Raw genomic sequence first — 59,612 nt, forward strand, 5'->3', positions numbered from 1 at the left:
ACTCATGTCTTTCCTGATTTACACCAGGGATGAGATTCACTATCAGCAGGTGAACCAGCATTGTGTAGAGGAGACCTCCTCGATAACCAGGTGACTTCAGTGTGGTTTAATTCTGAACCTCACATTTGCTCCAGAGTAACAGGTGAAGGTGTGCTCCTCTGCAAAACTTCAGCTTTACATGGCTGTGTGCTGGGGTATTGGGTGAAGCATCCTGAAGATTTTCAGGAAAAGAACTGAGGAAAGATCCTTTCCATAAGAAGAAAAATACTTTCTACAGGAGCAAGGCTCTGATCACAGCCCCAAGCAAGTGGAAGGTGTGTTAAAGTCTGCAGCTCAGCTGGTGAAGGTCATATGAGGAAACTGGACAACTTCTTTGGGCTGTGCAATCCCTTTCCCAAGCACTGACACGCTACCATGGCCTTCCAATCCAGCCTAAGCAGAAACACCTCCCATGGAGCAGTACTGAGAGCTGAGTGTTTGAACCGAGTCATCCTTTTTTTGTTCAGCCTTCAACTCAGAGTCAAACCTCCTTTCCCGTGCTTTCTCCTCACTAATCCACACAACGTGTCCACCTGGTTTGGCCCATGGCAATCTCAGGTGGGTGGTCACTCCCCGCTGTGGCTGCAGTTTGCTCCCATGCCTGTGGCCATGCACAGCCCCAGCAGCTCTCTGGCTACCAGGGAATTTGCAAACCAGAGTGATGAACTGTAGGGACTCTTCTGGGAAAGCATGTCTGGCACACACATGCTTATGCAGCTGGAATTAAAATCAGGTTTTATTTCCCTCTCTGGGTCAAGTGGAGTAAATCACCATTTGCCTGGTAAGCCCAGAGCCTGGGCCAGCCTCAGTGACAGAGATATGTACCCACAGCAGCAAAAGATCTTCTTTCACTTGCAGTGTGTTGTAGCCTGTCCCTTCTTCCCCCACCCCTGCATGTTTTCTGCTTATAACAATTAATTGCTTCATTGCTGAAGGCAGGGTTTAATCCCACAAGCATAAATTCTCACGTACAGTGATGTGATCAGTGAGGCTTGTGGGATTAAGTCCTTGGGTCCACCAAAAATTTTCACAGGAGCGTAATTATAATCAGACATGCAGCTACATGAGTGTTTCAAGGGAAGCACACATGCAATTCCTTGTGATTTGTTGCAGTTTTTAAAATCAGAAAAATTGTTCAGGATCAAGTCAATATGAGCTTCCTGGGCAGACATGCACAGAATTAAACCGTTTAGAAAAATCATTTTTTATGGATTCTCCTGTTCATCCTTTACCTAGTCCCTCCTCAGACCCCAAAACCTTTCTGAAGAAGTGACTTTCCTCCACCAGACTTTACACTGTTGCTTTCCTGACCTGAGCCCCTCCTGACACCTCTGCATTAGTCCTGAACCTGAAATTTCAACCAAACACACTAAAACTTTTACCTGAACATCTCATTGTTTTTTCCTTGCAGCCCAAAGGACAAAGAAGCATAAATATGCAGTTAATATTTTATTAATGGTATGTTTTTCAACTGAACCCCCATGTCAGCCCAAAAACTGGGAAGTGAGGATCTTCGTGTTGTCTCCAAGATGACCTGTCTGGTTCATGTGGCTAAAGAAACAGCTCCTTGTCCTCTCCTGAGGGCATGCATCTCCCCCACTTTGCTCAGCCATGTCCAGTTCCTCTGCAGGTCAGATGAAATCCCAACTTGAGGCAGCTCACTGCTGACTGCAAAGCACAGCCTGAACAACAGGCAGTCATCGCAGCAGGGAATTCCCACCAGCAAACTGCAGCTCTTCATGCCAAGACCATTAAAGAAACAACTCATAAAGATGTGTTCCTTGAATTAGGTCCTTTTCCAGAACCTCTTCAGCCAGTCACTGCCCCTTACTTCCCACTCCATTCCCAGCAGCCACTCCTGACCCAAACTCTGCCACCAAGCCCAGCTTTCACATTAAATTTCCCACATCACTGTCACAACTCCTGTATTTACAAGAATCTGGCAGTGCCAGCCCACGCTGTGCCTGGCCAGGTGCCCGGTGCTGGTGCAACCTCCCACATGCTTTTGATCCACATTTGCAGCTGCTTCAGAGCCTTTCCCATTAAGGGCTGTTCTGCAGAAGCAAAGTGTCCTGACTACACCCTCAGGGCTCTGGGGTTTGGAGATGAGCTTTCTCCAGGTGAACCCAGTTGCAATTACTGGATGAATAAGACATTTCAGCTGGGTAGTCCCACACCCTCTCTGCTGCTGAGCTGCAGCTCTGATGAACAATTCCTGAGACCTGTGGCTATTGCTCTGGGCTTTTCTCCAGCTTCACAGCGGGAATCAGATCATTGGGGTTGTACTTGCACCCTGACTTTGGCTTTGGACCATCAGATATAAGCCATGGGCTATGCAGCCCATGTTCTGTTTGCCTTCATGATGTCTCCAAAATAACCAGCTGCACCAAATTATATAAAAATCTCACTAATTGATGAGCTACTGCAATTGGTGACTGCCAGATACGACAGACCATCTGAAAGGAGGTTGTGGCGAGATGGGGGTTGGTCTCCCCCCCCAGGTAATGAGTGACAGGATGAGAGGAAATGGCCTCAAGTTGTGCCAGGGGAGGTTTAGATAAGCTATTAGGAAAGATTTCTTCACTGAAAGTGTTGTCAAGCACTGGAAGAGGCTGTCCAGGGAGTGGTAGAATCACAGGGAGTTAGTGCTGGTCCTCTTTGACTTCTGGCTTTTGAGTCAGCAGAATAGAAAAGCAGTTCTCACACCCTGTGCAAGATTCTCCATGCATTTTATACCTGGGCACAAACTAACCTGAGCCTGTGTGCAGAGCATCCTGTTGATGCAGTAAAACTATCAAGGGTAGAAGGAGAAACTTCTCTTCATGGCATAAATTTTGTCCCCTTCTGATGGTATTGCCATCAGCCTGTTTCATGGGCTGTGGGTAAAACCTCTAAATCAGAGAAGGAGCCAACTAAGTTTGATTTAATAACAATTTGCTTAATGAAACAGAGTGCCAAATTGGGAAATTATTCACTGCCCTTACTAGAAACATAATATGGTAATGAAAGAGAAAAACATATATTTAATGTTTTTCCATCAGTCTGAAAATCAGACTTATTGTCCTAGCTGCTTTCAGAAATATTTGCTCCCTTCATGCCATGCCGGGTTTTGAATGAAAATGGACTGAGATAATCAGTATTTAAACCTCTACATAGAAGGATTTATTCCAAACGCACAAAAATGTCCTTAAATATTACCTCTCCAGTTATGCACTGCATAAAAATTTTGCTTTCTTAAAAATGGAATTGTTAATTTCTGTACTGAGTGACAGCTGCTTGCACAGCTGATTCTACTGAGAATTTATGCCTGGTCCAGGCAGAGGAAAAGAGCCTGGAATTAACCTCTTGCTCTCTGCTACTGGTAATTACCTTTGCTGCAGAGTAGAGCATGCCAGGAGCACAGCAGTGAGGCAAGGCCCTGCCATCAGCAGCAATGGCATAAATCAAGATGTGACAGCACGAAGGAACAAATAAATCACCAGGAGAGAGATGATGTGGGGAAGGATAAGACCTATAAGCAATGCAAGCACAGATGAGCATGTGGCCAAGGCCAGCTGTGCAGGAGCTGTTTTGGTTGGCATCAGTTGAACATCTGCAGTTGAGTTGGGTTTGTGGTACAACCTGTGCCTCGAGGACAGGAAAAATGAGAGGCAGAGAAGTTAAGTTTGAGTTTTCCAAGAGCTTCGGGGGAGCAAGACACCCCGTTCTGGTACAGGGTCTCATCTAAACAAGTTTCCACAGGGTGTTAGTACCAGAGCTAGAGACAGCTTAAAGGCTTCCCAGATCTTCCTCTTCTGACATTGGCATGGGGAATTTATTTCGTCCTTCGCTATTCAAGTATATCAGAAGCACTTCTAAAGGAAAAAATTATTTTTGAACTTCTGCTGTTCTTTCTGAAGAGAAAAAAGAAATCTGTGTTAAGATGTATTACAGGTATTAATAAGGAAATATCCTAACAGAAACTTGGAAAGCAACACAGAGAAGGAGCCTTTCATCTTTAAACTATACATTGAAGGTGGAAAAATAAAGAGGAAATCTGCTTTTTGAGGGGGTTGGGTTTTGTTGTGTTTTTTTGGTTTTTTTGGTTTGTTTTTTTTGGTTTTGTTTTTTTTTTTGTGGTTGATTTGTTGGTTTGATTTGGGGTCTTTTGGTTGTTTTGTTTTAAAAAGAGAGAATGAGCAGCAGGAGGGATTTGGCTGTTGAGGGTATCTCATGGCAGTAGGTGCCAAAGATGCCTCAATGCTCCCATGTGACATTTTGGTGAGATGATGTGGTTGGAAGGAAAGCAAAATGAATGTAGCTGCTTCCCAGAAATAATCTCCCGAGGTTTTATCTTTAGTCTCTTTCCCTCCGTGCTCTGATATGAACTACATTGAAAGAATCCTGAGGTCAGCACAGCAGCCCGTGCTGATGCCAAAATGTGTAACCACGTCCCAGCCCCTCTCCAGAAGCAATTGCAAGTGTCTCATTTCCTACAGGATCTTGAGCAGGCTCTGGCTTTAGTCGTGTCCTCACTGCCGCCAAGCCACAGACAGTGCATGGAAATACCCACGTTGGGCTGCGGGTTTCTCCAGCAGGGAGGACACAGGCACAAAGCTGGGATGTTTTAGCAGGAAAGGGCCGCTGCCAGGCAGCTCGGTAGTTAGGGAAGAGAAATCTCTTCTTTGGTGGAAAAAGTGAACATACACAAAGTAGCTTGCTCAGCTCCTCTGCTATCCCAGTGAGGCAATTAACTGGCTGGTTTTTATACCATCAAGATGTTCCTTTCTGGTTTGGTTTCTCGTCGTGAACTTGAAGACCAGGACACGCTTACATGTGGTGAACAGCAAATACCAATGATCATTACAAGCATAGAAGCCACATAAAATGGGGGAAGAAGAAACAAGGCAACGACTGAGTGAAGAGAAACCGCCAAACACCTGGAGGAAAACAGGACCAGGATCCATTAAGAGATCAACAGGGAGCCAAAATAACGTAAAATAATAATAATAAAAAAAGAACATAGGGTATTTTGAGCAAGATTCTTACTTCAATTTGTGTCCCACAGCACTTATGAGGCCAACAGCTTGCAAAGTGCCAAAGGGCATCAAGTGGTTTTGTCAGTATTAGGTCTTGGGAAGATTTTGTTAATGAGGAATGGGAGGAGAGGATATTTTTAATTATTATTACTTTTCCATGCAACTACTTTGAAGAACCTATCCCTGAGGAACAGAAGTCCTCCTGGAAGCTGATATCAGCTAAAAACTTTAGAGCCAAAATCTCAAGGTGCTTCAGAAAACTACCTCTGGGGGGACATCTATACATGCACTGTGGAGAAAATACCAACCACTAATTATGATAAAGGAGCATGCAGAGGTGAAGAAACCTGCCTTACCAACCTGCTGCCCTGCTCCAGGAAAATATTTCTTACACTCCCTCCAGCTTGCATTTGATTTTGTGGAATCGAAATCCTGCCAGTGTCCAGATTTCTATGTCCTTCCCCCCAGTTCTTTTGGACAGAACTGCAAAATGATAGGGTTAATAGAGTGCAGAGCAGCTGCAATCTATTTGGGTTTCACTGAAGGACTCTATGCCATCTCCTGAAATCTTATGCTCCGTATTAACTCACGGTGGCTCGGGCAGGAAAACACTGTCAAGCCGATTGAAAGCTGACTGAGATGACTGCAAACACGGGGTACTGACTGACTGCACCACAGTGGGGCTGAGAGCTCCTGCTGCAGCTCAACCTCATCGGCCATCCGGGGAAAAGAGAAGGGGAATCTAAGAAGCACTGACAGAAACTTCCAGATGCAGTTAAAATAAAAGGGGGTTGCATCCAATTGGGCAGAGGTCAAGGGAGTTAAGAAACATTGATAAAACAAGTCAAATTTTCCACGGGAAGGAAGGGGGAAGAGGGTCATGTACCTGTGCAGGGATAGAAGAGCACACGTGTAACAGAGGGGAAAAATCCAGGAGGCAGAGGTGTTAATATCCTTGCAGCCACACAGCTGTCTGCAGAGCCAGAGGCTGCTTCACAGATTCACACATCCGTGTTTCAGCACAGATTCACACCTTGATGACATGAAGAACTTGACCAGAAAAGCTATTGCAGAATAACCCATTCCACAGTCACCATTCTGGAACAGCTCCCTGCTCAGACTGTCTTCTGTAGTAACAGTCATTTTAGGGTGGAATAATTACTGCTCTCTTCCAGAGGGAAATAATTGTTCTGGAGTACACTGCCTCAGTAGAGTTCAGAGGAGCAGCAGGCCCAGAGCAGCTCTTGCAAAATAGAACATTCTGGACAATTCTGCCTGGTAAACAAGCCCCAAAATTCAAACTCTTCATCCATAGTCAGAAATCTATGTGGTGACAGCAGGAAGGAGTTGTGCAGCTGATGCAGTCAGGAGACTGCTGCCCTTGTCAATGCCAAAATCTACTAACCCATCCCACTGCTCTTGAAATCTGGGGCAATTTTGCTGCATTGATAGGAGAGGATTTGATTATGGCCAGTTGCATGTTTTCAAGGAAAAAAGGCTTTCTATATTAAAAGTTTTTAATTGCTTCAAGGTTTATTTGCGTAATTCTTTTACCACTGAATCTCAATATATTGAAAGTGTTTTAACTTTGGAAGGGTAAGAAATCTGGACAGAAAATTGAGAAGAGCTTGGGAAAATCTAGGGTAAGGGTACATTTTTAAAGAATTATGGACAGGGAAAGATAGCTTGCATTTTCCCAAGCACTGTTGATAATTGCTTTGTTTGACATCCCTGCTTCTTCACACACAGAGTTTCCAAATTCTCCAGCAGAAAATAAAACTACAGGAACTTCACAGATATTCACCCATTGCAGTGATGAGCATTTCCCAAAGCACCCAGGTGGCTGAGGAAGTCAATTGTTCAAAAGGCTTTAAAAATGGTTTGGTCATTCAGCTGTTGGTGTTCTTCCATTAATTTGGATTTTGCATCCAAAGCTCACAAAAACAAATAAAGTCTCAGCTCCTTCGCCTCCCTGGAGTGAGCTGCATGTCCTGGGAACGGTTTTGAATAGCTGGTACAGGGGACTGCTCCCATGGCCACTTCAAAGAACAGGCTTGAGCCTGATGGAATTCACTGCAGGAGTGATTCTAGTTCCTCCTTTCAAATCCAGAAGACTCCTATCCATTTCTGCCCATGGCAAGGTTGGAAATTTGGTTGAGACAGAGCTGGCATGCAGGGCAGGGTGGATCACCCCTCACACAGCAGAATGGGGATCCTTCACAGCAGAGTTCCCTGCGCTGCACGATGCACTGTCTCATCACTGGTATTCCCAAAACTCACCCCTCAATACACGGACATCTCCGAGGTGGAAAAAAGCAAACTTAAGAAGAGCCTGACTTTCAGCTTAATGCAGACTCCATAACCAGCCAATCACTGGGGACGTGAGATTCAGCCTTCTTAATCTCTTCCTGACTAATATGAAGCAGATGTCTTCTATTAATGAACTATTTGCTAATTAGTAACCACTTCATTTCCCTTCCATCAGTTTTCTTCTCTAGTTCAGACTCAGGGAGGTCAGGTTGTGTAAATAAATTGGTTCCCATAGAAATGTACTGCACATAGAGCAATTCAGAAGCAATGAGGTAGGAGATGAGCAGGGCAGTGCCTCTGATGAGATGGGACACTTGACAGGGGCATGGGACACGTCATTTGCCCCTTTGCATGTCTTTTGACTTGCCAAGTTTCTTTACCCTCCGTATTTTGGACTCAAATCCTTGCTCATACCTTGTCTGTTCACATCATAAACACTGAACAAGGGACACGTCTCTGATTTTAGTGTTTAGCAGAAATGGACTGTGATATTTTCTATCTCCTGGGAGACTGTAACGGGACAAAACTTCACAGCAGTTTCTCCTTGTTTGCAGCGGCGCAGGCTGAGCATTGTCAAGCCAAAGGCAAATTCCTATGCCTGGCACAAACTCATACAAAGACAATCTGAATGGACTTTGAAAGGGAACAAGGGCAAAGCCAGACCTTGTGCTCTGAGCCACAAGGACATGTGGGTTAAGCTGATGTGGCATAAAGCACAAGGACTTCTGTTAGCATGATTTTATCACTAAATCCAGAATTTCATACCTCCTTGGAGCCAGGTTCACAAAACTTCAAAAACAAAGCCCATGGATGCTGTACTCCATTGTCCTATCACCTATGGGACAGTGCACAGGGCAACCCTGTGACTCTGGATCTAGGTGGTAAATACTCCACTCAGGGTCCAGAAACGAAAAATTATTCACAGTAAGCATCCCATTTTCATGGTGGGAATGGTAGGACATATGGAACAACCCTCAAAGCAACAGGCTGCAGCCTCTGACCTGTTTCTGGTGCAGGATTCTCATCCCTTTGTTCCCAAGATATTCAAATGGGAGTGGAGAGCACCCAGCAGCTGGGACACACTGCCCAGGACCCCTGAACGTGGTACCTCTGAATTCCAGTCCAAAATGTTACATCCCAGTTCAATCAAGAGAGATTATTTTACTCTGGCCTTGCCTTAAAAAAATACAATGATGCTTATGCATTATTTATAGAAGAGGGATGACATTTAAATTCTGTCTGGGTCCCAGCCATCACATTGCATCTTTCTAATGGTTTCCCAATAGAAACAGATTCCTCTTCTGGCTGCCTGACTCTCCTTTCCCCTTTCCCCCTGATACCAAGGGATCTTAAAAGCTTAGAAGGCTATAGCCATGCAAATTTTGTAATACACTGTAACACTCCTTTTGCACCGTCCTGAGGGGGACTTACTCTAATGTGGTTCTTGGAAATGGCTTCTCCCCTCATAAAACACCCTAAATTGTAAAACTTCCAATGAACTCCTTACATTAAGGCATTTTAAAGTTTTATTTCGGTAATCATCATAATAAACAACTCCAGTCTTTACAGAGCTTTTCATCCCCAAGGACCTCTAAGTGCTTTCAGCCACTCCAAACCAGCTACGGACAGGGATGAGTCCATTGCCCTGCTAAAAGGCAGCTGCCCCCAGGGCTGCCGAGCAGGGCTGTGCAAGGGAGGTTTCAATGTGAAGGAAGAGCAGCATCTCTGCAGCTCAGCCGGCGCAGGGGTCCTGTTACAATGTCAAACCTGGCCAAAGCAGGAGTGGTGCATGTCCTCCACTTCTGAAACATAACCAAATCAGAGTCCAGTAGGTGGTTATGAAGAAACAAGTTATTAGTTGGGGGATGTATTAAGTAGTAATTAACAGTGTTGACTGCCCCATGATATCAGAGAGCCAACGAACAGAAGTTGCAACATGGGAAATTATAACTAAATATAAAGGTGGTTATATGTCACAAATAGGTTGTCCAGAGGGGTAGTGGAGTCTCCATCCGGAGACTAAGTCCTTGAATTCAGCTGGATGAAGCCCTTAGCAACCTGGTCTTGCTGGGACCTGCTTTGTGCAGGGCATCAGAAGAGAGAGGTCCCGTGGTCTCATCCAAAATTTTTCTATGATGTCGTCTGGCACAATAACTTAGAGCACGAGTGGCATTGGTTTAAATTAACACATCAACTGCTGAGCTGCAGCAGCTGTCACAGCTGTTAGCTGCAGGCCTAGCAACCTCCAGCCAACACCAGAAAGGCAATGCCTCAAGTTGCGCCAGTGAGAGTCTGCGGAAACCCCACTGTTCTGGTACTTTCACTGAAAATTCAGTTGCTCCTGTCTTGTTGCAGCAGCTGTTGAGGAGAATGGAGGCCGTGCAGCAAATGCTTCCAAACTTGGGTGTTCCCTTGCCTTCAGCCCCGTATTTTCTGGATTAAAGCCATGCAATGCCATAAACTTCCTCACAGCAGACGGCCTCTCATGGTTCTCATTAATCTGGACCTGCTCCAGCTCATTGGTATGAGGGGAGGAGTGCAGTGCCCAAACCTGGCTTCAACACACTGCACTTCAGACCTCATCGACACCCAGTGTGGCCACCTCCCTTATCTCACATACAGCCTTCCTAGGAAGCTGGCCCAGAGAGCTCTTACGAGGCAGACAAACGGCGTCATGCTGTCCCACTTGGATTAGAGTCTCCCATAGCTTCCAGATGTTTCTCCATTGCGCTGCAGCCGCACCAGCTGCTGCCTCCTCTTTAGGAATTTGTTTACTGGATCACACCTTCTTGCTCACATCTTCACTAAAATCTGTCTTGCTGCTGGCAGGTTTGTGGTTAACCCCTGAAAAGTGATATTTCCTCTGCAGGGAGCTGTGCATCCTACACAAGGAACGACAACTAGACCTGGGGTGGAAGACAGCGAGGCAGGGAGACTCTACCACTGCCTGGGGGTTTTCTTCAATAGTTAATTTCCAGCTAACCACTTTTCAGCTCGCAGTAGATACTCAGGAGGTTACAGCATGATGTAAAGACTTGGTAGCTCGACAGCAGCTATAGGCGAAGTCATTGCGTAAACCGAATCGTCCGGGGCTGGGAGCCAGCGAGTGTGGAACTCAATATGGAAGACATCACACTGTCTATTGTGTTGATATCATTATATTTTATATTCTGTTTCGTTACAGTCTGAAAATACTTTTTAATCCACTGCTCTCACTGTGATCTGCAGTCACCTGAGTGCCTTGGTGATGCTTATCCCAAAGGAATCCTCACCTGGATTCAGGCTCTGCTTGGATTTAGACAGTTCCGGGGTTTAATAATTTTTTTTAACCTTTAGCAACTGCTGGGAAGTAAACAACCCAACAGTTCCTGTGGCTGTGGAGACCTTTTTGACAAACTGCAGCTCTGAACTATAAAGGCAGTACTTAAATCTCTGTTGTAGGGCAGGGAGACCTGGGGCAAACAGTGTAGATATTTATAGCTTGAAAAAAAAACCCTAACCCACTGACTTTGGACAAAGGTCTGGCAAGTTCCAGCTCTTCTGCATAGCAGCTTCTAAACTGCAGTTATCAGTTCTGTTGAATTAACTGAAAACCCCACATTGCTATAGTTCACATCTAGAAAATATGTAGGACAGAAAACACACAATTGGAAGGTGAATTGAAGAACAACTCTTTGTTTAAAGTTTTACTCCGTGTAGCGTAAATAATGAACAGGTCATTTTTATCTTGTGGGATCAGTATGTACAAAAATCACATGAACTTTTCAACTTATAACATTTCTGAACACACATCACTGCTAAGCAGAAATAGGATAGGGGGAGGGGAAAACAAACTTCCCCCCAGAAAGTAATGAAATGAAAGTTAGTTACAGGGTTTTTGAAGAAATAGTTGTTGGACTTCATCCAGAAAGCTTTCTGTTTGGACCTGGTTAAGTCTTCCTAAGGGAAGCATTATTTTTTTGATGCAGAGGCTCAAGTCTCTATTTTTAGAGCACATCATAGTCGATGAGTTTAGCACTTTCACGTTTGAACTAACTGCTTATTAATATTTTCTTCAGACCTTCTGCAACACCACATGGTAGTTTGCTCACTTAATAATAATTTTGTAAATTGTCATGCCTGTCATTAAATTGGTTTTACCCCGAATAACCCCTTGGATTTGGCGAGTGAGACTCAGCTATCCCATACTGTGCATTAACTGTGTGACCTCCTTGTTTCCTTTCAACCCTTCTTGTTCACTGGAGTGTTCAGCTCAGTGATCATAGCAGCCCTTGTGTGGGAGGGGAGTGAGAGCTGAGCGCAGAGGAGAAACCAGCTAATGGGAACACCACGAAATGCTACAAAGACAGATGCAGAGCTCTTCACCTGGGAGGAATAATTCCATGCACCAGTACATGATGGTCTTTGAGAAGCTGGACAGCATCTTTGCAGAAAAGGTCCTGGTGGAGAAGTTGACCATGATCTAGCAATGAGCCCTTGCAGCAAGGAAGGCCAACAGCTGCATTAGGAAGGACGTTGCCTGCAAGCCAAGGGAACTGATCCTTTCCCCCTGCTCAGCACTGGTGAGACACACCTTGAGTGCTGGAACCAGTTCTGGGCTCCTCAGCACGAGACAGATGTGAACTGTCCACTGTGGGGGGTCCAGCAGAGGCCACCAGGATGGCCAGGGGCTGGACCACAAAGCGTATGAAGAGAGGCTGAGCCAGCTGTGCCTGCTGGCCTGGAGAGGGGAAGGCTTCGGGGGGACCTTATTGCAATCTGCCACTATCTACTGAGAAGGTGTGGAGAAGATGGAGCCAAACTCTTCTTGGGGTCACACAGCAATAGGACAAGAGGCAGCAAACACTAGCTGTGACATAGGACACACCCATCAGATTTTAGGAAAAAGTTATCACCCTGGAGGTGGTCAGACACAGGGCTCAGGAATTTGTATAATCACCATCCCTAGAGACAAGCATGACTGGACAAGGCCAGGAGAAACCTGATCTAAATTTGGCCCTGCTCTAAGCAGAAGGTCAGGTGACCCCAGGTGTCCCATGCAGCCTGAATTATTCTAATTCTCTAATTCATACCTTTTCACCAAGTTACATTTTTTTATAACAGACATGAGTAATTTGAAGTATCACATCCAAACCACTGAATCACATCTGTGTAACCTATTTTAAACTGACTTTAGCATTTGATCCTCAAAATGCCTCATCGCAAAGAAATGAGAGTGGACTTTCAGTTTTTGTTAACTGAGTGTTTATAGCACTGAGTAACACAGTTGTTAAGCCCCCAAGACAAGAGCTGAATCTACCTTTGCAGAGGAGAGTGCATTGGAACCTCTGCTTTTACAGCAACAGGAAAGTGCTGGGCTCTGTGGGGAGATACAAACCCAGATTAGTACTTTAATCCATTACAGAAGGAGGGGGGCTTGGATGTCACCTCTAGATGTGGAGTCACATGGAATGCCCTGCAATCAAAGCAGACAAAACCTCACCAGGCACGGCTGAACACCTTGCTCACAGTGTCAGTACTGAAGAGTTAATAAGCAAATCTTATGCACCACCTGCACAGAGGGAAGGGCTCTGGGGAGAGCAGGACACAGGTCACTGATGAGAGAGTCAGGAAACTTTCGGAAGAGCTGAGCAGCTCTGGAGTTACCCACGGTAATGCAGCCCATAGCAGCCCCACAAAGAAAACATTGTTGGGGGCTTTTCCACTGAGCCAACTGAAGCCAAACGAACAGAAGCTGGCATTAGATAAATTTATTAGAGACAGTTTGGCTTTTTGTTATTTGATTTTCCAAGGGTGGGGAGTTAATTTATTTTTTCTATTTTTAAAGACTTTTTCCCCTCTCCCTTCCTCCCCAAGAAAACCTCCACAAACCACAGAGTGATAGCAATAGCAATACATGAGTACAAGAGCTCACCCAAAGTTTGTGGCAGATTCTATTTCACCGTCAAATTTTAAACCTAGATTGGAGAACTTCTTAGAAATGATGCTGTGTTTGAAAGAGGGATTCATTTTGGGAAGTCCAGTGTCTGATTATACCAAGTCATTTGACCAGACAACAAAGATTTGTTCTGGGTCATGTGAAAGAGTTATCTTGCTGACAGACAGAGAGATGAAACATGGGAAGAGGGAGAATGGGGCACTGAAACAGCCACACATCCCCTTGAGTAAACAGCATCCTCAGTGGGAGGAATCAAAGATTTTAGAAACAAGAAGCTGGGAAATGGTGGATAAAAAGCTGGACATGACCCAGCAATGTGCATTCGCAGCCCAGAAAGCCAAACATATCCTGGGCTGCATCAAAAGCAGCAGGGCCAACAGAGCAAGAGAGATGGTTCTGCCCTTCTTCTCTGATCTCATGAGACCCCATCTGGAGCAGTGTATCCAGCTCTGGGGTCCCCAGCACAGAAAAGATACAGACATGTTGGAGTGGGTCCAGAGGGGGACATAAAGATACTCAGAGGGCTGCAACGCCTCTGCTATGGAGACAAGCTGAGAGAGCTGGGGTAGTTCAGCCTGGAAAAGAGAAGGCTCTGGGGAGTCCTGACAGCAGCACTTCTAGCAACTTAAGGGAGCTTACATGGGGACAGACTTTTCAGCAGGGCCTGTAGCAACAGGAGAAGAGCTAATGGTTTTAAACTAAAATTGACTAGATTTAGATTAGACATAAGGAAGAAGTTTATTAGCACTTAGTGCTATGGTCTGGTTGACAAGGGGGTGACCAGTCAAAGGTTGGACTTGATGATCTTGGAGGTCTTTTCCAATATAAATGATTCTGTGATACCAGGAGGGTGATGAGGCAATGGAACAGGCTGCCCAGAGAAGCTGTTGGTGCCCTGGAAGTGTTGAAGGCCAGGTTGGATGGGGCTCTGAGCAACCTGGTTTGGTGGAAAGTGCCCCTGCCCATGGCGGGAGGGGTTGGAACAGGATGATCTTTAAAGATCCCTTCCAACCCAAACCATTCTATGATTCTATGCAACAGAGCCCGTGAGTGCAGGACAAGAACCCGGACACAAAGGCAGGGCGAGGGAATCGGGAACAGGATGGGACCCGAGCACCGACGCACTTGGAGCCCGTCCCGGGCCGCTCCCGGCGGGGGGCGGGCGCCATCCAGCGGGAACACTGGGAATTGCCCGCCGGGCGGGGCTTGGGAATTGCCCGCGGTGCAGCGCGGGGGTCGTTCCTGGGGTGGGAAGCCCGGCGGGATGCTGGCCCTAGTGCTCTGACAGACCAAATTTGTTCTCCGCCCGCTCTTCTGCAAAACGCAAGGGGCGTATCCGCTTCATCGGCCGCCGTGGCATCGCTTAGTTAAAAGTCGAGAAGAAGTTTGGAAGCCTTTCCCCCGCTTTCTCAAGCGCCTAAGTTCCAGCTTCAGGAAGAGTATCAGGCTCGGTGGTACCTATATTACAACATCTATATTTCTATATTTCTAGTATATTTATCTTGACTGAGGGTATTTTTATCTTCATAAAATTAAAACAAATAGATATTATAGTCTCCTATTTACTCAGGGGCAAATTACAGGAAGGAATGCACAACCAAAATGCTACCACCGGCTCTCCCCATCTATTTGCATTCACTACTACAGATGCTCAATGAGCCTGGCTAGGTGATCCATGTCAGATTTCTCTTGAGCATTAAGGTACAAAAGAGGTACAAATAAGGTTTTTCTGTTAATGCTTCCTCCCCTGTCATTTATCTGAAGAGATCTTTTGGGTAGACATCGGGCAATTCTTGAATTTGCAAGTCCAAAACCTAGATACCCAAAAGGTTGTCGTTTTCAGAGTACAAAGGATTTTCTGTGGAAAGAGATCCTGAGTGGTTTGGGTAAACCTCAAATTAAATCATACTGAGTCACTAAGGGACCACAGCTTTAGTTTAATCACAGAATTTGATGGGTAACTCTGGTTGCAGAAGGTTAGTCTAAAAATAGGGATGTGCATGCCTCCCTCTCAATGTCACTCTTGATTTTGAAGACTCATCCTAAGAACATATTTTCCACTGGAATGTTGTGGCTTATAGAAGAGCATACACAGTTTCCTGTGATAAGAACACACAGAATTCAAAGGGAAAGAAAAAACATCCTGTTCTTAGGAGGAGAGACCGAACAGAGCACACAATGGAGCTGGTGTAGTTGTGACAGAGGAAGATGAGGGTGTAGCTTGATGAAGGCTGATAGTGACTGGAGTTTACATAAACCAAGCACTGAAAACCATCCAGTGAGGAGATGCTCATTGGAAAGATAGTCTCCATATTTCAACTCCACTTCCACCAGTGCAAAGCAAGGTTCTGAGAAATTGAAGTGCAAGAGGAACTCCATAAATCCTTCCTACTTGGTCCTGCATATTAAGTAAGGGATAGAGAAAAGGAAAAGGCTGGGAGATGGGAAGGATGGAGAAGAAAAACCTGCTGATTTTCTCACCACTGTGGGATTAGATTTGTGGAAAAAAAACCCTGTTGTATTTACAAGTCTAGAATAGGCTGCAGAGATCCTCAGGTTTTCTGCATAACATGTTGTTAATTCTGATCTTAATTTAGTAAGATTCTTAAGACTTTTTTTTTTTAATTATTTTTTTTGTTGTTGTTGCTCATCTCCCAGTTGCCCTTCAGCTCCTTGCAGAAGCTCTCCTTAGGACAGAGTCTGAAAATCTTGCTTAATCTAGGACCTGAAAATGCGGTTAGAAAACACTAGAAAGGAACTTGGGCTGGAGCTAAGACAAAAGGAAGGGGAGAATTCGCAGTCACTCCCAGCACACATGAGAGACCTGACATCTCAAAGTGCTGGCTGCAGTATTCCCTGAGACATAAATCAGGCCATTCATGAAGGGGCTGCTCTGCCAATATACATAGAGAGAAATACTAGACGGAAAGAGGCAAATCTGCATTAGATCCACCTCTAGCATAGCAGAAATCCTTTACGCCAGTTAGATGAGAGAAACTGATGTTTGCAAACCACAGAAGGTTTGGCAAGGGAAAAATTGTACATGCTAATGAGCCCCCAAAGAATTTTGACCTGTGAAGGATATTTAACTACTGAGAAAGATCTATATCCAATAATACACAAAAATAGAAGTGAGCACAGAGTACGGGGAATTAGAAACACATTACAAACATCCTCCTGATCACATCAGTCAGCACTGAGAAATAATTCAAGAAAATACCAGAAACACTTTTCAATATATAAGCAGTGAGAAATTAAGAATCCTTAGCCTGAGAAACTGCGTGGTATGGTCTGTCATTGTCTGCATTCGGTATTTAAAAGCCTTATTGCTACCAGGTCTGTACCAGGTCCTTGCACAAGGAGACTCTGCTCTGGAGAACTTGTTGTCTGCCCAGTCACTATCAAGGAGGTTTTATGTTACAGTGGCACAAGAGCCAAGTGATGTATTATTGATAGACTAGGCATTAACTGAACACAGATTTCTCAAGCCTCAGGTCAATGAAACAACCGCAGGACTATTCATCTCTCCACACCACTACGCAGATGTGTTCACCCTCTAAATGACATTTCACCAAAAGAGTTGGCAATAAAACTTCTATATTAATCCTTTTCAGACCATGATTTCATGGTCAGACATTTTCCTAACCAGCTTTCTGCCCAGCCTCATGTAAGAGAAGATTCCACCCAGTAAAGTCACAGCAGTACCTCCATTATTTACTGTTAGTGCAGGCAGTTGCCATTCCCTCTGTGTATATTTGCAGACAATGCATAAATTCACATCTGTAATAAAAGATTATCCCCATCTGTCACAAGGGAAGCATAAGAAAAAACCTCCTTTATTCCTGAGACTGATCAAACACTGGCATAGGTGGTGCAGAGATCCACCCAGAGAGGTTGCAGAGAGGTGATGGAGTCTCCATCCTTAGAGATACTCAAAACCTGATGGGACATGGCCCTTGGAAACCAGCTCTGAACAGGCAGCTGGACTGCATGACCTCTGGAGGTCCCTTCCAGCCTTACCTTCTCCAGGATTCAAATTTGGCTTGTGCCTACACACCAATCAGACTGGCCAGGCACCCTGTGTGGTCACAGGTACCACTGTTTTGATTCCCTCCTACATCAAGGAAAGAGAGTCCAAAAAACCACCAATTTTTCCTTTAGACTGTAACAATAATTAGACATAATTGTTATAAATGTGTAATAAGGATTCATAAAAAGAGTGTAATTTCTCTGATATAACCGATATATCTCAGGAAAGATAACATTGGATCCAGCAGTCAGTCTCTTTCTTGAGAATTCAGGACAGTGGTAAATATGATCAAGGGCACTTGACAATGTCCACATCTAATTCACAAACTCAAATTCCAGTTTCTCTGCTACTGTTTGACCATACCTGCACAACACTCCTGTTCACCCTAAATAAGTCTGTCATTAAAGGAAATTCTCAAAGCAAAAGCCATTTTTCAAGCTTTTTATTTGATATTTGGTTTTAAGCAAAAGAAGGAAAAATCTGCAACCCTACCTAGCTTATTTATTGTTATTTTAAAAGCATGTCAAGGCAGGAGGTTGTTTTCAACCACCTGCTGAAACACCTAGACACTGGAAAGCAGACTCCACATTTCCATGTTCCCAAATCCTGTTTGAAAGCAGCCAGGAGACTACTTTTATCAATGCAGCTCCACGAACCAGGACCTTCCCACCTTTTGGGTCAGGATCTTCTCTGCTACACATTTCTCTAAGTGCCAACCACAGCTGGGCCAAGGCGAGTGCTGAAGCTTCCAAAACAGCAGCAGTACCTGTTGTTTGAGATAGCTCAGTCATTTCCAAGGGACCAGACATGCACAGGACATCTTTTTGGTTCAGGGGCTCTCTGCCTTCCCACCCAGGCTGCCGAGGCATCAGGTGGTGAGTTAAGCATTAACAGCTTTTTTAAAGCATATTGTTGGAAATGCTCAAGACTTGGCCTGAAGCTGTGTCAGGAGAGGTTTAGGTTGGGTATTAGAAAAAGTTCTTCACCCAGAGGGTGGTTGGGCACTGGAACAGGCTCCCCAGGGCAGTGGTCACAGCACCAAGCCTGACAGTTCAGGAAGTGTTTAGATGTTACTCTCAGGTACATGGTGCGATTCTTAGGGGTGGTTCTGTGCAGGTCCAGGAGCTGGACTTGATGATCCTTGCGGGTCACTTCCAACTCGGCATATTCCTTGATTCTGTGACTGCTGAACGCTTTGTGAATAATATTGATTACAGAGGAATACATGCAATTTTCCAAAATCAGGAGAGAGGGGCACAGCCTGACAAAAAATTAAACTCTGGAACCATTTCAGGTATGTTTTCTCCCTACCTTGGACAAAGACTGAACAAGGATCCTTCCTAAGGCTATTTCTGTTTGGAATAGATCCTAATCTTTCCATTAGTTCTGTAAAGAGTAAGCTGCTCCCCACCTTCCCCACCTAAAATACAACAGACTGAAAGAATGGTTTATCACAATTCACTACAGCAGGCAAGCGGCCCCACATTAGTCAAGAGAATTTCTGCAAGAACTACCACTCCACCAAACCCCACGTAACCCACCAGCCCCCCCGTTTAAAGATTTGTCCTTCACTTTCCCTCTTCTACCCCAAACATTTCAGTTGTAACACTCAGCTCATCAGCATCCAGCTCCATGCCTGGCATCTCATCTGAACAGCAATAAATTAGCACTAAAGCAACAGAAAAAATAATGGAGAGATTAGGTTTCAAAATGATACTTTTATTATAACTAAACAAAGGACACAAGCTCCAATTAACATAAAAATTTTATACTGCGTTATGGCAAACACAGGACCAGTATATGCTCAAAGCACAGACAAATGATTTTCAACTTAAATTTGTAAAACGGGCTGAAATTCATCAACTGAAAAGCAAAACTCAGAATGCATACAACGGACAGAATATGGGATTATTCTTTTAATTAAATATACCCAATTTTTTTATATTAACAATTTAAAAGTATTTAAATACATGCTGAAGTAGCTAAAGTTTATATGATTTGCACGGTATGCAGATATAAAGTTACAAGAAGTATTTTGGAGTTGTATAAAAAATGTAACTTTTCCCCTCAGACAAAGCCTATGTAAGTGTAAGGTACTATCCTGGCAAGAGACTATTCCCTGCGTGCATGCAGTCCCGCTGAAAACCTCCTACTGAACCAGCTTTCTGGTACTTAACTTGGAGGCAGATTTACTCTCACAGCATGCAGTCAGTGATGAAAATCTCTGTAAAAACCATCTTTTGAGTTATGATGAAACGGAAACAAGTTTTTCAATAAAATAGGTCCTATAACCCACTTGTTTTGAAGGGGAAAAAAGAAATTGCACCCTACTCTGCTTCTCTTCCCTGTTGCTAAATGGATTTTTAAAAAAGCTTTTTTTGTGTGTTTTACATTTCCCCCCCAAATAGTTCATAGTCAAAATCTGTCTTATTTGAATCTGTAAGAATCCCAACAATGGTCTTACCAATTATGTAACTCTGAGCTCAGAGGCTTTGCCTGTGTAAGTCATAGTCATCAAAATTTCACACATCCTTTAATTATTTTAAGAAATATTTACATCTCCTGATTAAATATTCATTCAGGAATAAGTTCTGACCAGTTACTGTACACTCGCAAGTCATCCTTTCTCTGAAAGTACTGCAGCTCCTGGTTTTTTGGTCAACACAAAAGACAACCAAGCTTGTTATCCAAAGCTAGTCCTCAAGCCACTGATCTGCTGGAGTTGTCTGTTTCGCCGGGACAGAGCTGCTTGGGAAGGTTCACAACTGGGTAAAAGTGGATCACCGAGGGCTTCCTAATCCTGTAAAGCTTTCAGAAAATGTGCTGTTCAAGTCCAGCTGTCATGGGTTTGCCTACTTTCAACAACGTAAGGAAGATATACCACACGAAAATCCTTTGCTATGGTCGATGCATCCATTAAACGCTTTTGATAACAGCGGAAAACTGGCATTTGTGATTTGAAATTTAAGTGGATTTTATGTAACCTGTGGAGGTTTCACAATACTCCAAATTTCAAACAAGTCCAAAAGCTAAAAATGTTCAATAAATGTATGACAATTATTTTAATCAGGATGTTCTTCATTAAAAAAAAATCATCAATTATTTTTGACTCCCTTCTTATTTAATCCACAGAAAATTTAAGTGAACAGTAAACACAGAATGGCATCTGTCCTAAACTCCCAAATACTACAATCTGCTAATTTACTGTAAGGACAGTTAAAGCTCTGTAAAACTCTAACCAATAAATCTTTGAAAACAGCTTTTTCTGCTACATCCCTGTTTTATATCTGCATGCATTCAAATGCATACAATTCTTAGGTTTTTATATTCCATGAACGGTAGCAGGCGATTTTAAAGTATCTTTGCCATGTTTCAGGAATGTCAAGTAATATCATCATACATTGTTTTTAAATTGAAAGTATGCAACAGCAAAATTTAGCATACTTCAAAGCCCATTCATTCTAACTAAATTATACAATGTTAAATTAGTTTCAAGACTGTATTTTTGTAAAATGAGTTTCACTCTTTCAATTTCATCTAAATGTTGGCCTAAAAAAAAAGCACCTAGTGAAGTCTGATCTTCAAAAATCTACAAAGTGAATTCCATGCTGAAATCTCCAAGTCAACCTCGATTTATGAGGAAGAGAACAGCCCCCTTGTTTAGGGACACAGGAACCACAAAGATTGTACTGATGTGAAATTTCAGCTTTGTCACAGCAATTTCACACTTCAGATACAGTTACAGTAATTCTCAGGAGGATCGTGCTGTGAGCAGCTTTCTTTGCAAACTGTACAGAACATGAACTCAATAGCTGAACTAGACACTGACTCTTTTTCTAGAACTGCACATCTCACTGTACATATTGCTTTGGAAACAACTAAATACAATGGTCCATCATGCAAGCCATGAGACTGTCAAAACTTCTCTTGTTCCACTAACTTCAAATAAGTTTATACAAATAATTTAGCCAATCTGCATAAATACTGCACATGGAATTATGCTGAAATACGCTTGGGGGTCAACATTTTCTATGAAAATATACAATTATGACTAAAAGCATTAAGTACTAACTGCCCACCTCACTATCACCGTGTACAGCGCCATTGTAAGATGTGCTCTCTATAGTGTACACAAAATCAAGACTGTTCATACATTTTAAAAGACTGGGTGCAAAATAAGAATAGAATAAAAAAGCCAAACCACAACCCTGCTGGTTCAAGCCACGCAATGTGTATTTCATAGAAGATTTTAAGAAAAGTGGAAAATTTAGGCTACCAAAAGTTATGGAACATCCCAGAGTTAGTATTTTAGTTTTAAAACTTTAAAATTTACTACTAAGAAGGAACATTAATGAGCAAAACTTGACCTACTGCCAGTATTCAGTCATACAGTTAGACAGTGACTATAAGCAATTAATTGGAAAACCAATGATGTAATTAAAGCACTGGCAATACCAGACACGACTTGTTGACTGCACAGTAAGCAAAGCCATGAGATGAACATATTTATGTACTCTTGACTATAGCTGGTTAATGACTTTATACCTGAGACGAAAATTGAGAGGTAAGAGAACCAGTTATGATGTAAATAATTCCCAGATGAAAAACAAGCATGCAGAAATATCTGCATTTTAAAAAAATATATGCAAGATCACAACTGACATTTCCCCCTTATGATTATTTTCACTTTGCTATTTAGACAAACACTTTAACTCACTTTACCATGTGACAGAATTGTGTTCTGAAACTATTTTAAAGGCTCCTGTGATTCCAATGCTTTAACAATTCATGGAGTTTTGAGTAGAGGCAGCACACTCTACTCCCTAGTCTTAAGAAATTTAAGGCACCCATAAGTAGCAAACTTCATGCCATGTTTCCATTCTAAGGAAAAATCTGATTTTTCCCTTCAACAGAAAAAAAAAAACAACCATGAATTCGTAGAAGTGATCAGAATGCCACATTCTCTGTCAGTGAGGCAACAGCTTAGTGATATTTAGCTTAAAAAAGCCACAAACTACAGAGTTACTACTGAAGCCACAGAATCTTCACTAACAGGTTACGAAATATGTAATATTGTGACAGAACAGAAAGCTTGTATTAAATTCTGAAAAAGCTAAAAGGTAGAAGCAGAGCAAGGTTGGGCCCCAAACAACAATGAAAGAAAATAAATGGGAAACATTTTTCCATGATAGATACACTTAATTTATACAGCAAATTTCCAAGTTTAATGGATCACTGTACCACAACAATGAGTGCAAATACATGTTTCTGTGGGCAGGAGCACTGCTAAAAAAGCATATTTTGTTTTCATCAGTATGGAATGACAGTAAATCACTTCTCTGATGAACGGAAATTTCATTCCATATGTCAGAAAACGCATCTACGATTTATTACCAGAATCAGCTCAAAACACTTCCCATAATCACAAAGCTCAAGTAATATGTAGCCATTAGACACAAAGATATACAAGATTTTGGTTACAAGTGCATTAGCTTCAGATTCTGAAGCTTAATTCTTTGCTTCTGCAGCTTCTTTATCATGTTTCTCCTTTGCTTTCTCTTTTTCTTCCAGTTTTTCTTCTTTTTGAAGCAGTGACATAATCTCAGCAACCTGACTAGTGCCAATATCAATATCTTCTTTGTCAATCAATTCTACTACCTAGATGAACATAAAATGAAATTGAGAGAGCGTTTAGTTTTTACATGATTGAGGCATTTTCCTATAATAATCTGTTAAGACAACAAAAGTGTTCAGTTCTCATGTTCAAGAAAAACAGGATTCTTTTTCTTACATGAAAGACAAATTCAAATCACAACCAGTACCTCAAACATATCCAGAGTATTAAAAAAAAAGCTAAAATGTGAAACAAATTATTTAGAACTTTTGAGCTTTGTGTGTGCAGCATACAAAGATTCACATTTGAAAACAGACCCATTTATTTTATTTATTCCAATGGAAAGCCCAGATTCAGCACCTGCTGAAACAGTATTTAAGACAGTAATTTATTGGCCTACTTTTATCAAAAAAGTTCTACTGTATTAATAGGCACAAATTTAGAGTAGAGGGGGTGGGCCTTTCAGGAAGGAAGTGAAAAAATAATCTGGTGGATGATTCCAAATTCCTTTATACAGTTTTTTATATGAATGTATTCTTGGCATAACTCCTCAATTTCCTAGAATTAATTATTCTGTAATACATGCAGAATTCAGAAGTACAGTTTATCTGTGTTGCTAAATGTACGATGGCTGTTTAGAGCAACAGGGAAGATAATCACCACTGGGACAACTTCAGTAGAGAGGGAAAATGTGTTTCAAATGGCTGTTACTGGATTTTCTAGCTGGCCTTACTCTACGTGCTATTTCTGTATTGAGTAGGATAATGACTTGCAAGAAGATGAGTTTCAGGACATATCTGAATTTACCAAGTAAAAAGGAAACAAGAAAATACGGGTGAAACGCAGAGAAAATCTGAGAATGTTCCGCAAAATCAGAAAACAGGACAAAGAGGCAACAAATACAGGTCATTTACAGTGGACTTAAAGACAACTGATGATCTGTTGCCCTTCAAGCATAGGAAATACAGGTCTCAGTGACAGCCAAGGTACACAAGTAGGCAAGAGCAGCTACTCTCTTGTGTTGACATCAAATATATCTATGGGCATTTTGTCAAGACATTTGCCAACAGTGGTGTTCCTGAAGTAGTTCTTCTACTCCCTCCCATTTTTAAGTAGCAAAAAAATGACCATATTTTATCAAACTTGACATAGATGTACAGAAAAATCTACAGCTTTGAAGGTAATGTGGATAACAGACACGGGATAAAGATCCTTCTTTTCCCCCCAAAAAACAGCCACATAGATTCTCAAGATGCTAGCACATATTGCAAGATCTATTTACAATACATTACCAAAAACCTCAGTGGTATAAAGTAAAGACTCTTCAAAAGACAGCACTACCAATTTAAGTCAAAACAGATCCAATGTTTGAAGGATGGTTAGCCTTATTTTCTTTAAATAGTCCACAGACTTACCTTAACAACATTATCTATATCAATTTTTCCATCCTTGTTTTCATCCAGTGCCTCTGCAATCCTAGTTAGCTTCTCCTCTGGAATATTCTGAATTTGTTTCATTGCATTGATTAGTTCAGCAATACTGATGAGATTCCCCCTGAAGAGAAAGCACAAACTGTATATGGCAAGCAGGTACTCCAAAGGAGTAAAGTTGACAAAAGGCAGTACTGAAAGTCACTACACTGCAGACATTTGTAAAAGTATTATGTAACTACTTATAATCCTGAAAGAATGCAAAAAGCAAAAATTAGTTACTGATCAACAAGCAGATTTTTATCTTACCATTGAATTTCGTGCTTCTAGTTTCCACATGTTTTATTTCACAAATACAATATCCAGCAGCATTTGAAAAAAAGTTTAGCACAGTTCCTGTGCTTCCCAGACTGTGTACCTAGTGCCCTTTGGACCCCCACCCCCATTTACCAAAGATGCAGTGCCATGCATTTGTCATCCTTTTAGATTTAGAGGTTGGCCTACAGAAAATTAACGAAAGGCACAGGAAAACAAAAGCTGAGAAATAATCACTTGAGCAATTTCTCATATCAAGGACTTGGCAGAAGAAAGGACTAGCAGGTTTCAGATGTTTGCACTGTCTGCTCACTGATCTCATGAAGTTGTCTGTGCTACCTAAAGCCTCTGCTTGCCTATACAATTTGCTAGTTTGAAGAACCATCTTCCAGTACAGATCCAGCTGAAATTCAGGAGACAGTGAACCCAATAAATACTAAACAGAAGAGCTTTTTATCAGTGTAGTCTCAGCTCCTCTGGGCACAGACTGACTTTTATTCAAGAAGCATTTCTCCACCTGCCACCAAATATCCTGGACTGGTGTCATTTCTATGACTCTCGATGGCTTCATAATGACTGCACCAACTTGAGGGTTGAAAGCCAAGCCTTTGATAACTAAGGAATATTCAAACCAATAATTTTCAATCATCCACAATCACCTACAAAATTATCCAGAAAACCATCCATTACAAAGTATAATTACATTCAGTACAAGCAGATTCTGCATTGTATTGTTAATTTACAAATTCAGATGGTTTTGATCAACAACTTCTCTGCAGCACCACTCACATGGCTGCCTTAATGCTACTACACAAAATCTGAAACAAATGACCGTTTGCCCTGGGGACTGGAAAAAACAAAGTTCAGAAGCAACAAAAGCAGAATCCTTGTTTCTGTTCAGTTATGCTCTTTGGGAGCTGGGATCCTCTCTCAATGAATCACACAAAATGGTGCAAGCATAAACTAGATTAATACAGCATTCATGATCACAAACCATGAGAATTTGTGTCACAGTTTCCAGGTGTTTCAGTGTCTTTAATATGCAGCATATGACTGTTTGACACAGGATGGCCTGAAAGACTCTCCAATAATATTAAGACTTGGATAAGTGTTGCTAAATGAATTTTGTAATGAAACTACCAGGAAAGACCTTCCTTTGAAAAACTGAAGTGCCACAAAAAATTGAGATGAAGTAAATTGTCTTTGAAAGGGACTGTGTAAAATGATCTCCTCACTTCCACCAGACCCGTTCCCCCATTTCTCTCCAGAGACACCACAGAGTTCCTTGAAATCTTTTTCCTCATTAACATCTTTGCTAGTAACAAACAACAAACGTGAACACACTCACCACACCGCTGTGCATCTTTTTAGTCAGTGACACAGGGCAAACCTACTGCGTGAGGAGCTTGACTAAAGGCATGATTTCATCTGTATCACCACTAGTGCCAGAGACGTGAACAAGATGGTTAAGATAAGCTTTGACTTTCAGAACACCCTCAGGACTAGCATCTGGGGAATTAGAAAACATTTTTTCCTTCCTCAATTCAACCATATTTAACCTTATAAGAGAGAAAATCTATAGCACAATTTTGTTAATTTTGTTTTTTAAAATCAATTACCTCAACATTCTAAACAGCAAGCTATTTACCAATTCTTTTCTAGCCACACATCAGACAAAAGCAAGAGTGAAGATGAACAGCCAGAGACATATCCAGTGCTTCCAAGTCACTTACCCAGCAGGAACATCACCACCAGCCACCTTTGCATCCACTGTCTCTTGACTTGTCTCTAATTCAACAATAATTTTGTCTATCTGACCAATCATTCGGTTCACTTTCTTTGTCAACCTCTTGCTTGCCTTTGACTCTTCCACTGCCTCTTCCTGGCCAGTTTTAGAGAGCTCTTTTATCTCTTGCAAATCCTAAAAGAAATAGTCAAGAGAGAGAGAAAAGCTTTTGCTGGTGTGAATTCACAACAACAGATTTCAACTAGCATTTCAAGACAGGAGCCATTTGTAAATGAAATGCAAATGAAGAGATAAATTGAGCCAGACTGGCATTAAAACAATAAATTCTAACACTGCTGCCTATTTCATGCACCCCTTAAATGTTATTTTCCACGTCTTTCATAAGACTGGATAAGATTAATTTTACTTGACTTGAAGTTTCTGTCATACTGACATCTACCCTTGATAAGAAAGAACTGCAGCATGCAGCAGTCAGTCAGCTCATGTTAGCCTAGTCACCCTGGGAATAAGAGCAAGAACAGGATTCTCATCTGCTGGGAACTACTCCAGTGACAACAACTAGGCTTTGAACATGTTATACAAATGAGGTTCTGCATTGTCCCATACAAAGTTCATTCACTCAGCTACCAACTTCAGGCTAACAGACAACCAACCAAGTTAATCTGAATTTGTGGGTCATTTCTGCTAAAACTAAATATGCACAAAAAAAGAACTTCCATGCCCCATTCTTCACCTCACTGTACTCCTGGATATCACCCTTCAATTCCTCAAGCTCCTCCTTCTCCTTAGTTAGTGATTTTTTCTGTTCCTGCAGCTTGGTGCAAGCATCACTCAGCACGTCAATCTCCTCCTTAGTGATTTCCTCACCCTGTAACAGAAAACATACACAAATTAGTGAAAGGCACATTCGTGATTTTCCTCAAAGATTTTGGGTCTTTTACCAGAAAAGAGAGACTCAAGATTCTTTTCCCATGTTTGAAGTCAATACTATCATAACCATTTTGAGGCTAATGCAAAGATTTTAAACAGTAAGGCAATTAGTTTGCTATGGTTCATATTTTTTTGAAGTGTAACATTAGTAAGTTCAGCTAATGTGACTGATTATGTGCATTTTGGCTATTAGAAATTCTGTAGCTAATCACCTCATTTAAGAATGTTTTACTTCATTCTTTGCTGGGTTAAGCAATTTAAACAACTGAGAAACAATTCATTATGTATAGGAAAGATAAATTACACCAAAAAAAATTGTAAAGTTTGGGAAGTTGAGCTGTAGAAAAGTTATCTTCGACAAGTTTTGTGAGAATGAGAATGAACATCCATAGTTTGTGAAGTATACCTGTCTCTTGAAAAGCTGAGAATAAAAAACTAACCTTCAAACTGGAAAAGCAAGACTTCAAGATGATTAATTACAAATGCTAAAATCCCATAATACTACCTATAGTTAGTGTATTAATCTTACCCAGACAGCAGCTTTTATTTTGAATCGCTAAACTTTTAACAGACACATAAGTACAGTACAGAAAGACATGTGCAAACAAGGATGTGTGGAACACAGAGCAGAAGAATGATGTGCTTCCAAGAACCAACTGTGGAACAGGCATCCAGTCCCTTCATCAACTCAGAAGGAGTTTCAGTGTAATGCTGATATCTGGACACCAACCTCACTTCTGATTTTAATACAGTATCTATAGTTCACATTAGCAAAAAAGGTTTAAAAAAAAAATAAGAAGCAACTCAATTTGAAAACAAATTCCTCTGCCTCAAATAAAATTAGTCATCTTCAAGAAGTCAGCAGTCTTGCATTTCTCCTCTCCTCCACTGTGCTTAAAATCTTTGGAAGCATCTTTAGGGGATGGGCCACACTGCAACCTCAGTTAAGAACTGCCATGTTTACTTTTTGTTTTCTCGTATCAGTTTGGGCTGTTGAGGAAGTCCTACTCATGGCCTGGTGCCAACACATTCTCACAGCTTTGGTGCTACAACAGGCAGTGATACAAACGCTATGACAGATGTGGCAACAAATATCCTTGCTCTTTCCAAATGAGATCATCCCAGCCTTGCCTGCCTCCCTCCCACAGCATTCCTCATGGCTGCACTTCATGCACCCAGCTATGCAGTCAGTGAGGCAGCCAACTCACCACTCAACAACACCCGTTTCCATGCACATTAGTTCCATTTGGTTTATTACCATTGAAACCTCCTTGGCAGCATTCTGAAGGAAACAATGTTATGGTAACAGCAGGTAGATAATGATGCTGTCGAGAAAAATCGAAAATATTTTTCTACTTAAAACATCCATTTTAACTTAATGTTGTTATTCTGCAAAGTAACATCGGGACTGAGAAAAATCCTGACGTCAAACCCCATGGACAAAAACAAGCTACAAATAAAACACAAGGTGCAACTGGAATATGAAAAGGAAGTCTACAAGAGTTGGAAGCAGATACAGGTGACCCAGGAGGAATGCAGAGACACTGTCCCACCATGCATGGATGCGTTCAGGAAAGCCAAAGCCTAATGGAGTTAAATTTGGTGAAGGATGTGAAAGGCAACAAGAAGGGCTTCTGCAAGTATACCAGCAGCAAAAGGAAGTCAAGAGAAAATGTTTCTCTCACATATTCTCACTCCTCTCTTCTCTAGCCGCAATTATATCTGTGCAGTAACTTTTTTCCTTCTTAAATATGTTATTACAGAGGTGTTACCACATCTCTGGTTGGCTTGGCCTTGGCCAGCAGCAGGTCCATCTTGGAGCCAGCTGGCATTGGTTCTGTCTGACATGGGGGAAGCTTCTTGCAACTTCTCAGAGAAGCCACTCTTAAAGCCCCCCTCCCTTGCCACCAAAATCTGGCCATGCAAACCCAATACAGGTTGTCAATGCCTTCCTCATTCTTTACTGGTAAGGGCCTCCAGGAATGCCAGGTCTTAGATATCAATGTCTGGAGAAAGGAAGACCTACCATCAACGGAGGAGGATCTGGTTAGGGAACGTTTAAACAAACTGAACACATGCAAGTCCATGTGACTTAATGGGATACAAGCACAACTGCTGAGAGAGCTGTTAGATGTTACTGAAAGGCCACTGTCCATCATCTTTGAAAAGACATGGTCATCAGGAAAGACTCCTGAGGACTGGAAGAAAGCAGATGTCACTCCTATCTTCAGTAAGGGAAAGAAGGACACCAGGCAGGTACCAAATGAAAAAGAGCACTCACTGTCTGTAGCAAAGCATGCTCTGATCACAACAAAGCATTCTAAGTCTAGAAATTAACCTATTACTTTAATGGTGGTAAATCATGTTCCACGTTATACTGAAGAAATAGAGAAAGAGTACACTGAAATGTTTTTAGTGTACATACATTGCCCATTAGCAGTTTAGAAGTGGAAGTCAATACAAATCTAGTACAGTCTAGTCCAAACCTAATTCCTTACTTAATGCTCCTTACTTAATGCACCCTTCAAAAGAAGGGAAGAATCATCTTGACCTACTCTTGCCCTCTCACTCCTCACATGTTAACTATACACAGCTTAAACATGCACAGACCAATTACATCTACAGCCAGTGCAAATGCCCCACAAAATAGGTATATTAATTTCAACAATGCAAACAGATGAAGGAGATACTCGGAGATGTTTTGTGCTGACTTCAGTTTCTGCACTGGTGGCTTAAGAATTTTCAATCTACTAAATAGTTGTTTTTTACTGACAGAATGCGGTGAGAGGGTTAAAAGTGAAGGACAGACAAGCAACTTATCATGGTTCTTAGGTGGATGCTTTGAACCTTTACATTCAAAAGTGAGAAATCACATAGTTATCCACATTACCTTGATGCCTTCCAACACGGGTGCTGTATCTATCAGTGTCTCCGAGTGCACTGCCAAATCTGCCCTTGCCAGTTCTTTTTCAGTATCCACAGCCACCTGGACTTTTTTAGCTTGCAGAGCTTCAAGATCTACTGCTGGTTCCACCTCTTTCTAAATTTGAAACAGTCATTAAGTTTCAATTAAAAAAAACCCCAAACCATTCTCTGTATTAGCATCAGTAAAGAATGACTTCTCAAAATAGAAACAGTTGCCAAAGTAGGCACACACATTTTTATGAGATGTTAAAAAACTGCAACATAGTGAGTGGGTTTCACATTAACATACCTGCTTGCACCCAATGAACTACATTCTGTGAGCTCGAGGCTTAATTCACCAGTAAAGGAGGCCAGCAGCTTTCATAGTCATACATTATACAATAACATTATGGGATTAATGACACACTGAGCCAAAGATAAGAACATTTAAAGTATAGGATGCAGAAAATAAAACAAAAACCAAACAAAACACAACCTCTGCTAGAGAAAAAGAAGTCTTCTCTTACTACTCTAATTAAGAAGAAAGAGAAATCAAAGACATGTAAGACGAAGCCAACACTTCACAGTAAACCCTTCTGTGTTGCAGTCACTTTTAATGTTCTCCCACGTCTTCCCTATGTGGATTTAAAGTCCAGTTTCTTGCAGGGAACACCCAGAGCAGAGGTAATAACTCATAACATGTTAGTTTTTACATTACTGACATTTACTTTTCAATAGTTGTGAGCAGAACTTACCGCAGCTGCAACTTCAAGCGTTTCTTTGGCTTTCTCTGCAGCTTCAGACAATCTTTCCATCTCTTTTTCTTCATTTTCTTTTCTGATGGCTTCCTCTTCCTGAAGCGTTGCTTCCAGACGGACTTTGTTATCTATTTTTTCACCTTCAACTTCTGCCACTTTCACTTGGGCCTCTTTGGCCTAAAAATAACATAAGTCTAATAAAAGTGTGTGTATATATATATGTGTGTGTGTGTGTGTATATATATGTATATATATATATATATATATATATATATATGTCTGCATGATTTAAGAAGTTTAGATATTCTTACTGAGGTAGGTAGTACAGGTATGCTAATGAATCAGGTTGAAATCCCCAAATGTTACCCAATTTTTGCATTTCTCAGGAAAAGATGACTCTCTTTCTTGAGAAAGTTTTCTAAACAAAGTTTCTGTTTCTGGTGGAATCATGAACTTTTCACCCTGAAATCATACATGTTCTTCATTCTATTTCTCTCAAGACTACCAATAATTTGATAATTTCTCTCTCTACATAACAAAATCATATATTTTCATAGATTAATGTCTTTATCTGGCCCAGAGCATTCATGGTATTTATGTAAGTAAAATGTGTATTCCAAACCTTTTTATGTTATTACTGTCTGCTGTCATGCAATCTACTGTTGCCTTCTATTTGCTTTATTCTCATACCCCTCCACACATAACACAATTTCTTCTGCATTTGAAGGTCACTCAAACCTATCCATGGTTTAGTTTTTCATGGAAAAGAAAGGAACCAAGAAGAACATCTACTTCTCTGAATGGATTTTCAGTGATGACACTGAAAGCTGGTGCACATACTGTGCACATCAATACTTACAACACTATCTGGTAGTGTCTGAAGTGTTGTTTTGAGCTGATCAGCTGGAGAAAGGGTATCTGGAAGATACATGGCTCTGGATAAAATAAGCAACGAAGTAGGGATTTCCTGGTTCAAGTGCAGATCTAACCACTATAAATGCAAAACAGAAAACAAATCTTCAACTTTGGGATTTTTTCTTTTTTACAGACAAAGTCAAGCACACACAAAAAAAGTATATGAAATTTTTTAACCACTACTTATCAGTCAATATCCTACAACAGGAACTACAGCCTATAACCAGAATTACAGCAATTGCACTGAAATATGGGAAGAAGTATTTTGTTTGAACAAGTATTTCAAGTAATATTCAATGAGTGTTTGAAAAAGTGGTTTGTTTCATATACATATGAGAATTACAGAATGTTTTGGGTTGGAAGGAACCTTAAAGATCATCCATCTAGTTCCAACCTCTTTGCCACGGGCAAAGGCACCTTCCATTAAACTGTTACTCAAAGCCCCATCCAACCCGGCTTTGTAACACCTCCGGGGTTGGGGAGTCCACAACATCTCTGAGTAACTTGTTCCAGTGCCTCACCACTCTCACAGAAAATAATTTCTTTCTAATACCTAATCTAAACCTGCCCTCCTTCAGCTTAAGGCGATTCCTTCTTGTCCTGTTACTGCATGGCCTTGTGAAAAGTCCCATCTCCAGCTTCCCTGTAAGCCCTTTTTAGGTTCTGGAAAGCGCTATAAGGTGTGCCCAGAGCTTCCTCTTCTCCAGGCTAAACAACCCCAACTCTCTTAGCTTGTCTTCATAGCAGAGGTGCTCCAGCCATGTGATAACTTAGTGGCTCTCCTCTGGACCTATTCCAACACATCTTCCTCTAAACCAGGCAACAGCAAAAGACAAAGAACTGATTTACTTAGCAAAAATTTCTTTACAGAGCAATACAAACAATTAACAAGACAAACTTCCAAAACTGAAAACATATACTGGCTATGTTTAAGTATCCATTTGCATCGTCAAAATATCATGGCCCAGTCAAAAGGCAGAAACCCACAGCTACTACATTCTTACAATTTATGCATTATAAAAGCCTGTTAAGAAGAAAGACTCTTTTAACCAAGCCTGTAATGAGAACAGAATTAAAATGACTTCTCAGAATCAGAAGAAAAATCAGAGCTAGCAACTGCAACTAGGCCTGTGTATTCAGTCTTGCAAAACTATACCTGTTTAAGCTGCTCCTTGAGACGCTGCTCTGTCACACCAAGAGCTCTCATCCCTCGGGCACGACAAGCTGCCTGCAGCTCTTTAACAGTCAGGGTATCAACTCCTTCTTCAGCAATCATCTGCACAATGCATAAAGTCAACTTCAGTACATAAGAGCTCAAAACACAGGCACCACCATCACTGCACAGTCCGTGTGTTACAATGGCCACTAGAGGCTGCTGCGGTAACACAAAACAGCCTCCACTGTTCAAAAACCTCCACAATGGCCATGTCAATCTCCAAGCCAATATTTCTATCAGCTCCCTTACAAATTACACTTTCATAGAAACGTTTTTCTTTGTAATAGAATTACTTTCATTGCGATTAATGGTAGATTAAAAAAAGGTGAGTTTTTTCGTTACAAATAAGGGCACCCGATTTTAAGCTCTTCAAGCCTTTTCGTTTTAAGTTAGCTCAAAAAATAAGACAATTACGACAAAAAAGACAAATACCTAGGAAAACAAACATATATATTTCCACAAAGTCACTACTCTTATGTGCCAAAATTATCATCCAGTGCCTATTCAGAATGACTCACCTTGTCATCTGCTTTTATGCTTCTCAACCTCATAGTCAGCTGGAAGCGGAGAAAGTTATTTGTCCCAATTGACTGAAGTTCCAGCAATTTACAAAGTGCCACCAGCTGTGGCCTGGTCAGATTGTCCAGTGTCAACTCATCTTCAAACAATTTAGAGAACCTTAAGATCTCCTCATTACTGGGTCTTTCACCAGTTTCCCTGATCTGTAGGAAAAAAAACAAACGCACGCAAAGCTTTTCAAAGCAGGTGTTAAGGTTGGGCATTATTTTGAATAAAACATTCTCCTCATTTGTCAAACACTTTGCATCCATTTTGGGATAGGAAATAGCACACAAAGAAGTAATGACACAAATTTTTAAAAAACAACTTATGTACTACAAAAGTCAAAAGAATTGATAGTGTCGCAGTTTCCAACAATGCTGCATAATACCTCAAAATCTAAGTATATATACATCTGAGTGAATACAAAGTTGCTAGAGAAGTCACCCTGACAAGTATTCTTTCTGGTATCACACTTACTAAACACAGAAGCACATTAAAAGCATCACCCTGTGAAGATATAGTGAGAAGTACATCCAATGGCAAAAATTTTGCAACACTGCTGTCCCTATGAAACATGGATTAGGACACTTACCTACCTACTTCTCTCCACAAGCACATTTGTTACAATATTGTTTGGCTTTCAGTTCCTAGCTGTTCTGCAACACCCCAGTGCAAATGTTCTTGTACTTGAAGTTATTCCAAAGTATAAACCACTATTTGGAACAGGGCTCTGCATCCTTCATACTGGAAGGTTCTATGTAACTACTTGTACAAATGCAAAGTTAAGCTTTTCAGTGATGTCTGGCCAAAGGGCACTTCACAGTCATTAAATCCAATTACAGGAAGCAGAAATAACAGTTCAAAGAAGTAGGAGAAAAATCATTCCCTAGTCTTATCAGGTCATAGTAAAGCATTATCACCTGCATAGGTGCTGATTTTTCTATTTAAAGGATACCATTGAAAGCTCATTAGTGACATCATGGCATCAAAAATCTACAGTCTGAAAACCTAACATTACCTACACAGACTGATGTATCATGCCTAACTTTTTTACAAGCAAACTGAAATATTTTAGTAAACAGCTACCGAGAGCACAGGAAAAGGTAAAAATTTGGAAGACAAGATGGCCTCAAGTCCATTAACCTCCAGGATACTTGTATAGCAGAGAAACCAACTCAGAGAAAGGAAGGTCAAAGGCCTTGTTCCACTTCACCGGTGTCTTCACTATGGGAGCCAAAAATGGCACTTTAAAAATATAGGAAGTATTTTCTTCCTTGTTTAAAGATGAAGAGCCAACCATGTGTTTCTTAAGAGTACAAACTGAAGCTTTCTAGTACATCACTAGCTAGAAAGCAACATGGGGAAATTCTGGAATTCTGCAGCAAGCCTATAATCAATGGTTCTTGCAGTATCAAATACTTCAACACAGAAGAAGCTGTAAAAGAACAGCAAAAAGGTGGGAAACATTTAAGCTTCATCTTGCTCTGACATTTATTATGTGGTACAGTGAAATGAGATCAATGAATTTTGTCTCCACGGCACAAATGAGAAATATAATGCTGCAAAAAGCACACCCACACACAAGAAATGCGGGGCTTGAAACTTCTTTTTTAGTCATCAGAGGAACTTGGGACTTCCTCCAGCAAACGTGGAGTGAAACATCATTTATTTCCACAGAAATTAACGGCCAAACACAAATTCTCAGTAGCAGCTCTTTCAGAAGAAAACAAAATGTTCCAAACATGAAGCACAGCAGTGGCACGTTCCCAGGGTCTGCAGGGCCAGTGCTTCAGCCACTGACTGCTATAACTAACGACTTACAATGTTCTGCAGATTAAAAATAACAGAAACAGGTAATTGCATAGAAGCTTCAAAGTACATGAACTTTGCAAGCAGCTGCTGACTGGCAAAATCTGCCACTGCGATGATGTGCGGTAACCCACGCGGCACTATCAACATCATCTCATTACCCCCCACTTCAGAACTTCATTCTTACCTCTGACAAGCAGGACAATCTTAAGCTGACAGGACTTGTAAAGTTCAGGTCTGAAATCCCCAGGCTTATGTGCCTTTTTCTGTGCAAATACATGCACTGCCCAAAGGAGGGGACCACAGCCTTACTTTCAACAAAGCACCAGTGATGTTGTTGGCTCCATCTCTTATTCAACAGCCCCACAATTAAGAGAAATTAAAAGTGTGAGTGGACTGAGATAAATCCTATCCTGAGAAGATTTAAGAAGGTATTTTTATCTCCAGGGAATTTTCTACCCTTACCTACAGTTTGGTGAAAGGAACCACTGTCAAACCTAAAAGCCATCAATACAGGAGGCAGATGTCTGACACTCAGTCTCTCCGTCAGCAACTGATTGTGAACAGAAAAATTTTGCACCAAACACAGCAACCACATTACAGCTAAACCCCAGACTATACGTTATAGTCAGTGACCAAAAGGATTTCAGCAGCATGGCAACTGTGCATTTAAAAACTGTTTCTACAAGCAGAATTAGATCTGACCAAAAAAATTTTACTGTCTTCCCCCACAAAGTTTTAATTAGTTAATTAGGAAAGAACTCCCTTCTCCCAGTTTTCTTACCTAGGCTTAAAAAAGGTCAAAAACTACACAAATAACCACTGAGCACACAATGTTTCATGTTAGAATTAACTAGTTAACAAAATAAGAGAACAATAAGCAAATGAGCAGAAATACGCTGCTTCTAGAATAAGAGAGTAAAAGCACCAGCTAGAACACCAAAGAACAGTAAAACTTTATCACACTGAAGTATTACTCACAAAAAAGAAATTTATCATAAAAAAACTTCTACATCCTGCTTCTTCAAGTCCAACAGGATAAAGGTATCTGACGATTACCATAGACCAAATACAACACCAAGCCATTTTTCTGTAGCAAGACTAAACACATTTTTAATTTTTTTTACCTTTTGAAAGAACGTTGAAAAATCTTTTGCCACATTTCCCTTGGCTGCTTTATTTTTTAATGCCATCTCCTCAATGGTGTCTTGAAGGAATTTAGCCAATTCAAGCTTTACTCTCAATTCTTTCTTCAACCTTTCCTCCTGTTAAGAAAATATTTGGTTTTAAAAGTTCCTTCCAGAAACATGTGCACAAAATATCACTTCTTCTGGCCTCAGATAAGTCATGTGAAGTACTTCTGAACTCCTGCTGTAACACATACATCCCAAGAGGGCATTCACTCTTAGCAAATATCTCCAAATTACTCTGAAAAATAGGTTCCAAGCTCCATGAGGCATGAGATGCAATGCCTCACCTGCTAAAACTAACATGCACTCTCTAAATTAGCAACAAAAAGATTGAAAAAAAAAATGGTTTGGGTAGTTCCCAACCCTTGTATCCAGCACAGAAATCCTACACTACATCTCATCCAAAGAGAATTTATCACAGAATTAGACGTGAGTGGTTACTTAAATCCAAATACACAATCATGATTGATTATATCTGTGACTGACTGGGAACTCCCCATGTACAAACCTCATGGAAGCTTTTTGTACTCTGAAAGTGAGAATTTGTGGGGCTTTTTGGTGGGATTTCTAATTCTGATAAAACTTAACTGAAAGAAATAAACTCTAAACAAAAAATGCGTAAGAAGCTGTTTTAAATACTAAGTATACATATGAAAAACCTTGTATCAAGAATAAAGACTATAAATGTTACAATGTCTATTTTAATACAAGTCAGGAAAATTAAGCCTCAGAGCTTTCATTTCTGAATTGAAAACGGAGATGGGGATAGCAGAAAAGACACGAGAGGCTTAGAGCCCTGATAGCTCAGCACCTGCACATATAAACAGGTAAACCAGGATGGTACTGGTTCATTATTATACGTTAAACAGCAAGATCTTCAACACAAGATAAGGAAGATAAAAGCATTACCCTAACACTGAAAAAAAAACCAAACCTACTCTTTAGACTTTTTCTAATTTCTTTACCAAGAAGATTTCTAATTTTTTCAAAATGTTACTGGATTATAAATTCAGACCTGCTTACCTTTTTAGACTTTGTCTCAAACGTAGAGGGTAGCATATTAGGGAACAACTTAAGAGCTACTGGAAGCAAAAATTCCATAAATGGGACAACAAGAAAAACCAAGAAAGGGACCAGGCGGAAAAGATCGGCACATATTCGAAGGAACTAGAAGGGAAAAAAAAAGATATGTATTGATAAGCTAAAATTTAAATATTTATTTTAAAAATACGTGATATGATCATCCAATTATCACTTAGGCTCACATATATATATTTGGTATTAAGAAAATTTAAAATAACACAGAAAAAGGATGTGACAAAGTCAGTTTTTAGTATGTTTTTCTTCAAGTTGCTATATACTACAGAGTTTCAGGACTTTTCAACACTATAGAAAGTATTTCAAAAGCCTCACTGTGTCTCAATAGGATTATTGAACAAGTATCTCATTTAAACCTCTTAAAAGCACCTGAAAACAGGAGGTGGTCATTTGTTGTCATTAAAGCTGCTTAACTCCTTTTATGCATCTTTATTTGTGCTCCACCACTTCTTACATGCATGAGCTACTATGGACTAAGTAACCAAGAACAAAATGAAAGATCCCTCCCCCTGTGCCTTATAACAATTGTAATGTACATTTAAATCCAGGGTAATGAGCCCAGCTTGGTAGCTTCTTTTTTTTTTTTTTTTTTAAATCACTGCTTTTCTAGAGCAGTAATCCTCTGAAGCAGGCCAAGGCATTGGTTACTGAATGTTCAGCTGCATGAAATACCGTCCTTGTGATTTCTGTACACTCACAAAGATGTATATTAGGCTCCACAGTCGATAATCAAATCTTTCAGTAACTGTTGAAAGCTTAAGAACTCAGTTTATATTAGGGAGTGCAGATATTGCTTGATTCTACCTTATTTTACAACAGATATAACTGGTTGTTGGGAATACTGTCCATTCCTAAATCAGACACCAAAGGCCAGATGTGCACTATGGCACACTACTGCCACAGCAGATGTCATTCAACATCAGGATTTGATAAACACAGCTATGAGTGGTAAAAACTGGCAACCTAAATGCTATTACAAAACCAAACACATGCTTCCCCCTCTCACCCCTTCCTGCAGCTCAAAGCAATCAAGGGGAACAGCAGCAACAACCAGCACAGACCTCACGTGCCTAGGACTGATTTGCTAGAATACAAAACCTGTAAAACTTCATTCAAAATTTTCTTAGCATAAAACCAGACAGAATCTTAAATACTGTATGAGGAATGCACATGCTATACAGATTCAAAGTTCCACTTTTTTTTTTTTGGTTTCGTTTTTATACATATAAAAAAATTCAGTTTCCCAGAAGGGATGCTTTGGTCCATTGTTTAGAGGCTCAAGGATTTTTCCATTCATTCCAACAATAGAAGGCAAACGACTACCAGGGAGTTAAAAAAAAAAAGTTTGGAGGAAAATTTTAAACCTCAGAAGAACAAGTTCCAAAAAAACCCACCTCAAAATTTTCTAGAGTACTAGAGTACAGAGTTCCTATTTTAACCCAGTCTCTATTTTCAGTCAGTGCGTGCAAGTATTTCTACAAAATCCATATCCAAGGAAGCAGTTTTACCACTGGATTAAGCTACCCTAATGCTAACCTGAGACAAGGTATAAAGAGCCATGAAGGTGCACTAGCAGTCACACCTCTGATCCAGGTAAAACTGGTCCATAAATACATACATAGACAAGTGAAAAAGGATCAGTACAAACCAAAGAGGAGAGCTGGGGGCAGGGGGTGTTGCAAAACTTGATTAAAGCACCAAGCAGGACCAGCTTTTTTTTCCATAGCAGCACTGTCCTGGATCATCTTACATAAATCATGGAACTGCACTCGGCTAACTCAAGAAAAACAGCTTTACACAGGAACCTAATACAATGGTGTACGATTACACACATGTTATTTGGCAGCACAGCAAGAAGACCTTGTGACTACCTTGTATCTGCTGCTACAGCTCACGGGTTCCACTTTTCCCCCCTCTGCAGGCTTGAAGAGTTTGTAAAGCTGGCAGACCTGCCACAAACTCCATAGTGTTTGCCACCTCACTTCCATGTCCTGAACCATCCTGCTGCAGGAACCATCACTAGAGCCATTAGTTTCTAACAGCCAGTATCATATTTTGCATGTTTTACTTCTTCCTGCCCTCTCTCCTAAGTGTAGGTATGTGACCCTGTTTAATCCAAACCCTGCCAGCAATTGTACCAGCAGAATTTTGGAACTGACTTTTAGTTTACAGAAGCAATAGCTCCCTTTGCATTAGCCATGCTGCAAATGCTTGTTCATGTGGTTAGATTACTTGGATATCCTTCCATTATTGCCTCCAAAGAGGAAGGAAAGGGCAGGCAGAAATAACTCATTTGTCAGTCTGCATGAAGATAAAATTTCTCTAGGACTGTCAGTTCATGTACAGCTTAATACATTTAAGGCAGTATGTACTTCAATTTTAATTTTACATTTTTTAAAAGTTCAGGAGCAACTTTTGCAAAGTTTTAGGGAATTTGGCATCAAAATTTTAAGACTTCTTCCAATCAGTCAGTATACTATGATTTAAGGTTGAACTGATAAAAAGAAATTAACTGTGTTAAAACAAACTTGAAATAAGGTTTAAAAAAACACCATAGATAAAGGGTTTTGTTTAGCTGCAAGATGGCTTTGCTTTTCACTGATGCTGGGTTCTAAGTCTACCATGCCTTCATTCCAGAGATAGGATGTCCTCTTCCTCCAATAAAGAAAACACAAAACCTAGACTGAGAAACTAATATCACTGCAGTTCTTAAAACTATTTTCTCTACATCTCCTACACCAGATTACATGCATATACATTCACACAAACACACGTCATTAGGTAAGAGACAGGCTACATCAGTGTAAACACCACTTCATATCTGCAAACAAAAAAACTTCTGTTTTATTTAAAACAAGAAAAATTGAACATCTGCACACAAAAACAAAACGAATCCAGAAAGGCCAAATGCCAGATCACTACTTAAATATGAGAAAGATAGATCTACGATCAAAGGGCAATCAAATTAATAAGTCCACCTACTGATGGAATATTACTGCTGTTTGTATAATTTCCCAGAAGTATAGCTCAGTGAACACAACACAGGCAGGAAAATCAATGGTTTCAATCCACCCTCTGGAGAATTTCTGATTCTGTTTGAAACCATGAATTAATTTGTCTCACTTGGCTTTCCAAGTTTCCCAAAGCTCTCAGTAAGCCAGCACAAGCCAGAACTGCTGCTTCACCAAGTCCTGTAGCCCTCACCTTCCCGTGTCCTCAGTTACTCCTTCTTGGCACCACATAATCCCCTCTCACGTCAGCACACACTGTTATATTTATTGCTGAGCAACGTCTCAGCTGGATCAGCTGCCAAGCATATTCTTGCACCAGCATAAGGAAGGCGTCAAAAATAAGGAGCATGAAAATGCTGAGACCATCAACCGGTGCTGTTCTTGGAAAGAGACCACAGGTACCCACAGCTAAAAACTGCTACATGTGCATGTAACAATTTTTGCTATTTGTTTCGCCTTGTGAATATAGGAAAAACCTTTGCATTCTGCATTAGGATGTGATGGGTTCTAATTACACATCAAAATGTTCACATGTGTACCTAATTTTATCAGGAAATTATGAAAACAATGAGCAAATATTCATGTTTTTTTATCATTTATCGGAAGTTTTGAGGGCAGAGATGTGACCCTAACACTTCGTGTGTGCAAGTGCACAAACTGCAGAGCGCCAGACTGTGCCCACGGGCAGCACTGCTCACTCCTCCTGCAGAGTACATACACTTTTTGCTGTCCAGCATTTCTTCCAGCACATTTTTTTTTTCAGCAACAGCTGAAACGCTTTTTTTGTATTTAAAAAAGGCAGGAAGGCAGACTTGAATTTTTAATCTGTATAAACTGCTTAAACATCTTGTCCTTTAAAACAGTAAAACGAGAACTATCAAATCAGCACGTTGCATATTTTGCTAATGAACGGGTGAAGTCAAATATCAATGCATTCTTAAAGTAAAAAAACGAATTAACTACACCAGTTTATTATTTTACAGTCTTTTCATATATGAGCTCACATCAAATGCTTTTAAATATCCATATAACTTTTTATTCTAATTGAATAAGCTTCCATTTACTTCATCCAGAACCTGAAATTACTATTGAAATGCATGTATGTTATTCAAATTTGAAAGCACTCATATTTTACATCTCCCTTTTCTTTAAAATTATCAGTTTCCTTTTTACAGTTTCATACACGTAAGCTACATGTCATGAAGAAAACAAATGTATCTGGACTAAAATTATTTCAGATATATTTATAACTGAGATAGTACATTATCAGTCATGAATTTCAGCCTGCTGCTTTAATCCCGTTCAAAAAAAAACCAAAAAAAACAAGCAAGCAACAAACCAGAAATAGAACTGGCACAAATCCAACCTTTACTAGAAGTGTTTTCCCTCTACTTTTCCAGCTGGAGTGAAAAAGCAGAGAAAGTGACCATATACAGAGAGGTAGCACATGGATGGGAACTTGAGAACAAACCACAACTGCTGCCCACATGACAAAACAGAAGAATCCTCTGCTGTTCCAACTAGAAATACCAAATTTATCTTCAATAACAGGGAACACAACTGAAATGTTTTGGAGCAAAAATATCCAAAAATTTTAGTGTCCACACAGTGAGCAGGAGGGAAATACACCTAGCAGTTTTAATTCTAGGAATAGAAGACAACAGAAAGAACTAACTCAGTTCAAATAAAATGGAGGAATCACTGAGGACACTCAAGTGAAACTGGTGTTTATTCAGTACCTGTCTCCGTTCTCGACGAGACAAAGTGTTTCCGTGCAGGATTCTCCAGAGCATCCTTGCAGCTATTTTGGTGTCAATCCACAGTAATCGAAACCCATGGTAATAGTGCTTCAGTTCATCCATAACCCTCTGTCCGAGAGACTTTTTCACAACTTCCACTTCTGTTGGACTATACACAGGACCTCCTTCTTCCAGCTTCTTGTTTTTGTCCTTTAAGGACTTCAGTGACTTTTCAACTATAGAGTCATCTTGAAGGGGACGTGAAGAATGCCACCATCTAACTGGGAGATACTGGGGACCTAAAACACCCAGGGTTGCTAGTGGCGTCCATGAGCCAGAAGAGCTCGTAAGAGTAAAGTATATTTGTCCAGATCCTTTAGTCCAACAACAGAAATGATCTTTTTTGGAGTATGTGTAAACAGGAGGGACACCAGTGCAATATTTAAAGTGTACAGTCCTTCAAAAGAAAATGCATTCGAGAATTAGCAACAGATCATAAGCTATTTATATATATATATAATATACACTTGTATAGTTATATATATTTATGTATTATAAAATGCATCATTTGAAAAATATCTACAACATATTTATGAAAAAGAATGCAAACTTTTGTCTCTTAAGATCAATGTCTATACCTGAAAAGAACAAGTGGTTTTACTTCATGACAAAAAAAATAATCTGCAGGGAATTTTCCATTAAACAACTTTGAAAAGGTAGTTTATTTTACTCCAAATAAATAAAGAGTAGCCATCAGATGTACTTTACATTTAGAAAGCTACATTTGAAAATTATTCTGCAAATTCATAAGTAACATAGAGACCCTTTTACTACTTCTCCTGTTTGAACAAAACACTTGAGAAAAAGAAACAGAATTTGTAGACTTGGGATAGGTGCTGAGTCAGAGGAAGAGAATTACTATCAGAGAAATCTGATTTCATTAGAGTTCCTCTCTTACTATCTCCATGCATTTAGTTTTCCTTTTTCAGTGGAAACTTTTGCGAAAAATTCCATCATGGTACTGATCCAGGGCATAGAAAACCAGCACCTTGTTCAGAATTTTGTTCTTTTCTTTAATTAAATGTAGACTGAAGTTAGCAGGGAAGCACTGCCCAAACACCCCAAAAGCTCCTGTTACACACAGAAGAACTACTCCTTATACCCAAGTAGAACTCTACACACTTTTATAAAAAGGCAGGACAAAAATAAAATAGTAGATAAAATATTTTATATAAATGAGTTCCATTAGGTGTCCCTCAAATTGAAATGCCAGCATTAAGTCACCTACAGGACAGAAATGATTGGGGTGTTTCTTCATGGAGCCATTGTACTAACAAAACAAAATCAGAATGTGACTTTGGTCTTCAGTCAAAAACAGAAAATAGGAGCAAATGGCTCTGCAGGTCTGAATAACATTTTAAGAAAAAAAAAAGTTTATTGAACACTTGTAAGTATTAACCTCCCTCACTCAATTTTCAGGTAGAAGCACTTTTTAAACTTAATTATCACGTTCCCATGGATTTTAAATTCCTTTAATGGTTTTGTCTATTTAATGTTATTCAAACAGAGCTTTGAACAAAAAAAAAAGAAAGACTGAAATTATTACTTTTTATAGAGACATTACTAGTTTCTAGTTTAAACTAAAGTTTTAAACACCTGACCATCCAATGGTCAGACAACTGCCAAAACAGACACAGTTACACAAAACAGTCTCTTGATCAGCTAGAAAAGTACATATTTGCACAGATATTAACTGATGAGAATGACAGGTCTCTTAAGAAAATAAAGTACATATTGAAAACCAGATTAAAACATTTGCATAAATCAATCCAGCCTGAGTCTAAGCTCTAAGGCACTTCCTAAAAGCAGAGCTCCAGGCCTACAGACCAAGTTCCACCTACATACATCGACACTCTTCTGCATGGAGAGAGGAAGGGAGCTCTGCCAGCAGAACTGGTTCTGATTCTGCAGAGAAAAAAAATTTGCAAGAAATGTGCCTCTCTGAACATACTTTCACAAGCAGGAGGTCAGAGAGACTTCTATCCTAGTCTGTCCTCAGTATTTGTAATAGTAGAGTCCCCTGCTTTCAGATCTGGGTCATATGGGGCGCAGGCACTAGTTTGTTTTATTTTAAGCAGCCACCTTACATTACCAGCAATTTTTGTTAAAAAAAAACCAACAAAACAAACAAAACAAAAAAAAACACCAAACAAATTACAAAAAAAAAAATAAATTTTGTTTGATTTGGAAGGGACCTTATAGAGCATCCAATTCCAAATCCCCTGCTATGGGCAGGGACACCTTCCACTACATCAGGTCGCTCAGAGCCCCATCCAGCCTGTCCTTGAGCAGTTCCAGGGATGAAGCATCCACAGTTTCTCTGGGCAACCTGTGTCAGGGCCTCACCACCATACAGCAAAGAATTTCTTATGTCTAACTAATCCTACTCTGTTTCATTTTAAAGCCATTTCCCCTTGTCCTGTCCCTCCATGCCCTTGATAAAAGTCACTCTTCACCTCTCTGTAAGCCCCTTTAGATACTGGAAGGCCTTCCCGAGCCTTCTCTTCTCCAGGTTGAACAATCCCAATCCTCTCAGTCTGTCTTCAGATGAGAGGTGCTCCAGCCTACAGGCTTAAAATACTAAGTTTCCAAATTTCCAAGAGAGAGGTCTTATAAGACTTACACTAAAAGCCTTTACAAATAAGTACATAGATATTTGGAAATGCTTCATGTATTTTTAAAAAAATAACCACAATTAATTCTACAGCAGGTGATATAGAACTAACATGTCTGAAAAAGAATTAGTTTGTTTTGCATTAAAGGGTTGTGTCTAGAGACACATCCTTATGTTAAAATGGAAACTCAGGAAATCAAAGAATAGTCACTGTGCCCTGGTCAGTTTGACTATAAATGAACTACAGAACACATATTTCAATATTCTAAGGAAAGGGATTAGGAAATTCATGTCCACAAGTACGCCTTGTGAGCCAAGCCAGGAACAGAGAATGGATTCTGCCAACATTCAACTCCTTAAGCTCCATAAGGGCACACAACAGCTGGATTCATTTTCAGAAGAGGACACCATCACCCAAGGCTGTAACATATAATAAACTACTTTCTCTGGTTTCACAGAGATACAAATCAAATGATTTACATTCCCAAGTGTCAGCTATGATTTTCAAACTAGCTGTGATTCAATGTTTACGGTACTGCACAGAGAAAGTATGCGGGAAACTCATCACATCCCGTTATGACACCTGGAATCACCCAAGAAAAATATTAATATTCTACTGCTTTCACATCAGAACTGAAACAAAAAGGGAGGAAGTGGGTGGAAAAAGGAAGATCTCAGTTTCTTTCTCCCACACACAACCAAGCAGGTGAAGAGAGTAATACTCAGACTTCCTTTAATCTGTCAATAACACAAGCTGAAGCTAATATTTTAGCACTTGGTCTAGATTTAAACCTACGCTCTACAACACTACACTAACTGATTTTTTGTACAGTTTTGAGTTCAGAAAAATGTTCATATTTACTCACATCTTGTTTGCCAGCCTCAGAGACGTACAGCTAAGACACACCCGATCTCCCAAGTTACCTAGAAAAAACAACAATAATTAGCATTAATTCTGAAATTCAGCACTGACATTTATTTACACAGTGAGTTGCACACAAGCACGTGATTTACAAGACCAACCTTTACATAGGAATGGCTACTACTGAAAGCAGAAAGATGCAGCTTAACAGCAACTTCCCTAAGCACTGTTTGTCAGCACATTCACACTTTGGATGTTGCCAATTCTGTTTTGCTTTTGACAGTAGGCATGTGAAGTACTGAAGCCCTATTCCAACAGAAGTCAAAGCACATGCCTTGTTCTTATTTCTCTCAATCTGTAACCCCAATTTACAGCACAAAAAAGAGAAAACAGGTGGGAAGCAAGGCAGATGAGATGTTCAAGTAAACTGCCTGTGCACATCTGTGGATGTGTGAGGTACTGCTTGCTCTTGTTCAGTCACCTGAAGATACGTTTCCAAGTCCCTCGGGCAAGTAACTATATTGCAGAAAAACTTCACTGAAAGCAAATGTAATTTTTTAATAGCTCTGTGACAAGACAGGATTAGATGATCCAAATGCAGCACTTGCTGAGCATTTAGGATAAAAACAGCTTTTTGTTTGTTTTAAGCAAAACAACAAATAAAACATGAGTAGGAACTTAAACACATTTCATTAGAGAAGCAAAACCACATCACTTCAACACATTGCTGTCCATTTTGATTAGCACCTGGTAAAAACAGCCCTACTCTGTGATCTCTCTGCAAAGGATACAAATTGTCTTGAAGGGCGAGGACCCGACCCAAACCATATGAAAGGTTAGCTTTCCAGAAAAAGCCATGTTCCTCAAAATGAATTTTATTGAAAACGCTAACTCAGAATCAATCCTAATAATAGCTAATAAAGTCCACAAGCAGGACTGACACCTATATACAGGCATCCTCTATCCAGGTACAGAGACAAGCAGCATCCACTCTGGAAATAAACCGAGGAGAGACCATGAAATGATAAATCATTTCACAGGCTTCAATAAAGGGCCATGCTTCAAAGCCTTCAAACCATGGCAGAAGCATCAGCAACATAAAATGCTACCTAGTGGCTGTACACAATCTACAATCAGTGAAAATCATCCCTGAAATCACTGGAAAGGAATTAATCTCCCTAAAGAGACTTTAAAAAAATAAATCTTGTATCAACACCTAGCTACAGTAACTCAACAGGTAGCTGAGTTATACCAACTGCAAAAAGATTTCTGGACAAATTACAGGAAAATCACATAAGCAAGACTCCAAATGCCTTGACACTTTCTGGCCAATCTTCTCAGAATTTATTGTATCCAAAACAAAACTGGAAAGCTGGATAGAGCAGGTATGCTGTGGTTTGTTTCTCCCATCTGGAACCTACTATTTCTAGTCAATCCTAAGAGACAGCAGGATAGAAAAGTCATTTTAGAGGTTAGTTGTACCCTTTTCCACCATTAAAGCCAAGATATGGTCTATGACAGAACCTAAAGTAGAAAACTCTGAGAAAACACAGCATCCAAATACGAGATAGTTTAAGTATTAAGGGAAAAGAGATACCACAAAACCAGGTGGGACAATCAGAAAGTACAGAAATAACTTATCTGATGAAAATCTTAATAACCAAGGGATGTCCCATGCTAAGTGGGCTCTGAAGTAATTACAGCAAAAGCCATCGCATTATCAAGTCAAAGGATTTACCCATCTCAAGTTATATCAAACTCTAACAGGCACTTACTGCCACTGCAAGTAGAGCCAAAGGAAAAGCTGTCTCTTTCTGGCTCAGAAAGCAAGCCTTGAGAATCTGTGAAGGCATTCTGATACTCTCCAATATTTAGAGAAAGAACAGCAGCTAAATTTCTAAACCCAAAAGGCATCGCACAGGATGTCCCTGACTTTAAGGAAGAGCTGACCAAAGCAGATAAGTACCCAGTGTCTAGACAGGTAAGCCACAGCAGGGTAATCTGCTTGTCTCACCTGAGTGCCAGGCAGCACACAAAGCCCATGTGCCAAAATCCAGAGTCCTACTAGGAGAGGACACTGCCTGCTATGGACAGGTGCCCCCAGAACAAACAGAGATGATCTGGAGATCAAAACTGGCTTGGTGTTTCTTAGATAAAACTCCACAGGGAGCAAGACACTTTCACTTCACTTACTTTCTTTCCAACCAGACTCATTAAATGTTAAGGAAGGGGTCAAAGAACAATATTCCAAGGTTGCCATAAGAAAACATGCTGACTCAAATGCTTCTTGTTGTACAGCTATTCAGAGTGTGAAGAGGCACACAGAAACCGTTAATTCCAGCTTTGCCAGTCTTTGCCAGACAAGAGCTCTTTATGTTTTGCAGTGTCTGTTATAACCACGTACCCAAGAGCAAACCAGCCCTGAAATAAAACACATACTTCCTACAAAAAGGAGCAAAGTCCATAATCCTTGCTTCTAGGGTAACCCAGACATCCAGAAGTGTCTGAATAAGGTGAATGTTGCTTAACCACACTCAACACTGTTCATTTAAGAAACTTGCATTAGCTTTGTAAGAAAGAAAGGCAGTAGTGCCAGAAAAACTGTATGTTGACATGTTCCTCATGAAAAAGGAGTAATGAGAAACTTTATTCACAAATTTAATGAAACGTCAAAACCAAAGTTTTTAATGTAGAATAGTTGTGTACTGTTACTATGTTTAGAGTTTTTAAAAATAAAATGCTAACATGAAGTAAGTCCCTACAGAAGTGTAAGCTTGCAGTACTTAACAGTCTGATCTTGACAGGAAGAACATTTAGGATTCTTAGAAGCACTTAGCTTTAACTTAATCTTAGACTACTTACACGTAGAGCAAAAGAAGATGAGCTAAGTAAAGCAGAACACCACACAAAAAAAAAATTACACCTTACAACAATGCATTAATAATAAATGAACACCCCAAATAAAAGCACTGATTGTATCATAACCACAGCACACTAATTATTTGATTCTATCACAGTATTTCAGCACAGGTTCTCTAAGATTTATAACACGCAAAACCAGAGTGATCATTAGCACTTCTTATGCTATGCAACCAGAAGAATCAAATTTAATCCCACATAATTTGAAGGTACATGGATGTGTTTCTTCCTGTTATAAACTGGACAGCTGAGATAGCCCAGTTGTTGGGTTTTTTTGAGGTCACTGTACAAGCTCAACCTAAATAACTGTCTTTACAGCAGTAGTTTAAAAAAAAAACCCATCAACTAGAAGAAGTTATCGCATTTGAGTGATTACTAATAACCAAGAGGACAGCCTGGTCATCATAATGGACGAGCCTCCTCTTGGCTGACCAGGTTGGCCTGAATCTGGACGTGCCGCCGGCCTGTTCTCAGTGACAGCACTCCAGCGACAAGGCCGGGGCCGTGTCAGTGACAGTGTCAGTGACACGCCGCTGCCTGCTGAGCTTTCCCTCATTCCTCACTAACCCTCTGCCATTCCAGCTCTGGGACGTAAAGAGCAACCACAGGCCTCGCACGTCTCAAGTTATCAGCTGTTTCATGCCACTAAACTTCACCACCCAGAGATCCTTAAACCGTCAAATTATCTTGGTTATTAATCGGTATCTCAAACTGCCTTTCCTTTTTATTTGCCAGGCTTTCAAAGCCACGCGGAAAAAGACGAATTCACATATCCTTCCTGATGCGAACTAAGAAAAAAAAACTCTTGTACTTTCTTAAAGGGAAGGAGCACATAAACTAGCGAGAACTCCACTCCACACCCAAGCTACGCTGAGAACAAGGCCGGCAGGACCGAGACGTAGTTCCTGCACCTTAGCAAAAAGCACGTGTTTTCTCCTTCCCCAGCCAGCCGGCATTTAAAGGATACGCCTGCCCAAGCTGCCCTTAGGGCAGAGCATCCTCTCCAACCACGCTGGTAGGGGAAGCACATGCTAAGAGGCCGCAGGACCCAGGGAGCGAGGGCCGGGACAGGCCGGGCCGGGAGCAGCGCCCTGCCCAGCCCCGGCTCGCCCCCGGCGGGGACTCAGCGGCGGCCCTTCCCTCCCGCAGCGGCCTCTCCGCCCACGCCGGGAGCCCCCAGACGCCGCCGCCTCCGCTCTCCCTTCCACCCTCCCGTTTCCCCTTCGCCCAGGCCCAGCGAGCGGCCCCGGGGGAGCCTCACCGGGCTGTGGCCGGCGGCGCAGCGCTCGGGGCAGGCGGCAGGCGCGGCGCCCGCAGCTCTGCAGCAGCATGGACGCCATGGCGGCGCTCGGCGGGCGGGCGGCCCCGCTCCTGTCCCGTCCTGCCGCCCGGGCCGCGGCGATCTCCCTCCCACACAGGCTCAGCAGCGCCGAGGAGCCGCGTTCGCCCAGCACCGCCCCCGCGGCGCCGGGCACGCCGGGAGCCGTAGTCCTGAAGTGCCCGGTGAGGGCGGCTGGAGCGGGCTGGGGGGATGGCGTCACCGAGGGGCAGGCGCTGTGGGATGTGTGGCTCCGCAGCCGCCCGAGGGGAGCGGCGAGTGAGTCTCGGGACCTGCTGCGGGTACCGGAGGCTACCACGATGACGGGGCTCCTACGCCCGAGGGTGGCTCGCTCGTAGCCCGCGGTCGGGAAGGTCGGGACTCCCGAGCCCGCTGCGAAGGGCGGGCGCTGGTGCCTCACGGAGCCGCCCTGAGCCGCTCGCACCGCTGTGGCCACACAGAACGCCAGCCCGAAGTACAGCGGTCCAGCACCAGATGGTGCTTCCTGCCCTGGCAGCGGGGTAGGACTGGACGGTCTCCAGAGGTCCCTTCCAACCCTAAGAATCCTGGGATCCCGCGGTGTGCGCGGCAGGGTTGCCGCACGCCTGGGGCCAAAGCCCAGCGTGCCGCTGGCGTTTGGGGACTGCTTGGCAGCAGCAGTTCCAGTACGCACACGTGTATGGATTGCGGATCCAGGGATGTGTCATGAAAATAGCTTTCTTGTGGAGCTGTGATGTCTTTGATAGGAAATAGCACATAAATCAGTCAATTGACAGGTGTGCCTCGCTAGTGCTGGTTAATTGTTTGGCTACAACGTAGCATGATATTCTTAAAATATCAGTTCTACTGACCAGCGTTAGGATCTCTTATCATATATGTCAGTAGTCAATACAGCATTACGTAGTGCCACTCATTTTGCATACTTTCGACTGCAGAGGCAGATGCAGCGAATAACTGGAATCAAACTGCAGACATTATAATTTAACCTAAGAGCACTGAAATTTTAAAAGCTGTGTACATGAGGTTTGGGTGTTAATGCCTTGCTTGTTCCAAAAAAAAAAAAAAGGAGGGGGAGTAGAAGTTGCTGGAAGTGTCTGTGGACAAGATGGCTGACAGCCCTGGCAACAAGATGGCTGCCCCAAGGACAGGCCTCCAGAGGGATGAGGGTGCTGTGGGCTCAGACCTCTCCTGCCTCACAGGCCATTTACAACACCAGGCATTGCATCACCTCTACACCTACCTAAACCTCAAAGAAAATAGGTGCTATTTAACCTATATTTACCCTTATATGTCAAGGGTAGCAGAAGCATCAGGTTTGACCCAAACTGTGACTGAAACAGCCTCACGCTAATAAAAAGCCAAATGAGTTCTGCGGTTATCCTTTCATGCTTGAGACTTTGCAAATGCAGGAAATTAATTACTAATGTTATAAAGTTCTTTTGTGTATTTAAAGAAAATCCTCAGAGGTTTCTCCTAAGTGTGAAAAATTTAGATGAAAAAGATTCAAAAGAATATGTGAAGATGGACTATGCAACTGACTGAATATTTAAAAATAAAAAACAAGACACCCTTTTCTCACATCTTTTCACTGTGTTGGGTATAGTAATACTAGTGTTGTTTACATTTAATGATAGTTAACAAATTAATTGGTATTATTATTTATGTACTCTAATTACTAGAGCTAGTATTAAAATGTTAGGTTCCCAAACGCACTAAAAGACTTTTAGCCAGCTGTGTCTGGTTTACAAGTATTTAAAAATGTAGTGCATTTAAATGGTTAAAATTATTTAAAATGTGCAACCTCACAATAGTGCTTTATGTTAATATGGCAATCTTAAAAAAACAAACAAGCAGCAACAAAAAAACCATCTTCCCAATCTACACATCTCTCTCACTAGACTGGGTTTGTAGCTTTCTCTTGTTATTCTTTTTTCTTTCTGGTTGGCTGATAACAAAACCAAATGAAATGGGGCAACTAATGGCAGTTCCTCTAACAAAGCTGCTTAATTATGTAGAAACATTATATGAAGCCTATACAAGAAGAATAATATGCTCTGAAGTCATTAAACTATTGACAAGAGATTTCAGACAGCAAACAGATGATTACAGAGGTCTCAATACATTTATGCAGACAAGTAACCAGTCTTTCAATAGTTTCATTAAATTCATTAGTATTCAGGGTGGCAGACAATGTAGATGCATGTGCCTTTTCAGAGCTGAATTCGTTATGTTTTTGTACAGTCTTTTGTTCCAGATTTGTTTATACCTGGAATTTACATGGTTTTCTACCATATATGAAAAGGATTGATAATATACTCTGAAAAAATTGTAAATAGATACACTTTCAAAAAACTAACTGTGTGCATTTATCAAGCATTGTGAAGCAATGTTTAAGATAAGATGGAGTATTAATTTCCAAGTAGTTGTACAAATTGTTCCCACAGGAAAAGGCTGAGTGACTGTAGGTGACACATGGACCTTCCACACAGGTCAGTCTTTGTCTTAAAGAAAAACATCTTTCACTCCATCCCGAGCAACAGACCATGAGTTCACAGAGAAAACACTCATCCCCAGAATAAATCACCATACACATAATTACTAGGGGTTTATTTTTAAAAAACTCAACTGCTACAGCCATTTTAGACCTGGTTCTTAAAGCAACCATGTTGCTTGGAAAAGTTGTCAGCCATCTTGTTGAAAAATGTGTTTTCTAGGACGAATAGGATGAGGGACTGAAAGGAAGAAATACAAAGCCTTCTTTCTAGATGGATTTCACAAGGATCTGAAAATTATTAAATGTAATATTTGAACGTTAAGATTTGAAAATTTAATTTTAAAATTAAGATTACTATTTAGTATTAAATATTGATTTCCCCCCCCCCCCCGAATGTTTAATAGAAGCAAAAGCAAAGTAAGAGTTCTCGAAACCAATTTGAAACAACCTCCAAATAACAGGCAAATGTGATGCCTGGCAGAGCCCAGTGATAGGACAAAGGCAAGGCTGTTTTACTTGTCTAAAAGAGGTATGATGCAAAGACCTATAAAAGCACAGAACATGCCTACGGCTGTGCTTTACTAGCATAGACATGACAAGGAGCAGATGAACCCGTAATTCTCAATGAGGAAGGTTCGAAATCTGTCTAGAAATTGGGGAGCAAATGTTAATATCAACAGGGAGCAAAACTGTAAGGGAACTACTATATATGCAGTATTCTTGTTCAGAAAATCTCTGCTTCACAGCCAAAGTAATAGTTACATGAAATTCCTGTCTGCTGTTGTGCAGTACTCCTTCCCTAACGAGCCCTCGTTGGTGGTGGGCAGGTGCATTTGGGGAGCAGGATTCCTTTGTGGCCTGCCAAAGATGCCTGCACTGTTGGACAGGGTGCCCCTGCCCTGAGGACATGTCCTAGGAAGCACTTCCAAATCCTGTTGATGTTTTTGAGGATGGATAAGAGGACCCCCCACTACAAACTGCAGGTGCCCTGTAGCTTGTGACAGTGGCTGTGTAACAGTACCAGGTCTGTGACACTCCTGCCAGAGCCACCATTACACAGACACGGCCTCAGTCCCCTGGAACACCTAGATGAGAAGCCAGGCTGGCAGCAGAGGCAGGAAGGGACCGGGGTAGTGGGATTCAGTGAGTGGAGGGGAAGGAGGTGCAGTGTTGATGCTCTGGGCTGCAAGTGGGAAGAATTGGGAGTGTAATTAGCGTTTGATGAATTGGGAGACAGGTTTGCCATTTCACTGCTTCAACATCATGTTTGTGTATACACAGTGCAATTCTGTAAGATACATATTAGCGTAGGTCCATAGACAGTATTTAAAAGTAGGATTATGCTTTTAGTCTGTAGAATCTGTTTCCATGGCAATCCCCAGGTTGTCTCCTTGAATAGGTTTAACAATACAGGATTAACCTCATCTTTATTCAGCGTAAATCTAAAGAAAGGAATAAAAAAAAAAGACATTACTGTGTAGCAAGTTGCATTAAGTTTCCACTCGAGGGAGAAAACCAACAGATTATTAGTTTTTAGAAAAAAAAATACTCCCATTCACCATCATGGATTTTTAGGAGAGACTCGTGGGATACTGAAGCCTGTTGCTCTGTCGATGTTAAACCCAAAGGTAAAAGTTCAAGTGGTGGCTGGATTACAGAGTTGCTGTATGTACGTCCAGGTCACAAGTTCACTCCTGTCTGTAAATGCGCCAAAAACAAGCAGCACTGGCTACACATTAGCACAGAAACAGGCGGCCCTGGGTGCCTCTTCAAACACTGCCCTGAAAAGCTACACAGAGATTGTCTTGATGGTAATAACGTGCTGTAAACAGTCATTCCTGATCCAAGGATAATTACCTGCTCAAATTCTAGTCAAAAAGCGGTATTTTAAAAGATTGCGTAGGCTTGACCCAAATTAGCAACATAAAATGACAAATACAATTAACGTTATTAGGTTGTCATTAGTTAGATTTGACATGCAGGCAGACAAGGAGAACACAGCTAGGGGAGCACAAACAGGTAATTTTGAAAATCTTTCCAAACTGGGGGGAAAAGTACCACTTGCGGTTCCGAGAGAAAACCACCGAGGTTCTCGCTTTACCCACCAGATGGAGCTTACGTGAAACAAACAGGCGGAGAAGCTGCGTAATCACCGCACAAAGAGGGGCTTGGGGGGCGGAAGGAGCACGAGGGGGGAAAGCCAGAAGGGTCTGGCCCAGACAGGATCAAGCAGAGGGAGGGCAAGCAATGTTCAGGCTATATGCACAACAAAAAAAGGGAAGAACATATCTATAACAAGCAAACTGATTTAGACCTTGAGAAAAACGGAGGGGGGGGGGGGAGACAAAAGGAGTCTTTAGTGTTAAAAATGCACCTGTTAATTCCAGCTGGTGTGAGAAGGACTGAGATTTTACTGCAAAACCACTAACCCTGTATATAAGTAACCTGTTCTGCCTCCAAATGCATCAATTTGATTTTATGAATGACAGGCTGTATTTAGACTCTGTATTTAGAGTTATTCTTTCCTTCCAGGATTTTTTGAGTTTGCAATTTCCTGTCTGCAATTAGAAGCACAGAAAGCCAACAATCATAGGTCATCATCTGCCTCTCAGTTAGGTCTTTTCTAAGAAAACACCAAATGTTGTGTTACTGTCAATAAAAGCCCTAAATCTGCCACCTCTGCTTTTGTGCACCCATCAAGAAGCAAGACAAGAAGCGCACGTGACCAGGGAAACCCTCCCCCCACCCATCCCGTATTTTGTGGACCTGTCCCTGCACTCCTTATATATCATCAAATTCCTGGTGAAGTCAGGCAATGTTACAGGAGTGCTGGAGAAACAGGAGGTCCCTGAAAACCAGAGATACCTTCCAGTTTGTGTCTGTTAAAGAAACAATAGGAGGTCAGTACACCATTTTAGGAGAATTTTTACCTTTATATTCTAAAAAGGAGAAAAATGTGCTACTTCCGAGGGCCATTTTAATGGCAACAGCATAACTTTCTTTAGCCATTCAGTGAGGCTGAGGCTGCTTGTGGTAGGCACTGTTTTGGAGGGGAGTGGATTACACCAGCACATGCCCACAGCTGTATGATTTGGTAACAGGCAAAATGCACCGTAATCCCATTGTCCCCCAGGCACATTCAGGTTTTCTCTGCCTCCAAGGAGGTGAGCAGAACTAATCATTTCTGTTAAAAGAACAAATGAGAAAGATACTGAAGATGGAGAGGTTGATTTGCTGGAGCCCGATGCTTAAAATTCATATGGCAGAATTTAGCCCTCTTGGGCCTCAGCTGTTGTTACTTCTTTCTTGCAGGTTTTGCAGAAGATCTTATCAGTCTTGGCTCATATTTTTCCCTAACAATCAGCCTTAATAACCTCACCGGAATGTGTCTTTCAAACCTTTGAATCGCTCTCTCTTATTTACCTTTCAGCTTTACACTTTCTACCTTACATAATCCAGACCAAGCCTGTAACACAGATCTCACACTTTTTTATCCTGTTCTCCTTGACCTGGCTAACACTCCCATATTCCACGCTGCCGTACAATGACCTCCCCATTCCAGCGTGCAAGCCCACAGCCCCTCCTTTATTCAAGTCAAAGAACTGCTTTTCTCAAGAGGCCTCCCCACAGAGATAATGAAAAGCAGATTAAGAGATTTAAAAAAGGAGTTGGTTCCTTTGGAATGGTCAGTGCGCTTTCCCTTTCTACAACCATCCTCTATACTGTAAATTTTCCAAATCAGTGTTTGTCTGGATGTCTGTGCCTTGACCTCAGCAGGACCTAAGCTGTTTGGGCCCCAATCCTACACATGCATATTCATGCCATGTCCCTTTGCTATCAGAGAGGTTCACACAGAGTGGTAAAGAAACAGCGCAGTTACGTATTTGTAAAATCAAATCCTGGTGCTTGCCAGATAATATCTAAAAGTCTTGGGAAGAGCTAAAAATCAACATTTTAATCTCTGTTTTTGTGACACAGAAAGAATGGCAACTTGCAAGGCAAGTGAAGTGGCAGTTCTGTTGACAACACTTGGTTTGAACTGATCTGTAGGTATATGAGAATCTTGGGGGGAAGTACCTGGTAAAATGTGATGCAAAGCTATAGAAATACAACAAAGAGCCATCAGCACAAGTACATCCCAGTGGTGCTTTGCCAGTATCCTGTCTTTTTCTTGTGCTGCTGAATTTCAGGCATCAGAAACAGAAGACGCTTTGTCTGGGCTTTCCCATGTAATCAGCAACCTCTCTCCTGCCTGTCTTCGGTCCCTGTTCACTTCATTACTATTACAGTATCCCCTAGAGACAGACTTAGGAGGCATTCACCCCCAAACAGCCTGTTACCTTCAAGCAATTAGGTGTTTTCTCAGTAACACATTACATGCTTTAATCCTGGTTACACGTGTGGATAAAGTGTGGCTAGCAAGTCGTATGTGTATGTAAGAAGATACAAAGTTGACATAAAAGAGCTTCACCATTGGGTTTGATCAGAATCCAGAGGAAGTCAAGTCCCCCAAAGCAGTCGCTGTCCTCTGAAAGCAACGTGAAGAGGCAATTTTGTGTACAAAAGGCTGAAGGCTTAGCTGGGGACTGCAAATATCCAGCAGTTCATCGGCTGGATAGAGCAAGAGGAACTCCTTGGGACTAACCTGTGCAGCAGGTCAAAGTGAGCCATCCAGCCTGCTTGTCAGTCAGGGAAACAAGCCCCACACTCATTCCAGTATGACATATATCAATCATTTTCTTTTTTAATCACTATTCCAACAGCTGAAAGAGGAAATACGCCCAACAGATATCAACAAAAAGCTGGCTCAGCCAGCAGTGCTTTCCTGTTGTGCCAAGGGAACAACCTCCTCCCCTTTCCAAGGCCTCTCCTCCCAAGGAACAGACATCTAACTCTCCCTGAGCTGGGAAGCCTCTTTCAGTGTGCCAGCTGGGAATCAGGGCCCTGGGCGCAATCCCAGCACCTGTGCCTGGTTTTCTTACAGAGTGCAGCCAGCTGCTCTTGTAGGTCTGCAAATGTCCTGTACACTCTATTTCTTTTCATTTCTGTGTGTTGCTTTGGATAAGCGATGCAAATGTGTTGCTTATATTTGGATTTTTGCAAATACATTATTTTACATTTACCTTAACCTGGTTTCTTTAAGGATCATATCAGGGCACTGACAAATGGAGCCATGCCATGTTTTTGGTAATCCTTAAACCAGAGTTGTTGAACCAGTAGTGCCCAGAACCTCTGAACTATTTTTCAGGGAATTTGAAGGGGAGAAAAATGTAACTGCAGGCCACTTTGGAAACTGGTGACATGGAGTTTGGGAGAAAGAAGTGTTTTTGATGGCTGGTGTTTGTCAGCAAACTTTTCTGGCATTGCACATGGCAGCAGAGAGTATAGTTGACCCTGAGGGTTCACAGGCATTAGATAATTGTTTTGGCTCTGACTTAGTTCACAGAATGTTAGACAAGTCATTTCTATCTGTGACACCAAAGTATCAACTGCAAACTTCCTGTGTGGAAATAATTATGCATGTTTTCCGAGTTGGCATTATATTCTTAAGTATCCAACGGTTCTTATGCAGAGAGGCAAGGTTAGAGTTAAGAGAAGACTGTTGTCACTGCTAATAGCTTGACTCTGAAAAGCCTTCATATTATTCAAAAATTCTAGTATAAGTGGAGCCAGAATAGAGTTAGAATTCTGTACTACAACAGGAAGGGGAAACGTAGAGGTTTGAAAAATAATGAAGGTGGGAGGAAAGTGAATAGAAAATGGTTATTATCATTGCTAATAATACCATAGCAATTCAATCAGTTTATCTGGGAGCAGGGTTTAACAAAGAACAGAAGGAAATATATTTTCATGCAAACTTGTTCCCACAGGATGTTCTAAACCCTCAAAATATAAATAGATAGGTTCAACAAGAAAATAGACAAATTCAAGGGAGCTAGGCATCATGAAGTCTTTGACACGTGCTTGTCTAGATGCAATGTCACATTTGGAAGTTAGGAAATCCCTAAACTACTGATTTTCAGGAATGACACGAGTGGTTAGGAGCTACTTTTCCTATGCCCTGTTTCCAATTCTAAGCATCCATTACTACTTCCTTTCGTGGTTTCCCATGAGGAAAGAACATGCCCGAGCCTGCTTTGAATTTTAAAAGCCTCCTCCATTCTGCACAAATAGAAGTGAGAAGAAGAGACCATAAATGATTACCCATGGGCAGCTAATAAAAGCCATAGGATGGAAGTCCTAAACTGGAACCAGGGAGGTGTTTGAGGTGGAATGAAGGGTCACTATTGGTGGGTCTCGAGGCACTTGACTTGAGGTGTGCATGGCCTACCCCATGCTGGGGGGCCGTGGCAGTTTAGTTAGTCCTAGACACTGTTTCTGCAATCCTTACAGCTCCAGGTGTTGCCCTCACCAACAGAGGAACAAATAGGTTAATAGAGGTGGGGTTTTTTTGTGTAGAAGTGTAATGAAAGCCAGGTTAGAAAGGGAAAGGATTTCAGTCTACTTGGTAACTTACACAGAACTTTGCAACACGAAACTCTACCAAGGAAGGGGACAGGCATCTTCTCTTGCATTCTTACCACAGTGCTTCCTCTTTGAACTTTACGAAGTCCAACTTCTGCCATAATCCACCTGGCAACAAGTTACAGTCGACGTCCCTCTAGTGGGTAATTAATTACCCATGAAAGCCATGACAAAGCTGAGACGCGTGTTAAAAATTTGCCTTGCAGTTGCTTTCCTTAATCTTCTTTCTTCAATTTGCTTTGTTCTTC

The 59,612-nt window shown here is 41.2% G+C and overlaps 1 protein-coding gene across 1 annotated transcript; it reads right to left on the reverse strand.

Annotated features, from left to right (window-relative positions):
* Positions 1–19,033: 19,033 nt before the first annotated feature.
* On the reverse strand, positions 19,034–50,493 carry LETM1 (leucine zipper and EF-hand containing transmembrane protein 1). The gene is made up of 14 exons (XM_027715542.2): positions 50,289–50,493; positions 46,113–46,170; positions 42,573–43,029; positions 37,748–37,891; positions 36,662–36,799; positions 33,683–33,886; positions 33,105–33,224; positions 31,893–32,024; positions 31,031–31,210; positions 30,262–30,411; positions 27,175–27,309; positions 26,428–26,615; positions 24,365–24,503; positions 19,034–22,993 (listed from the first exon to the last, which is right to left on the reverse strand). The coding sequence occupies exons 1-14, from the start codon at positions 50,365–50,367 to the stop codon at positions 22,844–22,846; spliced, it is 2,274 nt and encodes a 757-aa protein (XP_027571343.1). The 5' UTR covers positions 50,368–50,493; the 3' UTR covers positions 19,034–22,843.
* Between the last annotated feature and the right edge of the window lie 9,119 nt (positions 50,494–59,612).

This window comes from Pipra filicauda, unplaced genomic scaffold (genome assembly GCF_003945595.2).
Source record: "Pipra filicauda isolate LSUMZ 115617 unplaced genomic scaffold, ASM394559v2 scaffold305_size881528_pilon, whole genome shotgun sequence".
Taxonomy (NCBI): Eukaryota; Metazoa; Chordata; class Aves; order Passeriformes; family Pipridae; genus Pipra; species Pipra filicauda.

Coding starts and splice junctions, on each gene's coding strand:
- LETM1 (XM_027715542.2), bottom strand. CDS start 50,367: ATGGCGTCCATGCTGCTGCAGAGCTGCGGGCGCCGCGCCTGCCGCCTG. Junction 36,800..37,747: donor TTGAGACAAAGTCTAAAAAG/GTAAGCAGGTCT, acceptor TTTTCTTAACAG/GAGGAAAGGTTGAAGAAAGA. Junction 33,887..36,661: donor TTTCAACGTTCTTTCAAAAG/GTAAAAAAAATT, acceptor TTTTTCCTACAG/ATCAGGGAAACTGGTGAAAG.